General features: G+C 39.0%; 1 pseudogene; it reads left to right on the top strand.

The window, feature by feature from the left end:
* Positions 1–25,702: 25,702 nt before the first annotated feature.
* LOC136317923 (small nucleolar RNA U3) lies at positions 25,703–25,828 on the top strand (annotated as a pseudogene).
* Positions 25,829–62,217: the final 36,389 nt, after the last annotated feature.

Genomic DNA, 62,217 nt, shown 5'->3' with positions numbered 1-62,217 from the left:
TAATATTGGCATGCATCCATGGTGCTTTATAATAGTTCATTTATAACGGTAGCTTAATCCTCTTTAGGGTTTCTGGGATATATTTTATTCAATCATTTTTATTGTTAGAAATTTATTGTTGAATTCATTTTTAGCTATTGTCAATAGTACAGAGATAAATATCTTAATGTGTAATTTTTTTCTTTTCCTCTTGATTGTTTCCTTAGAATAAATATTGAAGAGTGAATTCACTTGATGAAAGGGGCATGTATGTGATTTTGTGGCTTTTGAAATATGCTAACAAACTGCTTTCTAACAAGGTTGGGTGTATGAGGACACATATATTGTTTTACAACACAACTAGATCAGAAAAAAGTCTTGTCTATATGAAAGTTACAGTATTTGGGGGGAAATATATGTGTAAACAAACAACTATAATGAAGAACACTTTAAGAAGGTACCACATTTAGCAAAACCTGATCATCTCTTGGTGTTATTAATTTTCCTTTTACTAATATTTTGTACCTATTGAATATGTAACTGTGATTGGTTGTTAATTTTACTAATTAACCTCTTGGTTTTAACTTTACATCCTATAAGTCAGTGGTCCCCAACCTTTTTTGGGCCATGGACCGGTTTAATGTCAGAAAAATATTTTCATGGACCGGCTTTTAGGGTGGGACAGATAAATGTATCACGTGACTGAGACAAGCGTCAAGAGTGTTAGATGGATGTAACAGAGGGAATCTGATCATTTTTAAAAAATAAAACATCGTTCAGACTTAAATATAAATAAAACGGAAATAATGTAAGGTATTTATTCTTTCTCTGTGGACCTGTACCAAATGGCCCACGGACCAGTACCAGTCTGCGGCCCAGGGGTTGGGGACCACTGCTACAAGTTACCCAGATAGCAATTCTCCTTACCTATTAAGCTATTAAGATACTGATTTTTTTTTATTTTTGATTATAGAAGACTTTTATTGCTTATTGTTTGTAGTCATTTATTTAAGTGGTTTTTCTGCTCTGATCCTCATCTTTGTACTTCTGAAATTAGTGTTGTTCTTTTGAAAGGCATTGGAGACAGGCAGGATGCTCTACTTCATCCAATTTGTCTTGCTGGAGTAAGTGTCGTACAAAAGAGTATAAAAAATTAACACAAATATAGGAAAAAAGTTCAATGTTAAATGCATATCAGGAAACAGAACAAGTATTTATTGAATCACTTGCTCACGATATAATCTAGGGCTGAGAAGACAATGCTGAGTAAAAGTTGTACCTCCCAATTATTTGACAATTTAAAAATTATTACTCAGCCTAATGTCCTCCAGGTTTATCCATTCTGTCACAGAGGTAAGATTTTTTCCTCCTACTTTTTTTTTAATGCTGAATGAAATAAGCCAGTCAGAGAAAGACAAGTACCATATGATTTCACTCATATGTGAAATCTAATGAACAGAATGAACTAACAAGTAAAATAGAGACAGACTCATACATAGAGAGCAGGCTGACAGCTCTCAGGGGTGGGGGCTAGGTGAGGAGGGTGGAGGGATTGAGCAAAAAGGGACAAAAATAGAGAAAAAAAACCCTCATGGACATGGACAACAGTGTAGGCGGGGAGGTAGAGGAGGGTCTAGCGGGCTGAATGGTGATGGATAGAGAGACTTTACTTGGGGGAGTCAACACACCATATGGTGTACAGAGATGTGTGGTAGAATTGGGCACCTGAAATCTGTATGTTAACCAGTGTCACCCCAATAAAATCAATTAAAAATAAAAAAATATTTAATAATTCATAAGGAAAAGTAGCTATGTAAATAATTTCAGCAGTATAATATATCATAGAATAGAGGTGAATACATGGTTCTTTGGTAATGGGGCTGGATAAAAATGTTTATAAAGGTAAGCATTGGGAAAGTTACAATTTCCTCAGCTGTGAAATCAAAGTAATAATAAAAAATGAATAAGGAAGACAACTCAATATGAAATTGGGCAGATGACTTGAACTTGTTTGCGACCAAGGATATCCAAATTTACAACAAATTTATGAAAAGATACTTAACATCAGTAGTCATTAAGTAAATGCAAATTAAAACCACAATGTGATTTATTTATACATCCCTCTCTGTAGAATGGCTAAAATAAAAAGAGGATTTAGATAAAGCAGAATTCTCCTATCTGCTGGTGTGATTATAAACTGCTACAAACACTTTGGAAAACTCTTAGGTGGTATCTTTTAAAGCTAAAATGTGTAGGTCCTGACTGGTTAACTCAGTTGGTAGAGTGTCGTTCTGAAACACCATGGTTGCAGGTTTGATCCCTGGTCATGGCACATATGGGAAGCAACCAATGAATGGACAACTAATTGAAATAACAAATGGATGCCTCTCTCTCTCTCTCTCTCTCTCTCCCTCCCTCGCTCCCTCCCCTTCTCCTCTTCTCTCCTCTTTGTCTCCCTCTCTCCTCCCTTTGTCTCTCTCTCCCTCCTTCTCCCTCTCTCTCCCTCCCTGTCCTTTTCCATCTCCATCTGTCTCTCTCAAATCAATCAATGAAATAATGAAAATGAAATATACATATATCCTATGACACAGTAATTTCATTTCTAGGTATTAGGTTACTATATTAATAGGTCAAAATGGTTGAATATTGGCAATTTCATGTTCAATATAATATATTCCCAACAGAAATGCAAACATATTCAACAAAATACATGTAGAAGAATGTTCAAAGGAGCACTATTTGTAATAGTGAAAAACTGGAAACTGCAGATGCCCATGAGCAGTAGAGTAAATAATTGAGTAATAGTGTATAATAGCAAGAATGAACAAACTGCAGCTACATACATATGAGTGTTTCTCACAGACATAATACTGGGTGAAGGAAGCCAAACACAAAAAGAACATAGTCTATGATTCTATTTATAGGAAGCATAAAAATATGCAAAACTAATATATGCCATTAGAAGTCAGGGCAGTATTTTTGTTTTGAAGGTGACTGCAAGGTCCAACAGGCTGGCTTTTGAGATACTGGAAATATTAGATTTCTTAATCCAGATGTTATTTACATTAATGATTTGTATTTATGTGTGTGTGTATTAATATAAAGTTTTTTTTAAAAAAACCAGTAAAATAAATACAAGAAAATCCACATAAGTTTTGCTTTTCCCCCACAAGTAACTACTTTGATGCTGAGAGAGATCATGAATATCAAATTCTTCCAAAATTCTTTTTTTCCACCCACTTTTTGTGCTCTTGCTTTGCTGGTACTCTGGGGTAATCCTGCACTGGTTGTAGGGCTGTACTGAGAGACTGAACTGAGTATGGGGTCTGTCTGGGAAGCCTTCCTGGAAGAGGTGAAGCTGGGCCTGAGTTTGTAACATCCGTTGGAGACAAGCAGGGGTGCAGGGATAGAGTGGAGGTGGGGCAGAAAGGCCAGGCTGCCGCAAAGCATGGAGGTGTGGGGTGTGGGGCAGAAAGCACCCCAGTGGACAGGCGAGGCGTCCTGGAACAGGGAACCTGGAACCTGTAATTGTATTAACCAAGGTCACCCCAATAAATTCAATTAAAAAACATATGTATCACTAAGCATGCTACCCAGCAGAAAAAAAATGGTCAATAAATGGGGGACTTTCTGGAGTGATGGATACAATTGAAATGATGGTTACCTAGGTATATACATTTATCAACATTCTTTGAACTGCACATTTAGTTGCACTTAATTATATGTAAATTACCTTGTTAAATTTGATTTAAAAATACCTCTTACCAAAAAAGTTAAATAAAATAAGGAAAAATCCCATTGGAAGGGCTGGGAATGGCCTGCTGGCGCTGGAGCTTGGAGTGCAGCCCTTAGCATGAAGTTTGGCAGAGGTCAGCCCGAGTAGGGCTGGGGAGGATTATGCCGCTGAGTCTGGACCTGATCCTGTAGGCATCTGTGAGCCACGGAACAATTAAAATTGAACCAGTGACATAAGTAGATTTCTATTTCATGAGCAGTAAGGTGGTGATGGTGTGGATAACACTTGAAGAGGGCTCAGACGGAAGCCTGGGGGACTCGTTAAGAAGCTGTTGCAGTGGTCCATTGGAAATACCACACGCTGGTGCCATAGGATAAAGAATGGGGACAGCTATAAGAACTGCTGAGGAGGGAGAAGTGTTCTGATGGGACTTTGGTAGTTGATGGGTTTGGAATTGATATGTAAATACAGTCCTTTTTTTCTAGCAAGTGAAATGGTAAAATATTTTATTTGATAAATGATGGAAGTCATCTAGCCTTCTTTCTGTCTCTCATTTCCCCTTTAACACCTTTCTACAGTTACAGAAGTCAGAGGGTGTTGGGGCGACAAAAGGAGAAAGCTTACCAACTACTCCCATTGCTTCTTCGAATGAAAACTCAACGACACACGTCATAATTTTTCAGTAGGGCATTATGTTGGTCATCATAGGCACTAGCATGTGAACTTCTTAATTTTCTAAATGAGTCAGTTGAGAGGGAAAAGGGTAGTTCATCTGAGAAGCCCTGTGTTAATGCCACTCTGGAAATAGAAAAAAAGTGGTACCTATAAACCCTTTCATATACTGTTAGAAACAAAAACCAATTTGTGCATGTGCATATATGATTACATAGAGGTATAAAATACATGTATACACATCTGAATAAACACACACATGTATTTTTGCATATGCACACATATGTATACACACTAGAAACTTACACAACTATGTGATACCCTTGAGATTTTAGATACAGAGATTGTCTAGGTATATAAAGAATGACACTTTTATTGAATTTTCCATTTCCTTTTAAGGTTCTACTTGGGTGGGAGAGATCTAGAGGATATTTTCCTTACTTTAATTACCTCGTTGCATTTCCTTCCTTTCAATTTTGGTTTTTATAAATGGGAACACTGCATTAATCCATTCTAATTAAAAACCAGCCATGCAACCCTTCAGTTAAAGAAACAATTTTTGGTCTGCCTAGGATGTCATTTAGTCAGCAATTGCCTCTCTGGCTTTTGGAATTATCACCACTGCAGTGTACTGGTGACCACTGGGGCAACGACTTTACTAGCTGATTTTCTTCTAAAAATACCAGGAATTGGCCCGGAGCCTTTGCTCTGGAGCAGGATTCAGAGGTCTTTCGTGAGGCCTAGCGGAGTGCGGACATTTCTGTTCCTACTATAAAAGAAGAGGGGGAGTTACGGAAGGAGCAATAAGACCCAAGTTCACCTTCTGCTTTCAGAGGAGCACCTCTTCGCCTTCCGGCTGCCAGAGGAGCTGTGCTATTCTTAGCCATCTCCTGCAAAGTAATTGCTCAAAACCCCTCTGAAGCCCATTTCCGCATTTGTCTAAGAAGTTCTTTTATCTCCTGTAAATCCCCGTGCTCTAACTAAGCCCTCCGCAGACCCTCAGCCTGATGGGAGGACGACCACGCTTCCTCTCTCCCACAAATCCTTCTCCGTCCCTAGAGACAACTGTATCATCATCATGTCCCCCTCCTCCCCCTCCTACAGATTGAGAATGGTAATCTTTAGTTTTTTCCTTGTCCTTCCCCTTCTTGTCATTTCTCCGATCCCCTTACTTTGAACTATTGCCAAACACTTTTCAGAACTGGATCCAGTACTACGCCAAAAGCCCAGCTGATCTTGCTCTCCATCTGATGGGAGGAGGTAGAATGAAATGGTCTGGGAAGACAACAGAGTCGAAACAGGCCTCTTATGCACAGCTGGGGAGTATAGTTGAGTACACTTGAGCCATGGGTCAGAAAGCCCAGATGTCAGTCCAAATACAATGTCCCCAGTCCAAGGTAGCATCCTCAGAAAACAAAGCAAAGTCCCAAAGGCCTTGCTGGTTTAAAAGCCCAGGGAAAGTTCAGCAGACTTGCTCAGTGATGAGAGCCGCCTGGAGATGGGCCAGGGTAGTGAGTGGGCAGCTGCAACCTTAAAGTTCGAGTCTCACTGTCACAGGGTGGGGAAGAGCAGGCATCTTCCGGATAGTGGGAGATTTGATCAGTAGTGAAATCAGGATACTGTTTCCTTTTCAGATCAAGACGAAATTTCTCCATGTTACTAAACACAGGCCTCAGACCTTCAAGTAGACCGGGACCAGACTTATGTGGATGCTGAGTAAGTAGATGTGCCCCAGGCCAAATGGTTTCTTTCTAACTGGACCAAATTGAATCACATGCTAGTCATTTGGCCTTGAAAACTTGGGAGTCCTGTTTCTCTCCTCTCCACTGCCTGATACCACTGAGCAAGTCACTAGACTGTGACCTTTCAATGTTTCCCTCATCCTCATTCCTTTTGGTTTCCGTTTCCGCACTCAGACCTGAACAATCTCATCCATGAATTGCTTCCTCCTACGAGTTTTGGATTTCTGTCCCAGTTTCCAGTCTACATTACACTCTATTCCATTGCTTTTGTGTCTTTACTCATTGGTTTTTTGAAATGCCTGTAATGATAAATTATGTGCCTCATTAGTCCATCCAGACCCCCCCCCCCAACATTTGGCCCTAAACTACTCTTCCCAACTATACCTCCCAGCTGCTTCCTTGAATGAACCATCTGTTAAGCCAAGTATATATTGCCCCTGGAACACACCTGCTTTCCATGTCTGTTTTTGTCCATGTCATTCCCTTGGAAGGCCAGTCCCTCTCCTCTGCCCATTTAAGTTCTGTCTTTAAAGATGAACATCCAGCCGGACCAGGCAGTGGCACAGTGGATAGAGTGTTGGACTGGGACGTGGAGGACCCAGGTTCAAAACCCTGAGGTTGCCTGCTTGAGTGTGGGCCCACCAGCTTGAGTGGGGGTTGATGGCTTGAGTGTGGGATCATAGACTTGACTTTATGGTCACTGGCTTGAGCCCAAGGTCTCTGGTTTGAGCAAGGGGTCATTCGCTCTGCTGGAGCTCCCAGTCAAGGCACATATGAGAAAGTAATCAATGAGCAACTAAGGTGCCGCAATGAAGAATTGATGCTTCTCATCTCTCTCCCTTTCTGTCTGTTCCTATCTATCCCTCTCTCTGTCTCTGTCAAAAAAAAAAAAAAAAAAAAAAAAAAAAAAATTTAACATTTAGTCTTAATTCATCCAAGCTCTTGGCCAGAAGTTCTCTACATCCCCAGAACTCTCATCCCACCCTGTACTGAACCAGGCTGTTAGTTGACTTTCATGTGCGTTTATTGACTTCCCTGTCTAGAGTTTTAAGTGCTTTGATGGTAGGCACTGGTTTGAAACCCTAGGCTTGCCCGGTCAAGGCACATATGAGAAGTAGCTACTATAAGTTGATGCTCCCCCTCCACACTTTTCTCTCTCTATCCTCTCTCTAAAATCATTAACTAAAATCTTTAAAAAAAATTTTGTAAATGCTTTGATGGCAAAAGTGTGTTTCTAGCAGTGATGATGTCACTCTCTAAACAGCCTAGCAGTGCTTCGAAGGAACTGAATTCACGGTGGATTCTGTGTGGTTCTAACGCCACAGTACAGTGATTCTCAATATTTTTCAAGGATGAGGAAAATTCCCTTTTCACTGTCAAAAAAATGTTTATCTGCCACATGTGCTGTGATTTATTGATTGAATTTTTTTTTAAAAAAAGCTGTAATGACCAGAAGCTTTTGCCAATTTGATAGTGCTTGACAATGAAGGTTTATTTCAGTATAGCAATACCCATCGATGTTTGAAAATTAGTAGTGTGGTATTTGCAAGATGCTTTTATTTATTTGGTCTACAAATAATGCTTAGTAAGCATGTGGTTTTGCTGACCCTTACAGTAATGCTGGCTCCCTATGTGTCCTGATGCCCTACTATTTGAGCATACTATTAGTATTATTTCATAGGACTGTTGTGAGGATTAAATAAGATACCATATATTAGGTTCATGGAACAGTATTTGGTATTTAAGTGATCTTGATCTTTCTTTTTCTTTCCATGTCACCATCTGCTTATTTTGAAGACAAGGGCCTCTGGGAAATTTAATTTGGATGGAACAGAGTTTGGAGTAGTGAATGTGGGGAGTGACAGCGACATCTTTGAGAGGCAAGGTGAAAAGATATTAAATATCTCAAATGTTGTACTCTTAGGACTTGTACACCTTCTTAAATATTGATGATCACAAAGAATTTTTGTTTATGTGGGGTACATCTGTTGAGAAACTTTAAAAATATTTATTATTTCATTTAAAAATAACAATAATAGACCAACATGTTTTTATGCAAAAAATATATTTTCCCAAAGGAAAAAAATTACCAAGAAGAGTGGCATTGTTTTAAATTATTGAAATCTCTTTAATGTCTAGTTTAATAGGAGACAGTTGGATTTTTAGATCTGCTTCTTCATTCAGTCTTTTGTGATATTTGGTTTTGGTGAGATAAAGGAAGAAACTCTAGGGTCTTGCAGATTTGTTGGAGAAGGGAGGAGTATTTGTATAGTCTTTCAGATAATTGTGGATGGTCTTCTTCGAAACTAAACCAAAACTCCATAAGTTGTAATTTCTTTTTTTTAATTTATTTTTATATTTTTATAAATTTTTATTAATTTTAATGGGGTGACACCAATAAATCAGGGTACATATGTTCAAAGAAAACATCTCCAGGTTATCTTATCATTCAATTATGTTGCATACCCATCACCCAAAGTCAGATTGTCCTCTGTCACCTTCTATCTAGTTTTCTTTGTGCCCCTCCCCCTCCCCATCTCTTCTCCCTCCCTCTTCTCCCCCCCCATAACCACCACACTCTTTTCCATGTCTCTCTTAGTCTCATTTTTATGTCCCACCTATGTATGGAATCATGCAGTTCTTAGTTTTTTCTGATTTACTTATTTCACTCCGTATAATGAATCAAGATCCATCCATTTTGTTGTATATGATCCGATGTCATCATTTCTTATGGCTGAGTAGTATTCCATAGTATAGATGTACCATATCTTCTTTATCCAGTCATCTATTAGAGAGCTTTTTGGTTGTTTCCATGTGTTGGCCACTGTGAACAATGTTGCAATGAACATGGAGCTACATGTGTCTTTACATACCAATGTTTTTGAGCTTTGGGGGTACATACCCAGTAGAGGGATTGCTGGGTCATATGTTAGTTCTATTTTTAGTTTTTTGAGGAAAAACCATACTTTCTTCCATAATGGTTGTATTACTTTACATTCCCACCAACAGTGGTTGAGGGTTCCTTTTTCTCCACAGCCTTTCCAACACTTGTTATTACCTGTATTTTTGATAATACCTAATCTAACAGGTGTGAGGTGGTGTCTCACTGTAGTTTTGATTTGCATCTCTCTAATAACTAATGAAGATGAGTATCTTTTAATATATCTATTGGCCATTTGTATTTCTTCCTGGGAGAAGTATCTGTTCATGTCCTCTTCCCATTTTTTTATTGGATTGTTTGTTGTTGAGTTTTATGAGTTCTTTGCATATTTTGGATATTAGGCCCTTATCTGAACTGTTGTTTGAAAATATCATTTTCCATTTAGTTGGATGTCTGTTTATTTTGTTGTCAATTTCTCTTGCTGAGCAAAAACTTCTTAGTCTGATGTAGTCCTATTCATTTATCTTTGTCTTCACTTCTCTTGCCTTTGGAGTCAAATTCATAAAATGCTCTTTAAAACCAAGGTCCATGAGTATAGCACCTATGTTTTCTTCTATGTACTTTATTGTTTCAGGTCTTATATTTAGGTCTTTGATCCATTTTGAATTAATTTTAGTACAAGGGAACAAACTGTAGTCGAGTTTCATTCTTTTACATGTGGCTTTTCAGTTTTCCCAGCACCATTTGTTGAAGAGGCTTTCTTTTCTCCATTGCGTGTTTTTGGCCCCTTTATCGAAAATTATTTGACCATATATTTGTGGTTTTATTTCTGAACTTTCTATTATGTTCCATTCGTCTATTTTTCTGCCAATACCATGCTGTTTTGATTGTTGTGGCTCTATAATATAATTTGAAGTCAGGTATTGTAATGCCCCCAGCCTCATTCTTTTTCCTTAGGGTTGCTTTGACTATTCGTTTTTTTCTTTTTTTCTTTTTTTTTTTCTGAAGCTGGAAACGGGGAGGCAGTCAGACAGACTCCCGCATGCGCCCGACCGGGATCCACCCGGCACACCCACCAGGGGGCGATGCTCTGCCCATCTGGGGCGTCGCTCTGTCGTGACCAGAGCCACTCTAGTGCCTGAGGCAGAGGCCAAGGAGCCATCCCCAGCACCCGGGCCATCTTTTGCTCCAATGGAACCTCAGCTGCGGAAGGGGAAGAGAGAGACAGAGAGGAAGGAGATGGGGAGGGGTGAAGAAGCAGATGGGCGCCTCTCCTGTGTGCCCTGGCCGGAAATCAAACCCAGGACTTCCACACGCCAGGCCGACGCTCTACCACTGAGCCAACTGGCCAGGGCCCTATTTGGGGTTTTTTATAGTTCCATATAAATTTGACGATTTTTTGTTCCATTTCTTTAAAAAATGTCATTGGAATTTTGATGGGAATTGCATTAAATTTGTATATTGCTTTGGGTAATATGGTCATTTTGATTATATTTATTCTTCCTTTCCAAGAACAAGGAATATTTTTTCCATTTCATTGTATCTTTTTCGATTTCCCTTAACAATGCTTTGTAGTTTTCATTATATAGGTCATTTACATTCTTTGTTATGTTTATTCCTAGGTATTTTATTTTTTTTGTTGCAACTGTGAAGGGTATTGTTTTTTTGAGTTCATTTTCTAATGTTTCGTTGTTGGCATATAGAAAGGCTATGGACTTTTCTATGTTAATTTTGTATCCTCTGACCTTACTGTATTGGTTTATTTTTTCTAGTAATCTTTTTGTGGAGTCTTTGGGGTTTTCGATGTATAGGATTATATCATCTGCAAAAAGTGAGAACTTTACTTCCTCTTTTCCAATATGGATGCCTTTTATTTCTTTATCTTGTCTGATTGCTCTGGCTAGAACTTCTAGCACCACGTTAAATAAGAGTGGAGAGAGTGGATAACCCTGTCTTGTTCCTGATTTAAGGGGGAAAGTCCTCAGTTTTGTGCCATTTAATATGATGTTGGCTGATGGTTTATCATATATGGCCTTTATCATGTTGAGATATTTTCCTTCTATACCCATTTTGTTGAGTGTCTTAAACATAAAGTTGTGTTGTATTTTACCGAATGCCTTTTCTGCATCTATTGATAAGATCATGTGGTTTTTGTTCTTTGTTTTGTTGATATGGTGTATTACATTAACCGTTTTATGTATGTTGAACCATCCTTGAGATTCTGGGATGAATCCTACTTGATCATAATGTATCATTTTAAAAAATATGTTGTTGTATTTGATTTGCTAGTATTTTGTTTAGTATTTTAGCATCTGTATTTATTAGAGACATTGGTCTGTAGTTTCTTTTTGTGCTGTCTTTGCCAGGTTTCGGTATGAGGGTTATGTTTGCCTCATAAAATGTGTTTGGAAGTATTGCTTCTTCTTCAATTTTTTGGAAGACTTTGAGTAGAATTAGAACCATGTCTTCTTTGAATGTTTGATAGAATTCACTAATATGGCCATCTGGGCCTGGACTTTTATTTTGGGGGTGGTTTTTAATAGTTTTTTTCTATTTCCTCCCTGCTAATTGGTCTGTTTAGGCTTTCTGCTTCTTCATGACTCAGTCTAGGAAGGTTGTATTGTTCTAGGAATTTATCCATTTCTTCTAGATTGTTGTATTTGGTGGCATATAGTTTTTCATAGTATTCTACAATAATTCTTTGTATATTTATGATGTCTGTGGTGATTTTTCCTCTTTTATTTTGGATTTTGTTTAATGAGTCCTTTCTCTTTTTTCCTTGGTGAGTCTTGCCAAGGGTTTGTCAATTTTGTTGATCTTCTCAAAGAATCAGCTTCTTGTTTTATTAATTTTTTCTATAGTTTTTCTGTTCTTTATTTCATTTATTTCTGCTCTGATTTTTATTATTTCCTTTCTTCGGCTGGTTTTGGGTTGTCTTTGTTCTTCTTTTTCTAGTTCTTTAAGGTGTGAATTTAAGTGTTTTACTTGGGCTCTCTCTTGTTTGTCCATATAGGCCTGAAGTGATATGAACTTCTCTCTTATTACTGCTTTTGCTATATCCCAGAGATTCTGATATGTCATATTGTCATTTTCATTTGTCTGTATATATCTTTTGATCTCTGTGCTTATTTCTTCTTTGATCCACTCATTTTTGAAAAGTATGTTTAGTTTCCACATTTTTGTGAGTTTTTTTCCTTCTTTTTTGCAATTGAATTCTAGTTCCAAGGCTTTATGATCAGAAAATATGCTCGGTACAATTTTCATTTTTTTGAATTTACTGATGTTATTTTTTGTGACCCAACATATGGTCAATTTTTGAGAATGTTCCATGTACACTAGAGAAAAATGTATACTCTATCGCTTTGCGATGAAATGTCCTGTAGATGTCTATCATATCCAATTGCTCTAGTGTTTTGTTTAAGGCCAATATCTTTATTGATTTTCTGCTTGGATGAATGATCTAGAGCCATCAGCAGTATATTGAGATCTCCAAGTATGATTGTATTTTTGTCAGTTTTTGTTTTTAGGTTAATCAGTATCTGTCATATATTTTGGTGCTCCTTGGTTTGGTGCATATATATTAAGAATTGTTATGTCTTCTTGATTCAGTGTCCTCTTAATTATTATGAAATGACCATTTTTGTCTCTGATTACTTTTGCTGTCTTGTAGTCAGCATTATTAGATTGATTATTAGAATAAGTATTGCTACACCTGCTTTTTTTTTTGGATGTTATTTGCTTGGAGTATTGTTTACAGTGTTTCACTTTGAATTTGTTTTTATCCTTGCTGCTTAGATGTGTTTCTTGTAGGCAGCATACAGTTGGATTTTCTTTTTTAATCCATTCTGCTACTCTATGTCTTTTTATTGGTTAGTTTAATCCATTTACATTTAGTGTAATTATTGACACTTGAGGGTTCCCTATTGCCATTTCATAAATTGATTTCTGTTAGTTTTGTATCTTGTTTGATTCTTCTCTTTTATTTTTCTATCATTTGTTTTTGTTTGGTTGTAATCCATACTTCTTTCCTCTGTTACTACCTTTTTAAGTCATGTGTTTTCTGTGGTGGTTTTATTCAGGGGTCATTACCATTAAGTAATGAAAAGGGTACCTACCATGTTCATTGTAGTACACTATCTTATGAGTGCTTCTACACTCTATTATCTTTTGCTACTATTAATCTCCGTCCTCTCCCCTTTTTTTTTTGTTTTTGTTGTCACAGTTTAAATTTGGTTTTATTGTGTTCTTGGTGGAGCTTTTACTTGTGGTTTTATTTTGTTTTATTCTTTGTATCTGGTTGGAAAATCCCCTTTAGTATTTCCTGAAGTGGTGGTTTTCTGATGATAAATTCCCTCATCTTTTCTGTATCTGTGAATGTTTTTATTTTCCTTCATATTTGAAGGATAGCTTTGATGGGTATAGTATTCTTGAAAGTTCCTCTCTTTCAGATTTTTAAATATTGGGGTCCACTCTCTTCTAGCTTGTAGAGTTTCTGCTAAGAAATCCAATGATAATCTAATAAGCCTTCCTTTATATGTTGTATTATTCTTTTCCCTGGCTGCCTTGAGAATTTTTTCTTTGTCGTTGGTTTGTGCCAAATTCATTATGATGTGCCTTGGAGTAGGTTTGTTGGGGTTAAGAAAACTCAGTGTTCAGTTTGCTTCTTGAATTTGAGGCTTTAGTTCTTTCCACAGGCTTGGGAAGTTTTCATATATTATTTGTTTGAATATGTTCTCCATTCCATTTTCTCTCTCTTCTCCCTCTGATAAACCTATTATTCTTATTTAGTCTTTTTGATGGAATCAGACAATTCCTGTAGGGCTTTCTCATTTTTTAAAATTTTTGAATCTCTCTCTTTTTCTCTCTATTTTGCCTGAAGTTGCTTGTCTTCTTTGTCACTAATCCTACCTTCTATCTGGCCTGTTCTATTAGCTAAGCTTGTTACCTCGTTTTTCAGTTCATGAATTGAGTTTTTCATCTTTGTTTAATTTGTTTTGATAGTTTCAATTTCCTTGGTAATATATTCTTTGTGTTCATTGAGTTGTTTTTTTAGCTCCCTAAATTGCCTTTCTGTGTTTTCTTGTATATCTCTGAGTATTTTTGAATTTCTATTTTAAATTCTCTGTCATTTAACTCCACGGTTTCCAATCTATTAAATTTTTTCTACATAGATTTTTTTCTCATCTATCTGTGCTACATCTATCTTTTGTATCCAGGATATTAGATTTCTTTTTCCTTAATGACATCTGAGGGTGGTTTTGTTAATAAGATTAATGAGAATTAATAAAGAATAAAAAGTAAAAAAAAAATTATTTCTTTTTTTCCCTTTTTTCCTTTCCTCCTTGAGAAAATACCATGAAAAAGTGTGAGTTATATTGTGCTAAATGGAACACAAACTACCTATAATGGAGGGCCTGAGTTGGGGAGAAGTGATAAAGGGGCAAAAAGGGAGGAAGGGACCCACAAAATGCAAAAAAAGAAAAAAATTTGAATCAAGAATAAAATGATTTGCTTGTAAATGATGGTTGACTGAGAGATATAATGAAAGGGATAAGAGAGAAACAGGAAAAAGAAAAAAATACTATTGTATTAAGTGGAACAAAAACTAGATAGAATGGAGAGCTGGGATTGAGGGGAATTCTAATGAGTTAAAAAGTGAAGTAAAAAGCACCCAAAATGCCACAAAAAATATTTTATTCTCAAATAAAGTAATTTGTTTGTGAGTGAGGATCGAATGAGAGGAAAATAAAGGAGAAAAGAAGAAACTAAGAGAGGGGGAGATAAAATAAAAAGGGAAAAAAGAAAAGAAGAAAAAATAAAAAAGAAAAGAAAAAGAAGAGAGAGTTAAGGGTTTTGGAGTGTAACCCTCATAGAGAGAAAGGAAGAAGAAAAGAAAAAAAATGGGAAATGTAACACTTATGAGTAATATAGTTTAAGATGGCAAGAAAAAAATAAGACGAGCAGAGAATAATAGGACCAAGGTGGAAGAAAAATAATAATAAAGACGAAGATGAAAGAAAAAAAAAGTGGAAAAAGTTATAGTCTGTGGATTTTTCTTGATTTTGAGAGGTTATCTTCTTCCTTTTTCTTTCTTCTCCCTCTTCCTGGTCAGTGGCTCTGTACCCCAGGCTCTGACCCTGTGGCAAGCTTAGGTAGAGATTTGCAGTTGATAAGTCTCTATGGCGATGTCATATATTAGGCTTCAGTCTCGTTGGTAGTGGGGACTTGTTAGCATTTGCAGGCTCCAACAATGGGATAGTCCATTTTCCTGGAGCCTCTCTCCTAGTCTCTCCTTCCTGAATTAGCAGCCTGATGATCCAGCTATGAGGTTGCCACTGCCTCTGCCTTCGTGTTCAGTGTGTGGGACTTCCAGACACTCTGTCACTTCCAGATTTTTCTGTCACTGGTTGTAGAACTTGTTGAAATTTTGGGGAGAGGTATCAGGAGTGCTCCTCTCGGCGCCATTTCTCTGACGTCACTCTAAGTTCTAATTTCTTAAAGGTTACTTGCAATATGGACTCTGAAACACATTGATGAAATTTTTATACACTGTTACATTAAAATTCATTGTTGCCTTGATCTTTAAATATGTCCTTTAATCATGCATGATTTTGTAACATCAATTATTAGAATATACTGTTTCACTGAGTTATACTGAACTTCTAAATGTTGACACATTTCATCATATAATTTCAAAAATTACATTCGTTATTAATCACCAAATTCATCAGGTAAGTACTGGGGAGTTGTCAGGATCATGGTGGCAGATACAAGATTTTCAGAACTATAATTTCCATTCAAAAGCTTGAATTTTATAATTGGCAACAAACACTGTCAGTTGAATTCCTTGAAGATACAGGCTAACTTTATTCATTTTTGGGAAAATATCTGCCAAATATACAAGATTAAATAGCCATCGCTGTCACTTGCTCTTTCAAGTGAAAATAGTGTCCCATAAAACAAGCAGATAGTTCACCTTCCAAATCAAATGATAACATAGATGCTTTCCTTGAGACAGCTGACAGACTTTGATATGCAACAAAAATGCTTTATGAGTACTTCCTATGTTGTTGCACAAAATATGAAAAAAATGCTTACTCAAGGGTTTAGATTTAACAAAATTAATAACTTTTAGAGTTTCATCAAGGACATTCTTAGGCAGAACTAACATTTCTTTTTACTGTGTGTCAGCAAAAATACATGGTAACTAGTATAGCTTGGTACTATTGCCTTGCTTAGTTCTAAGATGTCAACACTATTACCAATTATTCTTGCAACATCATTGCAAATGTCAAATGTCAAATAACATCTTAGTATTATTATGGAAATCATTTTGACCTCAAGGACTCTCAGAAAGGACCTTGGGAATCCCTGGGGTTCTGTGGACCACATTTTGAGAACCACTGCTCTAAACTTTTACAAAGGGTCAGCCCTCCCTGGGCATAAAATATAGCTACTAGCATATTTGAGAGGGCAGCCAAGGTCTTTTTCACACAGGGCAATTTGCCTTACTTTTTGGACCTGAGATAGACTTTTTATTTCTTTGCAAAACTGAAGGCATCTGGTTTGGGAGCACGTTTATTCTCCATTCACCTTTAAACTGCCTCAGCTATTACTAAGTCTCTGGCAGTGATATGTTGATTATGTGAATTTAAAGCCCACAGGAGCCAGAGGAATGACAGATCAGATCCCTTTAAATGAGAAATGAAATCCAGGAGCCTGGCAGAGGGACATACGGCTTTCGCTCCCAGTGACCTTTGGTGTCACTCTGGTAGAATGACTGCTTCTGGGCCAGATGGCAACGTGACTTAAACGGAGATGTCTCAACCTGTTTCCCAGCATTAATTGTGCACATTGGTCTTTGTCGCCAACCTCATTTAGATTTTTTTGAGGCAAGTGATTTCAGACAGGCTTCCATGAATCCAAGCAATTTCAAAAAGTCCAATTTCTTTTAAGTCTCCAAACCCAAATCTTTTTATATCCCATCACTGTTACAGACTGACAGACACTGAATCTTTTGTCAATCGAATATAAGTCTAGAAACTTCTAAGAGAATGATATTGAAGGACAGAATCTTTTGCTCTAAAGGAGGTGGCCGAATGGAAACCATTTAACTTTTTGTTTAAAATCACTAAATAGGGATCAATTTGTAAAGGCACTTTTTCAAGTGTAGTAAGCCAGCTTCTTAAATCTGATGGGCGTAAATGGAAGGTCAATACCCTTTATTTTATCAACAATTTCACCAAATAATATTTATTAAGGGCTTTCAGCTCAGGCTTCTCAGCTAGAAACAAGCAAATGCGTTAAGTGGAGCCAATGGACACGCTGAACTGCAGCAGCTCTTGGGAGTGGGGTGTCTAGACTAGAAGTGAACATTGCTTGTCCATAGCAAAACATGCTTTCGTGACTCCAAAGCTGAACTTAGAATTTATTCTAAAATAATTTGAAGTTGACCCAAAGAGCAACAAAAACAAATTTAGTCAACTAGGAAAGAAAACTGGCCTTTTTTTCACTTAATAGTCATGTGTAAGGACACATGTTGTCATATGAGAAATGTCTCAGTTTTAGACTGAAAAACACTGGTTCCAGGGAAGAAAAGAAGTTATAGACATAGTTAACAGACCTTTTTTCCCTTTGTATTCATAGTCTTGGAATTATATTCACATCAATTTAAAAAATACTGAACCCTCCTAAACAGCCTGGCAAACGAGTAACTGTAATTGTAAAACAGGAACATTTGTATATGTCTGAGTGCTATATTTTAGTTTTTGCACAGAATTCTAATTTGCTGGTTATAATAGAGGCAGAACATCCATACCTTTGTAAGAACTATTTTGGCTTAATAAAAAAAAATACAGCTTTTTTTTTTTTTAAAGTCAACAAAATTTCACAGTATCTCAAAGTTAAATCAACATGTAATGGGAGGCTGGTTGGACAGAAGAAAGCATGCTGACCTTCCAGTGTAGGCAGATTGGCTGTGTGTGGTGACTTCCTGAGATGGGTCCCTAAGCAATTCATTTGCATGAGGGATGCAGTTGCCTTCTGGGAGTGAATGGATCCTAAGAGAAGGTTGCATTGCTGGAATACTGAAAAGGTGCAAGACCTAGAGGAAGGTGTCAGAGATGAATAGTACTGAATATTCAGACTTAAACTACCTACCATCAGCTTGCCTGAGTTCTTGTCAGGGGCCAAGAGTTAAGAGCAAGTAAAAATTAAAAGAGTGATTTCAGGAAAATCTCTTTAACACACTTGGGAAGTGGTGAGTCTGAAGTGCTTTGTAGTCCATGTAATAAATTGAAAGAAAAGAGAGAAAGGAAGTCCATTGTTCTTCTTAGATTTAGCAGCACCCACAGTGCATATTGTTTTTCTGCTGGAGAAGCAGTGACTTTGGGCATTGGTAAGAATTGGTGCCTTCGGTGACTACCTGGGTATTATTGTGTTTTCACCATTGGTGTAGCTGAGAATCAATAGCCCAACAAGGCAGACTGGAGACAAGGGAGACAAGGAAGCCAACATAATTTCCTGTCACCATGTAAAAAAGTAATAGACTTGGGGATAGTTTTCTGTCGTTATGTGAAATAATTCTGAGAATAAGCAAATTTAGCTGTTTGTTCCAGGAAATACTTTTTCCAGAATGATAAAATTGTGAACCAACTAAAAGAATTTACTTAACGAGAATAACATGTTCCTGCCTGACCAGGTGGTGGCGCAGTGGATAGAGCATTGGCCTGGGACACTGAGGACCCAGGTTCGAAACCCCGAGGTCACCAGCTTGAGCGTGGGCTCATCTGCCTTGAGCACAGGCTCACCAGCTTGAGCTCAGGGTCTCTGATTTGAGCGTGGGATCATAGACCATGACCCCATGATCGCTGGCTACAGCCCAAAGGTTGCTGACTTGAGCAAGGGGTCACTAGCTCAGCTGTAGCTCCCTGGTCAAGGCACATATAAGAAAGCAATCAATGAAAAACTAAGGTACCGCAACTATGAGTTGATGCTTCTCATCTCTCTCCCTTCCTCTGTCCCTTTCTCTCTTTCTTGCTTAAAAAAATAATAATAATAATAACATCTTTCCCATTAATACTCCCTTTAGTATCCTAACCTCCCTATGCCTCCCAGTGTATAGCTCTCATGTTATAAGATCTGCCCAATTAACCTTTCAACACCTGTCCTATGATCACCTAGTCCAGACCCTGGTATCCCACCCTTCTATCTTTCTTCTGAGACACTATTTTGACTCTCTTAATATGTTCTTCTCCTACACTGCAGTAAGTCTTAAAGACCTTCTTTGATTGATTAGTGTTTTTTTAATTTTTTTCTGTTGTCTTTGGGGAGACTTGACAGCTGACATAGCCAGAAAGGGTGAATGTCTGCACATACAGAAGAGACCCCCAAGGTATTGAGGAGCCACAGTTTTGGGTGAGGGTGGAGCCAAGTGATTATGGTTTGTTGCTATTTCTGTGGCCCAGTTTCTACTTGCAGGAAGGTTAAACCTGGGAAAATGTGGCCCAAATTCCCATAATCATCCTTTAAGCAAGGACACCAAAGGTCTAGCCCTGTGAAATCACCATGTTCACTACTTTTATATGACTCTTCCTTGATAAGATAAATACAGTGCTTCCTTCCTCCAGACAAAGATAATTTTAAATTCATTGTATCATCACAAAATCTTAAAGGGGTGTGTGTGTGTGTATACATATACATATATGCCTATATACATATGTGTACATACACGCATTCTCACATATACATACTAATGCAATATAGGGATTTAAGGCAATTTACAAGAATGCAATAGGATAAAAATCAGGAAATCCCAGAAGGCAACACTCTAGAGGGCCTGCTGGGAGCTTATTCTTTTGACTGTGTTCCACTTCCCTGCTCCCATCCTTCTCTCTTCCAGTTTAAGGCTACTTTCTCTTGTGGCATATGCAGAGAAGCCTTCGCAGCCTCAATACTGAAACTCTTTGTCCTCTTGTCCAAACTATGCCTGACTCCCTCCCAGCATAGCAGGATAGGGCCAGGGGAGGAGAAGGAAGCCCGTGGAGGTCGAAGCCACATGGGGTGGGGGTAGGATCTGATCTGAGCTGTGCCTCCTGGGCTCCATAAGCTTATGCCGACATAGATCCCACAGACGCTGAGAATGGGGTACCAGGCGCTGAGAGTTCTGGATCTTCCAGCGGCCCTGATGTTCGAAGATGAATTCCTTTCAAGCTCATTTTCAAGCAGGTGAGCAAAGGCAGATCTGTGTCGCAAACTCCAAGGACTATCAGTAGGATACCTGCTGGTGAAGAATTTGACTATAACAAAGAAGGGTCTGACTGTACTGTAGGTGGAATGTTGAGAAAACAGAAAAACTTCCCTGAATGCCTTTGGGAAGACTTGAAGGTAAACGTCACAAGTGAAAAGGATGATTTGCCAGTTCATTTCTGTGACAAATGTGATTTTCCTATTCAAATCTATGGAATGCGTCAATGCAAGCATGCCTTTTGCTATGACTATGCTAATTTATACAAAGAAAACCCTTAAAACAGAGATGTTTCCAGGCTGTAGTATTCCTGTGCTACGAATTGAGGAGCATACATAACATTCTAGCTTCATGTGTAGCGCTAAGGATACAAAGGAGCTCATTTGTCTCAAAGAGGCTTCCAACTCATATCAACCACTGCCATAAGGGAGCTGAAAAACTTGTTACCAGTGCTCCACTGGAAAAAGTTCATCCTTGCAATGTCTCACCAACAACCGATATCCCTGAGCTGCTGCTAGTCAAGGGCCCCAGGAGCCATCGTCTGCTAGGGTGGCACAGCATGCTGTCTGCACGTCCCGTGCAGCAGTCATGAGCCGAACAGTCATGAGCCACAGGACGGTCTTTGTGCTTTTCCAGCAGAATTGCGTCCACCCCCCACCTCCTTCCGTCCATCAGGAAAGTGTTAATATTTCAACAAGAGAATAAAGCAACTTCTTATTGTACTTATGCAGTATGACTCAAATCGTGGTGCTGAACCACCATCTGCTCCAGCACCTGCTCGCCATCATCTGGAATGTCAGAGGCAACTGGTGCCATCACACCCTTATCATGCTACGTCTCCAGAGCAGCATGCCCCAAACCCACCTCCTCCACTGGCAGTGAGCCATCCAGTGTCGTATTCTCTCAGGATTCAGGTGTTCCCTACTTCATTTGTAGTCAGATGCCTCCTCTACCCATGACTTTGGGTCCATTCACAGTAGCTTTGCACCTGGACATACTGTTGCCCAGGTGCCACCTTAGATTAACCCTCCTCCTCCCAGGTGGCCTCTATCTCAACATAGTCATCCACCTGTAAGTGTCCCTTTTAATGATCATACTCCTAACTCTTTACCCTAACTTGCTGAAGAGCAAGGACTGCGGAGTCTTCCATTTGCATAGCCAGATGGAACAAATCCTGGTGTATGACTTATGTCAAACGGCTTTTACCTTCTCTGCCTGTGCAGGTTCCACTTTCCCCAACCTCGTCTCCTGGATCACGTCACTCAGAACAGGTAAGATACAGACCACATTAACAAGGATGATATAGCACTTTGAACTGAAGAGCTGATGAGAAAAAAAAACCTTCAGTATACTCAACCTTTTAATTAAACTTTGACTGTTTTAGAAAGGTAAAGCACTTCTTCCAAAGATGGCTATAAAACACCAACACTTTAGGATTTATTTCAAATTCTATACTGTAGTGGGCATAAATGGCTCAGTTGAGTATAGCTGTATTTTAACAATTTTGTTCCCTTAGTGTCATAAATCGACCCAGAGGAGGACCTTTTGTAATACGAGTTCCTGAAATAAAATTTGCATTGCTTCACTTTCAAAAGTATTGCTTATGTTTAATATTGTCTGTGAGTGTGTGTGTGTGTATGATATATTCTTACCTTGTGTAGGTTTAAATTTCAATATGGTTGTAAAAATGCTATTTTATATAAATTTAAGCATTCACATACTATTTTCTTTTGAACCATGTTTTTGCCACTAATTTTCCAAAGTACAATAAAAAACCTAGAAGTAAAAATCTGGAATATACTGTAAAGCAGACAGCTAAATGGTAGAGAATTATTTCACATTTTAGGCACTGAAATTTTGAGGTATAATAAGTATAAAATGTACTTCGCTTGGATGCCTTTTCATTTTTAGGCAGCCCCAGAAGCACAAAAATACATTGGAATTCCAGCATCGTGATAGATTTATGGTTGTAACGTTAAAAGGCATTCCTAAATCATCTGGAAAGATATGGCCAAAGTAATTGACTCTGTAGGCTCCAAGCTGGTGGGGATGCTGTTATAGAACTTGTTAGTACCTTTCTTCACAATGGTTGGAGTCACAGAATGTACCATACTTATTAGTCTTAAGTAACATCTATTATAGCACTGTTTAAATGGTGTCATTTAGATGAAGTGTGTGCTATTCCACTCATTGTCTTAAACTAAATATTTAGGGCTGAATAGATTTTATTATAATTCCTTATTTCATGGTCGAGTTTGATCCTTTTCTTATGGTTTCTTGCTTATTGGGTTTTAAATTACAATTTAAGTGCCATGGAGGAATTTGAATAATGTGTTAATGATAGACGGTCCTATAGTCACAGCCCTGCATTTGCTTGGGTTTCATTATGGTGCGTTAAGCGTTTTTCTTCTTACTTTAAGTAAACTATTAATTCTTTCCTATTTCTTGTATTGGTAAAGGATCTAAACTTGGAACATATTAGCATGAAGTGAACAGTGAAGAATACCAGATAACTTTATATTAGAGAAAAGTAATGACTAAATTATATAAATTCCACTGCTTTATAAGATGCCTTTACAATCAACTTTTGTATTATAGGGACTTGTTATATAATCCTGCTAAAATGACCACTTACACTTTATATAGAATTCATATGTATGAATTGACATTCTTCAGATATTATTATGTATCATTTAAATAAACCCGTAGGAAGGTTTTTCTTCCCTAAATGGTATATAATGCAAACATAGAACATGTAATATGTGGATAAATTTATTAGTCTGTGTTATATGAATTTAGACCATATTTTTTTTTTTTGGTGGAGGATGAACTTATTGCTAAGGTATCATTTTATCCTGTTGGATACAGGCAAAACAAATTCTTATTTTGGCTAATCAAATGCCAACACATCTCTGAGCATAGAGCTGAAGTTAGAAATAATATAAATGAACCATTTTAACCTTGATCAGTCTGAAATAACTAATACAGTTTTTTGAAGTAAATGATTTCTTCATACCTAGCAATTTGAGAGTCCAGTGTTAATACACTATTTCTGGAAAGAAAGCCTTGTTGTTAGAAGCACAGAGTGCAATGATATGAAATGTTAGTGGTGAACATTTCTATTATAGTATTGTAGGTATGTGGACTGGTATAAACTTGATTTCTTTCTTTCTTTTTTTTTTTTTGCCCGAGTTTAGAAGCTGTTAAAATATTACTGTTAAGATATAATATCATTCTGTGTTTCCTGGAATAAGAAAATAGTCAAAATCACGTTAAGTCATCTCAATTATCTATGAAGAGCTCTCCTGCTTTGTTGAAGTTCACTAGGGTTGAATGTGGCATGAAACCACTTAGATATTATATTGGAAAAAATCAGAATCATAATAAGATTTCATATGTTGAAAAGGCAGACTTTAAAAAATGACTTAGCCCTGGCTAGTTTGCTCAGTGGTAGAGCGTCAGCCCAATGTGTGGATGTCCCAGGTTGAATTTCTGTTCAGGGCACACAGGAGAAGCGCCCATCTGCTTTTCCACTCCTCCCCCTCTTGCTTCTCTCTCTCTCTTTATTCTCCTCCCCTCCTGCAACCATGGCTCGATTAGAGTGAGTTGGCCTTAGGCGCTGAGGATGGCTCCATGGCCTTTGCCTCAGGCTCTAAAAAAATGGCTCTGGTTGCAACAGAACAAGGGCCCCAGATGGGCAGAGCATCTCCCCCCTAGTGAGCTTGCTGGGTGAATCCTGGTCAGGGCGCATGTGGAAGTCTGTCTCTGCCTTTCTTTCTCTCACTGAATTAAAATAAATAAATAAAGAAAGACAGACTTATTTTCAGTTCGGTCTAAGAAGTACATGTGATGCAGCAAAGCTGATCAGGTGACTATGTCGTAACAATCAAACATTTTTAAATAGTATTAGGAGTGAACTCATCCAGTTATTTTTTTAAATGGCTTTGATGGGTAGAAAAATGATCTGGGTGGAGTGCAGAGTGCATTCCTAGCAGCTGTGGCTGATGCAATGCTGTGAGAATACTCCAGCTCCCAGAAGCCTCCTGGGCATACCCAGGAAGGAAGCTAGCCCACTATAAGGAAGTGACTTAGCCCTGGCCGGTTGGCTCAGCGGTAGAGCGTCGGCCTAGCGTGCGGAGGACCCGGGTTCAATTCCCAGCCAGGGCACACAGGAGAAGCGCCCATTTGCTTCTCCACCCCTCTGCCGCGCTTTCCTCTCTGTCTCTCTCGTCTCCTCCCGCAGCCAAGGCTCCATTGGAGCAAAGATGGCCCGGGCGCTGGGGATGGCTCTGTGGCCTCTGCCCCAGGCGCTAGAGTGGCTCTGGTCGCAACATGGCGACACCCAGGATGGGCAGAGCATCGCCCCCTGGTGGGCAGAGCGTCACCCCTAGTGGGCGTGCCGGGTGGATCCCGGTCGGGCGCATGCGGGAATCTGTCTGACTGTCTCTCCCTGTTTCCAGCTTCAGAAAAATGAAAAAAAAAAAAAAAAAAGGAAGTGACTTAGCATCAACCACGCAGCTCCCTTATCTTTTCAGCCATTGGCTATGAAGGACACGCTGTAACACCCTATTGGCTGAATTCATGTATATAAGCTAGCTTACTTCCTGGATAAAGTGGATCTGCGTCACTGAACCTGGTCCCCGGAGTCGGGTCTTTGCATCTCCGTCATCCTCACCCCCAGCAGGACTTGTCCACAAGATAATAAAATCACTGTTAATATTCTTTAAAGGAAAAACCTGTGATCCCTGCCTTATGTCAGAAAAGTCTTTGAAACAATAATTAACGTAAGTCAAAATCAAATGTACGTATAGTGCCTCATATTACTCTGAAGACTGCTAAAGTGGTGTTTTAATTTTTTTTTTTTTTGTATTTTTCTGAAGGTTGGAAACGGGGAGGCAGTCAGACTCCCGCATGCGCCCGACTGGGATCCACCTGGCACGCCCACCAGGGGGCGATGCTCTGCCCATCTGGGGCGTCGCTCTGTTGCAACCAGAGCCATTCTAGTGCCTGAGGCAGAGGCCACAGAGCCATCCTCAGCACCCGGGCCAACTTTGCTCCAGTGGAGCCTTAGCTGCGGGAGGGGGAGAGAGAGAGAGGAAGGAGAGGGGAAGGGGTGGAGAAGCAGATGGGCGCTTCTCCTGTGTGCCCTGGCTGGGAATGGAACCTGGGACTCCTGCACGCCAGGCCTACGCTCTACCACTGAGCCAACCAGCCAGGGCGCATTTTAATTTTTAAAAGCAATAAGATGAATGCATAAATACTAATATATAGTATTTATAAGAAGGAAAAGAGCCAGGGGAAAGGAAAATGAAGGTAGGATAAGTAATAACATCAAGCCCCAATTAAAGTCAGAACCAAGAATATTTGAACTAGAAGTTCCTGCCCCATTGTTAATATTGGACGAAATATAGTTACAACAAAGAAGCAAGTTAAAATATATACATTTCAAGACTATACTTTCAGGGATCATTTCTATAGTTTGTAAAATATATACATTTCAGGAGAGCATAAGTGGGAGATTGAGCTCAAGTTCCTTTATGGGTGCTCATAAAATGATCACTGTGTAAATCTGACAGCCAGAGAGAATCTCCTGGAGAGTTAGCTAAAATGAGCATCCTTTGCCTCATTCCTGCAAGACCCTGATTCAGTACGTTTGGGGAATGGGTTGGGTTTAGTAATCTGCCCTTTTGGTAAGTATCTTAAGTGATTTGGAAGGAGCTGCCTGACAAAGTTAGTCACTAGTCACCCAGTCTCCATTCTCCTGGGTCTACCATCTTTTCTGGTTGCAGCAACCAAACTAATCATTTGAGAATGGAAATTGATCCTCGGATGGTTCTGTGGTTGCACGTCAAGTCCAGTTCATTTTTCATGATTGAATGCAATTAGCCTGCTGGTGAATTTTGCAAATTCATGACCCTCCATTCTTTCCTTACTCCCTCTATTCTAGCCATACAATATTTTCTTTGATCCTCAGAGCACCAGGCTCATTCCTGCCTCTGCATTTTGCACTTGCTGATTTTTCTGCTGGGACCATCTTCCCACAGACCTTCCTATGGCTGGCTCTCTCACTTCATGTCTCTGTTCAGATGCCTTCCTTGATACTCTGTGGAAAATAGCACTACCTCCACCTTCTCTCTGTGTCTCCTAACACTGCTTAGTTTTTCTTCATGGCACTATCACTCCCTGTTATATAACTTACTGCTTTCTTAGTTTTGTTTCCTCCACAAGAATGCCATTTTCAAGAGAGTTGGGTCTTTGTATTGTTCCATCAAAGAAAGACAGTGATATGTAATTATAAAATATTTTTATTTTATTTCTTGCCATTTGCTTTTTATATTTTCCTTTGCCCAAGGTGAAAATTGGGAACATCTCATGACTTTTCTCTATACTGTTAGATGATACAAAGCCCTATGGTTAGTAATAAAAAGGTCCAGTCCAGTGTGATGACCAAACTTTGGAATTGATATAAGGGTGAGTGTCCTTTCTCCACTTCCCCAGATGGGTCTGGTGGAAAACTAGCATTTGGTGGAGAATGTTATAGTCAACTTCTTGCCTTAGCAACACTTGCTTTTATTTCTTCTCCCCTGTTTCACTAAGTGGAAGTCTTGATCCTCTGGAAATGGAGTGCAAGGGATTGAGGTTGAAGAGGTGTGGGAAGTAGGAAAGGTCTTACTTGATTGGTGCCCTATGACACTGGATTGATGCTTTCTGGGCCTGAGTACAAATTTTAAGAATTGATTCTTTCATAAACACTTTGGAAGTCGATAAGAATTGCTCTCATTGCTACACATTTCTCCCTATAGTTCCCTCAAGGAAGATGAACGCCTCTCTCCCAGTTAATTCCTTATTTATCTTCAGCCCTGAGAATCTGGCAGTTCCCACAGCTTCTCTTAACTGAGTTGTGTTTGTCCCTCCAGGGGGTCATCTGGGATAGACCTAAGAAGAGCCCACACTGGCTCTAGTGAAGGACAATATCTGGCCCATGAGAAACATTTCCTTTTCCCTAATGAACTCTGGCTGTGCTGGTCAATCCCAATGTTAACCAGCTTCCTCCCTCCCTTAGCTGTCAGAGAAGTTAGTCTGCTAGTCTCCTTCAACTTGGATTTTCCAGACAATAATGTAAAATGTCACTAATGCCCCAGAGAGCACATATTCAGCCCTGTCAGTGGTCTCATTAAACTGCCCCTCTCCTGAGAGGTGAGGTGGGAGGCATCTTCCATCCCTTCTTCCTAATGGAGGTGGTGGCGGGATTCACAGCATAGCAAAAGCCAGTACCAGGCTGTGTTCTGACTGGTTAGTGCCCATGCCATTTTTTTCATTAAATATATAGTTTTTTATTATTCTGGATCCAACTATTCTTGATTTTCAAATGGCTCAGAAGCCACAGATGGAAAAAGGCATTCTGTAGATTGTGTCTTACAAAAACGAAGAAAGGGGAATAAGTAATTATAGGGACAATTGAGAAAAAATGCCTCAGGTATTGGAATTTTCTTGGCAAAGTTTTATCTGAATCATTCTGAAAGGTGTCAGCATTTGGCACATCTCATAACAGTTGCAACAAGATTATGCTGAATAATACATTTTTCTTTGACAAAATAGTCAACAGAGATATTTTATTTCTAATAGGAAGAACTCAGTTATATATAAAGTATCTTCCAAGGTCAGACGGAGGTAAAACTGTGATGTAGATAGGATTCATGTAGGACTGGGATGAAGAGGGGGTACAGAACCCTTTTTCTTCTGGAGAAAGAAACTATTTTTAATCACATCCTCACACAATAGGAAGGGGATGGACTGCTTACTTCATTGACCATCGCTGGTTATATTTTAACTTTTTTCTGATATTTGACTTAGATTTTCTGTCTGGTTTATGCATGTGGGAGATTGACTGCAAAGTTGGTCTCAGTTATTCACCCCTTCCTATATTTCAGTGTGTCTTCACAATTCCTCCTTTCAAAAGAAGTCTATCATATTTCCCCATGTATAAGACGCACCTTAATTTGGGTGCCCGAAATTTGAAAAATTATGTATTACATCAAGTTATTGAACTCAAGTTTTATTCATCATAAAATTCATACAACTCCTCATCACTGTCTCCCATCCATTAGCTTGTCCTCTGTCTGATGATGAATCACTGTCTTCAAATATTGCCTCATCCTCGTTCCATCTATGGCATTTGAAATGCCACAACCACTGTATAAGACACACCCAGTTTTTAGACCCCAAATTTTTTGAAAAAGGGTGTATCTTATACATGGGGAAGTACAGTAATTTTTTTTTTTTTGCTCCCTTGAATAAGGGTGGCCTTCTGATTTGCTTTGGCTCACGAAATGTGGTAGAAGTGTCAGTGTGCCAGTTCTGAGCCTAGAGGCCTTGTGTCCTTCCACTTCTCCTGTAGTTCTGCCACCAGCTTGGCCTACAATGCTGAAAGGTGGAGAACTCATGGAGAAACATTCATTTTTCCTATTCAAAGCCATATTGGACCAACCTAAAGTCAGCCAACCTCAATATGTGAGAGTGCCCAGCCAAGATTAGCAGAGCTACCAACCTAAGCCACACATGACTGAAGACCCATGCAGGAGCTCATTTGAGACCAGAACCACCACCCAGGTCACCTGTAGCTTTGTGAGCAATTATATAAGTAAATGCATATTGTCTTAAGTCTCTGAATTTGGATACTTTGTTACACAGTGATAGCTAACTCATACAAGCTATTTTTTGCCCTCACTTTTCCCTGTGGTTAGAGAATCACATACTCTTCAGTTTTAAAATTAAAATTTGCTCTATGATATTTTTTTTTTCCTTTTTTTTTTTTTTTCATTTTTTCTGAAGCTGGAAACAGGGAGAGACAGTCAGACAGACTCCCGCATGCGCCCGACCGGGATCCACCCGGCCCGCCCACCAGGGGCGGTGCTCTGCCCCCCAGGGGGCGATGCTCTGCCCATCCTGGGCGTTGCCATATTGCGACCAGAGCCACTCCAGCGCCTGAGGCAGAGGCCACAGAGCCATGCCCAGCGCCCGGGCCATCTCTGCTCCAATGGAGCCCTGGCTGCGGGAGGGGAAGAGAGAGACAGAGAGGAAAGCGCGGCGGAGGGGTGGAGAAGCAAATGGGCGCTTCTCCTGTGTGCCCTGGCCGGGAATCGAACCCGGGTCCTCCGCACGCTAGGCCGACGCTCTACCGCTGAGCCAACCGGCCAGGGCCGCTCTATGATATTTTTAAAACATGAACCAAATACCTGATGTTCAGATATGGAGAGAGTATACCTTTAAAAGCGTTTAATACACTAAATATTTTCCTCAGGTTTTGTCATCTGCACGTATTCATTTCCCAGGTTCCTCATCAGTATCCAAGTAATAAGGGTGATTAACCTTCAATAAACTGCATAATAACCTTGAACAAATTGTGGAGAATTTAGCTTAAGTAGACATTGTATATGCAGCTGGTGTTTCGTAGAGTCTTGGTGATCAGATTACTGAAGACTATATGCAAAGTCTTATGCTTATCAGCAGAAAACATTATTCCAGATTTTCTCTTCTGAATTGCTATCTTTGGATCGCCTAAATTTTGGCTGCCATTTGTGCAATAGCTGGGCTCTGGTGGCTTGTTCTTGCCTTGAAGATTAAGCTCCATTCTTTATGCCTGACAGGTGTGCATTCAGGGAGCTTATCGAACCCTAGTCACTATGATGGGTATTCTTTATCTTTGCTTTTAAGGAGGTTCAAGTTGGCATGGGCTCCTTTGGAGGACAATCATCCTTCTAACCCCATCCTTTCATGGCTCCCAACAATAGGAACTGACTTTCTAAGTCGATGTCCTAAAACTTTCTTTTCTGTATGGAGTCCAACTTTCTCGTCTCACTCTTTTTTGTATTCCAACCACATATGAGCAAGCTATTAGCCCCTCAGCTCTACATAAGCCCAGATGTCTTGTCACCAAGACTGACATCACTTTGGATACCACTTGGCTGCATTTTAGACAGTAAGGAGGCAGTTGGGCAGACATCTGTTTTAGGGACAGATGTGTGCATAATGTTAGGTTTTCAGTTTAGAATATGCTTAAGAATGTAATTCAAGCTACTTTTATTTTGTGTTTGGAAAAATAGCTTTAAAATAATTGTGTTTTAGTTTTAAAAAGAAATACATACTCATTATTACATATATAATATAGGAAGGATAAAAGTTAAAATTATTTGTAATTCTATAGGTGACTTTTTGTTGTATACTTTTATTTGCATTTTTATGGTACTTTGTAAAAGAAACTTTTCAAATTTCCACTTTTCCCCCAATCTTTCTCTCTTATTAGTAATCATTTAAATTAAATTTGTTAGAGTGTCAAGTTTTCATTTTTATCTTTTAAAAACCACATGACTAATTTGCATTAGAATATATGATGGCATTTGATATGTTTTCATTGGGGCCTAATATAAATTAATTGTTTAGATTCTTATTGCAGTATCTATATGGTTGCTTAAAATTGAAAACATTAGATCTAATTTACTCCACACTTTGCGTATGTTTCACTGCAGTCAGCATACCTTGTTCCTCCTTTAGGGCACAGATCGAACATATCCACAAGCCCTTGTATATTTATAGGGAGAAGGAGTAGTAGCCAACTCCAGAACAGGTGCTTTGACAAAGAGCACCTACCTCAGTATAATTACCACTAGGTTTATTTTGTCCCAAAAAGAGAACGAAGCCTGTTCTCTTTTTCTTTCCCAATGTTGTTGACTGGGAAAGGGGCCTGCCACATATCAGGCGAGAGAGGAGTGGAAGGATGATGCACTCTACAAAAAGTAGCTGATGAAAATAGAATCATCTTTATTATTTTTTAAAGTCTATAGATAGACATTGTGATTTGATTTGAATATTACATATCAGTTTGCTCTTTGATATCCTAGTGACTCATAGCTGTTTGTAACTGTCATGTGGCCAACTGCTCTTGAATTAATCTGGGCCTCTCAGTCCCGGTCCCAAGGAGCTGTCACTGCGTCATCATCTCCCAGTCAGCAGCCTCCTCCTCTATGCTTCCTCTCTCAGAACCGCTTCCATCAGCAACCGAATGCACGAGTCAGAGCGCGATGGTTATACTTCAGTCCTCCGCAGCACTTCTGCCTCATTTCCATATTTAGTTGGTAACCAATGTTTGTAGGTTGTGCCTTTATCACAGTGCAGGTACTCATGGCTTCTCTGGAGACTGCTGGAACGGCCACTTTGCCTGCTTCTGTCTGGTCTCACCCCAGCCCCGCTCATCTAACCTGGCTGCCCTGTAAGCCCTGTGACATGTGAGTCTGTAGACACTAGTGTACAGCTCTAAAACTGGGGATATGGTCAAATAATTTCTTTGCTTAGCACAGAAAGGCCCTCATATCTGGCCTTTCTCCTTCTCTGGCCTCATTTTCACATGTTTTCAGTGTTCTTTTTGTTTTGTTTTATTTTTAAAAATTTATTGGGCTGACATATTTTGCCCAACCATACAGATTTCATGTATACAACTCATTGTAACATTTTCAGTGTTTTTTTAAAACTATTTGTTTCCCCCTTTGTGTCTTTTTTTTTTTTTACAGAGACAGAGAGATAGAGAGAGTCAGAGTGAGGGATAGACAGGGACAGACAGACAGGAACGGAGAGATGAGAAGCATCAATCATTAGTTTTTTGTTGTGCATTGTGACACCTTAGTTGTTCCTTAGTTGTTCATTGATTGCTCTCTCATATGTGCGTTGACCACGGGCCTTCAGTAGACTGAGCAACCCCTTGCTTGAGCCAGCGACCTTGGGTCCAAGCTGGTGAATTTTTGCTCAAACCAGATGAGCCCACACTCAAGCTGGCAACCTTGGGGTTCTTGAACCTGGGTCTTCCGCATCCCAGTCCAATGCTCTATCCACTGCACCACCGCCTGGTCAGGCCCTTTGTGTCTTCTTATTTGGCAGGTTCCCTTCTGCCAAATATTCCTTTCCTTGTCCCCTTCCCCACTTTTCCTTGTTTTTCCTGTTTTTTTTTGGTTTTTTTTTTTTTTTAGTTTTTTGGTTTTTTTTTTTTTTTTTTTGTATTTTTCTGAATACAAAAAACGGGGAGGCAGTCAAATAGACTCCCGCATGTGCCCGACTGGGATCCACCTGGCACGCCCACCAGGGGGCGATGCTCTGCCCATCTGGGGCGTTGTTCTGCTGCAATGAGAGCCACTCTAACGCCTGAGGCAGAGGCCATAGAGCCATCCTCAGCGCCTGGGTCAAGTTTGCTCCAGTGGAGCCCTGGCTGCGGGAGGGGAGGAGAGAGACAGAGAGGAAGGAGAAGTGAAGGGGTGGAGAAGTAGATGGGTGCCTCTCCTGTGTGCCCTGGCCAGGAATCAAACCCAGGACTCCTGCACACCATGCCGACACTCCACCACTGAGCCAACCAGCCAGGGCCTGTCTTTCCTGTTTTTTAATATACATTTTTTAGTCTTATCAGAAACATCACTTCTTACTAGAGCTTTTCTCCAAACAGTTGCACAATCTGGATGACTGCACTGGGATCATGGTGCCATTTGTGTGTTTCCATTGTACCAGTCATCATACTGCATTTTAATTATTTCTTTGCCTTCCTTTCTATTCCACTAGAACAGAGGTTCTCAGAGTGCGGTACCTAACCAGTAGCTTTTCAGCTTCACGAGGTGGTGGGATTTGTTAGAAATGCAAATGCTCAGGTCTCAGCCCAGATCAGAAACTGTGGGCGTAGAACTCAGCAGTTTGTGTTGGGGGCAAATCATTTACTAATTTAGGACTGAGGAATACTGGCTGGCCACAGTGGCATGCAAAGAAACATGGAAATTATTTGAAAGGTGATTCCTGAATACTACACAAATACTGTAGTCTTCCATGTCGGCTTTCCTAGAGAGACTGGCAACATCAAGGAAGTCCAAAATGCTTCACAGCATTTCAGCACTTATATTAATTTGCTACTGGAGCAAATTACCATAAATTTAGTGGATTAAAACAACAATGCATTTCTTATCCTACAGTTTTGGAGGTTAGAAGTCTGAAATGGGTCTCACTTGGCTAAAACCAAGGTGTTGGCAGGGCTGACTTCCTTCTGTTGGCTCGAGGGGAGAATCTACTTTCTCAGTTTTTCTAGATTCTAGGGGCTGCCTGCATTCCTTGGCTGGGACCTCTCTCTACTATCTTCCAAGTCAGCAATGGCCGGTTGAATCCTTCTCAGGATGTAGCCTTCTGGTTCTGACTCTTTGGCCCCACTCTTTCCATGGAAGGACCTGTGTACCCACCTGGGCAATCCAAGTGAATTCCTCTCTGTAAGGCCCCCCAACTGGCAGACTTAATTCCATATTGTGATATAACATAACATATTCAGAGATTCCAGGGGTTAGGATGTGGGCACTTTGGGGTAGAGGTATTATTTTACATACCACAACTTTTATTCTTGACTTTTGGAGATTTAAATAAAGTTGATAATGCCTTTTGCCTTAACTCATGAGCTCTTTGGAGAGATCAAGGCTTCCCTTTTTCCATTGTAATTTCTTGTAAAGAAAGTGGTTTGAAAATTTGTGGTGATTTAGAACATTTTATTCAAAAGAGTACCCCAAGCCCAGGATTTTATAGTTCTGAATGTAAAATCTGAACTTCACTCAAGATCACCCAAGAAAACATGTCTTAGGTGGTAACTGGAGACCATGAGATCTATGAAAATAATTTTGTCTATATGTTAAAAATAGACCAGCTTAAATATTTTAAAAGATTAATAATGTGTTACCAAATAACACATCTTCAGAGAAGGGGCAGGTGAATACTTTAGAACATTATTTTCTGGAGCCTGGTTTTTTAATTTATTTTTTTTCAGGTTTTCATGTGGATCTTGCCAACATTTTATTGAAGTCTATCAATCAAATACAGAAAAGTGTACAAGTCATAGATCACATAGTGACCACATTCATTTAACCTGTATACAGATCAAGAAACAGAACATGACCAGCAACTTCCAAAGGTCTCTTGTGCCCCTTTCTTAAGAGTAACCTCTATGCTTTTTTATTTTTTATTTTATTTTATTTTTTTTAGAGAGAAAAAGACAGGAAGGGAATGATAAGAAGCATCAACTTGTACTTGCAGCACTTCAGTTGTTCATTGATTGCTTTTCATATGTGCCTTGACTGGACGTTCCCGCTGAGCCAGTGACCCCTTGTTCAAGCCAGCGACATTTGGGCTCAAACCAGTGACTGTGGGATCATGTCAATGATCCTATGCTCAAGCTGGCGACCTGGTGCTCAAGCTGACAAGCTTGAGATTTCAAACCTGTGATCTCAGTTTCCCAGGTTGACACTCCATCCATTATGCCACCACCGGTCAGGCTACACTGACTTAACAGCATAACTATGTATGGTGTCAAATGGGTACAGATTTATTGGGATGATCATTTCCTAAGTTATATAAATATCTAATCTCTAGGTTGTACATCTGAAACTAATATGTATACTAGTGTATGTCAACTGTAATTGAAAAAATAAAAAGTCATTTAAAGTAAGAAACAAACAAAAAAACCACCAAGAGCTGTTTTTAGATCAAACTTGCCAAGTTTTTCATTACTGGTATCCTTTTTCATTCATAGTTAATTCCTTCTAAAATTCCCTTATAGTGAAGGATCTCAGATTGCCTCATTTGTCCTCTGAACCCAGTCATCCAGAGTGTGGTGCTCTGTAGCTTCCTTGTTATTCTGTTGATTTTTCTTTCTCCATCTGCTTTGGGATTAGTGGCCCTGTTGAATTGTCTGTCTGTTTTTCAATCTATCTTCACTCAAGAATATGTCTGGGCAGCTCCAGTTCCGTGCTTCCCAGTTGAGAGTGACCCCTATTTCATTTTTTGTGCCTAGCCCTGGCTTCCCAAATCTTGTCCATATTAAAAGCTTTGGGACCCCAGTTTCCAAAGAGGGGTGTTCACCTCTTCAGTTACTTAAAGTAAGTGTAAGAGACAAAAACATTGAAATGGCTGTATCTTAACCACTCTAAACTTCAGTTGCTGCCTTCAGGGAAGTGAAAGCAGGGAATGGTAAACAATCTACAGATAAGAGTGGTCTGAATAATGGGAGACTCTTGAAAGGGACTTTCAAACCTATTTTTTTTTTCTATTCTTGCCTGAAGATAGAAAAGGGAAGAACCCCTGCAGACATGTGGTGACTTTGCCTTGCAGCGGTTTGGCAGAAAGTATAAAACTCATTTGTACTACAGAATAGCTGCAACCATCTTGTCTTTCATTTGTACTAGCAAATAGCGATGGAGATGGAGCTGGAGAAATGTATTTGATGAGGGCCGTGAATGTTAAACATTGAACTTTGATAAATTACCATGTGGTAACTGAAACTGCTTCTCAAATGCAATCTATCTCATCTCTGGCATGAGGGTGGAATGAGTCCAATATGAACCAGTGTGGACCTGCACTGGGCAGTAGAGAAATGTATTTGTGTACAATGCACCAGTAATGTGATGAGAAAGAAAGTGAATTACAGTTACACAAGGCTTGTTATCTTTAATTATCCTTAATCACTGTCTTTATTCATTTTCTAGTGAAAAAAGTAGTGGCAGTTAAACTGGAATCTCTCTGAAACACTCTGTGACTATGCAGGACCACCATCTGTAGTTGCCTGTTTCCAGAATATTCTTTTTTTCTTTCTTTCTGAGAATTAGTTTATTATTTCAGGCAGTTAATACTTAAATAAGAACAATAAAAGAGGTATACAAAACTAGATTATGTTATAAGAATTTGAAAATGTTAATGAAAAAATATTAAATAATATCTGACAAAAAACAATAAAAGTGTTATTTAAGATGCTTCCTTATTGCTTCTTTTTTTTATAAATAATTTTTTATTAATGTTAATGGGGTGACATCAATAAATCAGGGTACATATATTCAAAGAAAAAATGTCCAAGTTATCTTATCATTCAATTATGTTGCATACCCATCACCCAAAGTCAGATTGTCCTCTGTCACCCTCTATCTAGTTTTCTTTGCGCCCCTCCCTCACCCCTTCCCCTCTCCCTCCTTCCCTCCCGCGCCCCCCCTGCTCCCCACCCCCGATAACCACCACACTCTTGTCCATGTCTCTTAGTCTCGTTTTTATGTCCTACTAATGTGTGGAATCATGTAGTTCTTGTTTTTTTCTGATTTACTTATTTCACTCCATATAATGTTATCAAGATCCCACCATTTTGCTGTAAATGATCCTATGTCATCATTTCTTATGGCTGAGTAGTATTCCATAGTGTATATGTGCCACATCTTCTTTATCCAGTCTTCTATTGAAGGGGTTTTTGGTTGTTTCCATGTCTTGGCCACTGTGAACAATGCTGCAATGAACATGGGGCTGCACGTGTCTTTACGTATCAATGTTTCTGAGTTTTTGGGGTATATACCCAGTAGAGGGACTGCTGGGTCATAAGGTAGTTCTATTTTCAGTTTTTTGAGGTACCACCATACTTTCTTCCATAATGGTTGTACTACTTTACATTCCCACCAACAGTGAATGTGGGTTCATTTTCTCTGCAGCCTCTCCAACATTTGCTATTACCTGTCTTGTTGATAATAGCTAATCTAACAGGTGTGAGGTGGTATCTCATTGTAGTTTTGATTTGCATTTCTCTAATAACTAATGAAGATGAACATCTTTTCATATATCTGTTGGCCATTTGTATTTTTTCCTGGGAGAAGTGTCTGTTCATCCTCTTCCCATTTTTTTACTGGATTGTTTGTTTGTTTGTTGTTGAGTTTTATGAGTTCTTTGTATATTTTGGATATTAGGCCCTTATCTGAACTGTTGTTTGAAAATATCATTTTCCATTTAGTTGGCTGTCTGTTTATTTTGTTGTCAGTTTCTCTAGCTGAGCAAAAACTTTTTAGTCTGTTGTAGTCCCATTGATTTATCTTTGCCTTCACTTCTCTTGCTTTTGGAGTCAAATTCATAAAATGCTCTTTAAAACCCAGGTCCATGAGTTTAGTACCTATGTCTTCTTCTATGTACTTTATTGTTTCAGGTCTTATATTTAGGTCTTTGATCCATTTTGAATTAATTTTATAACAAGGGGACAAGCTGTAGTCGAGTTTCATTCTTTTGCATGTGGCTTTCCAGTTTTCCCAGCACTATTTGTTGAAGAGGCATTCTTTTCTCCATTGTGTGTTGTTGGCCACTTAATCGAAAATTATTTGACTATATATTTGTAGTTTTATTTCTGAACTTTCTATTATGTTCCATTGGTCTGAGTGTCTATTTTTCTGCCAATACCATGCTGTTTTTTTATTTTTTTTATTTTTATTTTTATTTTTAACAGAGACAGAGAGAGAGTCAGAGAGAGGGATAGACAGACAGGAACGGAGAGATGAGAAGCATCAATCATTAGTTTTTTGTTGCGCATTGCGACACCTTAGTTGTTCATTGACTGCTTTCTCATATGTGCCTTAACCGTGGGCCTTCAGCAGACTAAGTAACTAACCCCTTGCTCGAGCCAGCGACCTTGGGTCCAAGCTGGTGAGCTTTTGCTCAAACCAGATGAGCCCACGCTCAAGCTGGCGACCTCGGGGTCTCGAACCTGGGTACTTCCGCATCCCAATCCAACGCTCTATCCACTGCGTCACCGCCTGGTCAGGCAATATACCATACTGTTTTGATTGTCGTGGCCCTATAATATAGTTTGAAGTCAGGTATTGTAATGCCCCCAGCTTCATTCTTTTTCCTTAGGATTGCTTTGGCTATTCGGGTTTTTTTATAGTTCCATATAAATCTGATGATTTTTTGTTCCATTTCTTTAAAAAATGTCATTGGAATTTTGATGGGAATTGCATTAAACTTGTATATTGCTTTGGGTAATATGGCCATTTTGATAATATTTATTCTTCCTATCTAAAACAAGGAATATTTTTCCATCTCATTGTATCTTTTTCAATTTCCTTTAACAATGCTTTGTAGTTTTCATTATATAAGTCCTTTACATTCTTTGTTATGTTTATTCCTAGGTATTTTTTTTGTTGTTGCAATCATGAAAGGGATTATTTTTTTGAGTTCATTTTTAAATATTTTATTGTTGGCATATAGAAAGACTATGGACTTTTCTATGTTAATTTTGTATCCTGCAACCTTATTGTATTGGTTATTGTTTCTAGTAATCTTTTTGTGGAGTCTTTGGGGTTTTCGATGTATAGGATCATATCATCCACAAAAAGTGAAACCTTTACTTCTTCTTTTCTGATATGGATGCCTTTTATTTCTTTCTCTTGTCTGATTGCTCTGGCCAGAACTTCTAGCACCATGTTAAATAAGAGTGCAGAGAGTGGACAACCCTGTCTTGTTCCTGATTTAAGGTGGAAAGTCCTCAGTTTTATGCCATTTAATATGATGTTGGCTGAAGGTTTATCATATATGGCCTTTATCATGTTGAGATAGTTTCCTTCTATACCCATTTTGTTGAGTGTCTTAAACATAAAGTTGTATTGTATTTTTCTGAAGCTGGAAATGGGGAAAGATAGTCAGACAGACTCCCGCATGCGCCCAACCAGGATCCACCCGGCACGCCCACCAGGGGCGACGCTCTGCTCACCAGGGGACGATGCTCTGCCCCTCCGGGGTGTCACTCTGTAGTGACCAGAGCCACTCTAGCGCCTGGGGCAGAGGCCAAGGAGCCATCCACAGCGCCTGGGCCATCTTTGCTCCAATGGAGCCTTGCCTGCGGGAGGGGAAGAGAGAGACAGAGAGGTAGGAGGGGTGGAGAAGCAAATGGGCGCTTCTCCTATGTGCCCTGGCCGGGAATCAAGCCTGGGTCCCCCGCACGCCTGGCCAACATTCTACCACTGAGCCAACCGGCCAGGGCCTAAAGTTGTGTTGTATTTTATCGAATGCCTTTTCTGCATCTATTGATAAGATCATGTGGTTTTTGTTCTTTGTTTTGTTGATATGGTGTATTACATTAACCGTTTTATGTATGTTGAACCATCCTTGAGATTCTGGGATGAATCCCACTTGATCATGATGTATTATTTTTTTAATATGTTGTTGCATTCGATTTGCCATTATTTTGTTTAGTATTTTAGCATCTGTATTTATTAGAGATATTGGTTTGTAGTTTTCTTTTTTTGTGCCGTCCTTGCCAGGTTTCGATATGAGGGTTATGTTGGTCTCATAAAATGTGTTTGGAAGTATTGCTTCTTCTTCAATTTTTTGGAAGACTTTGAGTAGAATTAGAATCAAGTCTTCTTTGAATGTTTGATAGAATTCATTAGTATAACCATCTGGGCCTGGACTTTCATTTTGGGGGTGGTTTTTAATAGTTTTTTTTTCTATTTCCTTCCAGCTAATTGGTCTGTTTAGCCTTTCTGCTTCTTCATGACTCAGTCTAGGAAGGTTGTATTATTCTAGGAATTTATCCATTTCTTCTAGATTGTTGAATTTGGTGGCATATAGTTTTTCATAGTATTCTACAATAATTCTTTGTATATTTATGATGTCTGTGGTGATTTTTCCTCTTTCATTTTGGATTTTGTTTATATGAGTCCTTTCTCTTTTTTCCTTGGTGAGTCTTGCCAAGGGTTTGTCAATTTTGTTGATCTTTTCAAAGAATCAGCTTCTTGTTTTATTAATTTTTTCTATAGTTTTCTGTTCTCTATTTCATTTATTTCTGCTCTGATTTTTATTATTTTCTTTCTTCAGCTGGTTTTGGGTTGTCTTTGTTCTTCTTTTTCTAGTTCTTTAAGGTGTGAAGTTAAGTGGTTTACTTGGGCTCTCTCTTGTTTGTCCATATAGGCCTGAAGTGATATGAACTTCCCTCTTATTACTGCTTTTGCTGCATCCCAGAGATTCTGATATGTCGTATTGTCATTTTCATTTGTCTGTATATATCTTTTGATCTCTGCGCTTATTTCTTCTTTGACCCATTCATTTTTTAAAAGTATGTTGTTTAGTTTCCACATTTTTTGGGGGTTTTTTTCCCCTCTTTTTTGCAGTTGAATTCTAGTTCTAAGGCTTTATGATCAGAAAATATGCTTGGTACAATTTCAATTTTTATGAATTTGCTGATGTTATTTTTGTGGCCCAACATATGATCAATTCTTCAGAATGTTCCATGTACACTAGAGAAAAATGTATACTCTGTCACTTTGGGATGAAGTGTCCTGTAGATGTCTATCATATCCAGGTGCTCTAGTGTTTCATTTAAGGGCAATATATTTTTATTGATTCTCTGTTTGGATGAACAATCTAGAGCCGTCAGCGGTGTATTGAGGTCTCCAAGTATGATTGTATTTTTGTCAGTTTTTGTTTTTAGGTCAATAAGTAGCTGTCTTATATATTTTGGTCTCCTTGGATTGGTGCATATATATTAAAGATTGTTATGTGTTCTTGATTCAGTGTCCCCTTAATCATTATGAAATGACCATTTTTGTCTCTGATTACTTTTGCTGTCTTGTAATCAGCATTATTAGATATGAGTATTGCTACATCTGCTTTTTTTTGGATGTTATTTGCTTGAAGTATTGTTTTCAGCCTTTCACTTTGAATTTATTTTTATCCTTGTTGCTTAGATATGTTTCTTTTAGGCAGCATACAGTTGGATTTTCTTTTTTAATCCATTCTGCTACTCTGTCTTTTTATTGTTGAGTTTAATCCATTTATATTTAGTGTAATTACTGACACTTGTGGGTTCCCTATTGCCATTTTATAAATTGCTTTTTGTTAGTTTTTTATCTTGTTTGATTCTTCTCTTTTGTTTTTCTATCATTTGTTTTTGTTTGTATTCCATACTTCTTTCCTCTGTTGCTACCTTTTTTAAGTCATGTACTTCTGTGGTGGTTTTTTTCAATGTGGTTACCATTAAATAATGAAAAGGGTACTTACCATATTCATTGTAGTAACCTATCTTATGAGTATTTCTGCACTTCATCGTCCTTTGCTATTGTTAATCTCCATCCTCTCCCCTTTTTTTGGCTTTTGTGGTCATAGTTTAAATTTGGTTTTATTGTGTTCTTGGTTGAGCTTTTACTTGCGGTTTTGTTTTGTTTTGTTCTTGGAATCTGGTTGGAAACCCCCCTTTAGTATTTTCTGGAGTGGAGGTTTTCTGATGATAAATTCCCTCATCTTTTCTGTATTTGTGAGTTTTTATTTCTCATTCATATTTGAAGGATAGCTTTGATGTGTATAGTATTCTTGGCTGAAAGTTCCTCTCTTTCAGGGCTTTAAATATTGGGGTCCACTCTCTTCTAGCTTGTAGAGTTTCTGCTGAGAAATCCAATGATAATCTAATAGGTCTTCCTTTATATGTTGTATTATTCTTTTTCCTGGCTGCCTTGAGAATTTTTTCTTTGTCGTTGGTTTGTGCCAATTTCATTATGATGTGCCTTGGAGTAGGTTTGTTGTGGTTAAGAAAACTCGGTGTTCTGTTTGCTTCTTGAATTTGAGGCTTTAGTTCTTTCCACAGGCTTGGGAAGTTCTCATCTATTATTTGTTTGAATATATTCTCCATTCCATTTTCTCTCTCTTCTCCCTCTGATATACCTATTATTGTTATGTTATTCTTTTTGATGGAGTGAGACAATTCCTGTAGGGCTTTCTCATTTTTAAAAATTTTTGAATCTCTCTCTTTTTCTCTCTATTTTGCCTGAAGTTGCTTGTCTTCTTTGTCACTAATCCTACCTTCTATCTGGCCTGTTCTATTAGCTAAGCTTGTTACCTCTTTTTTCAGTTCATGAATTGAGTTTTTCATCTCTGTTTGATTTGTTTTCATAGTTTTAATTTCCTTGGTAATATATTCTTTGTGTTCATTGAGTTGTTTTCTGAGCTCCCCAAATTGCGTTTCTGTGCTTTCTTGTCTATCTCTGAGTATTTTTAGGATTTCAAATTTAAATTCTCTGTCATTTAGCTCCAAGGTTTCCAATATATTAAATTTTTTCTCCACAGATTTTTCCACATCTATCTGTGCTACTTCTCTATCTTTTGTATCCATGATATTGGTTTTCCTTTTTCTTAATGGCATCTGAGGGTAGTCTTGTTGATAGTACTAATGGGAATTAATAAAGAATAAAAAGTAAAAAAAAATTTAAAAAAATTTGGGAAAAAAACCCAATAATAATTTATTTTTCCCCCCCTTTTCTTTCTTCTCTTCCCCTCCTCTCCCCTCCTCCTTAGGAAAATATTGTGATGAACTGTGAATTATATTATGCTAAATGGAACAAAAACTGCCTATAATAAAGGGCCTGAGTTTGCAGGAAGTGTTCAAGGGGCAAAAAAGGAAGTAGGGACTCAGAAAATGCAAAAATGGAAAAAAATTTGGGTTAAGTATAAAATGATTTGCTTGTAAGTGATGGTCGACTAAGAGATATAATGAGAGGGATAAGAGGGAAACAAGAAAAAGAAAAAAAATATAACTATTGTATCAATATTAAGTGGAGCAAAAACTAAATAGAATGGAGATCCTGGGTTGGGAGGAATGCTACTGAATTAAAAAGCGAAGTGAAAAGCACCCAAAATGCCACACACACAAAAAAACCCTTGAGTCCCAAATTAAATGATTTGTTTGTGATGGGGATTGAATGAGAGGAAAAGTAAAAAGAGAAAAGAAACTAATAGAGAGGGAGAAATAAGAAAAAGGAGAAAAGGAAAACAAGAAAAAACAAAAAACAAAAAGAGAGAGAGAGTTAAGGGTTTTGGAGTATATCCCTCATGGAGAGTAAGGAAGAAAAAAAGTAATAAAATGTAACACTTATGGGTAGTGTAGTTCAAGAAGAGGAAAGAATAAGAGGGGCAGAGAATAAAAGGACCAAGGTGGAGGAAACAGAAATAATAATAATAAAGGCAAGAAGATGAAAGAAACAAAAAGATAGTGGAACAAGTTATAAAGTCTGTGGATTTTTCTTGATTTTGAGAGGTTAACTTCTTCTTCCTTTTTCTTTCCTCTCCCTCTTCCTGGTCGGTGACTCTGTACCCCAGGCTCTGCCCCTGTGGCATGCTTAGGTAGCGATTTGCAGTTGATGAGACTCTACGGTGATGTCATATATTAGGCTTCAGTTTCATTGGTAGTCAAAGCTTGTTAGCATTTGCAGTCTCCGGCAATGACAGAGTCCGTTTTCCCAGAGCCTCTCTCCTAGTCTCTTCTTCCTGAATTAGCAGCCTGATGATCCAGCTATGAGGCTGCCGCTGCCTCTGCCTGGGTAGTAAGAGGCTCAAAGAGCTGGCACATCCCCACTCTATTCCTACTCAATGCAAGGCTCTGGGTAAGGCTCTGGCAGTCAGAGAAGCCAGCATAATCAGGTGGGGCTGGGAGCCAATTGCTCTCAAGGTGACTTTCTATGAGCCTCCAGGCCTGTTCAGCACGCCTAGCACTCTGTGGGACCACTCTCTGCAGGCTTTACGTACTTTGTAACCTGTTTTGGCTGGGAAGAAGATGCCCTAGTTGCTGCCTGCAGTACAGGAGGTCTTAACATCTGCCAAGTCCCTCTTTTTAGCATATATCCCTGAGTATGACAGCTCTGCCAATCAGAAGTTGCCCCCACCCCTTTAGCAAGAGGCACTAAAAAATATCACTCCTTTTGTCTTTGATCCCTGAACTGAGAGAGATCTTGTCAATTAGAGTTGCATAGTTCAGTTGGGAGGTGAGTAGCCTGTGGCTTAAGCTAATTTCAGTGATTGGATCTGCCAAATTGCTCCAGAAAGGACTGTAAGCTGCCCATATGCCCTGCCCTCGATGCTTGATTGTTAGCTTGAATGGCTAGGTGAGGCGCCCCACCCGTCCAGAGAAGCTCGGGTGTAGGGAAGTTCGCTTTGGTACACTCCCCGCGCACCCCTGGCAGCTGCTGCTTGTGGTGCGGGTGTTTGCTCACACCGCTTGGGTGTTTTCTTGCATGAGCTGATTCACCGCAGGCACACTCTTTCCTTAGCTTGAATGAACATCCGTACCGCAGCCTAGCTTCCTCCACACCGTTAGCCCCCTGACTCTCAGTTCCAAGTGAAAGCAGCCTTTGCTCAGGTTAGTGCAAAAGGCAGAGTGTTCCTTTGTCTGACTTATTTCCTTCAGGGTTGATTATATATTTATTCAATTTTTCGCTCGATCCGAACTTCGCCTTCAGTGTGTGGAAGTCCCGGACGCTGCAAGGATAGATTTTTCTGTCTCTGGTTGATGAACTTGTTGAAATTTTGGGGAGATTTGTTGGTCGCGCTCCTCACGGCACCATTTCTCTGATGTCACTCCCCCAGAATATTTTTAAGTTAGCCATTACCAAGCATGGTAATAACCTATGCAACATTTACTGAACCATATAAGAAATGCTATGTTGAATTTGACCACTGGACCACACATTATACAGGAACATAGATTAGTATAGTGATATAAGAGGACACTTTTTTCACATCCCTGTAGTCCTTTATTAAAGGGGATTTGTAGGACATGTTTTCTTTTTTATTGAATTTATTAGGGTGACACTGGTTAACATAATTATACAGGTTTCAGGTGCCCAATTTGGCAACACATCTTCTGAACACTGTATTGTTTGTTCAATCCCCAAGCTGAGTCTTTATCCATCACCATTTAGCCCCCCCCATAACCTCCTCCCTCCACAATCATGACACTGTTGTTCACGTCCATGAGTTTTTCTCTCTTTTTCATAGGATATGTTTTATTTTCACTTACTAGCTTTCATCGCCTTCTTTCATGCATCTATCTACCTTACGGAAGTCATGCTTCTAAGAAATAACTCTGTTCCCTTGCTGGCTCCAAATGAAAACTTTTCAAGGCCATATTTGCTATAAAGGATATTTGTCATGGAAGTTAACTAACTTACACTTTAATTCAAGTGTCCTCTCAGCGTTGAGAATAGGTTATTTTTTTTCCAGAAGGCCCCAACAGTTCCTGTTTAAAGAAATTGAAAAGAAATATATTGCTTTCACCAGCCCTGAAATCAATACAATTTCGAATATAGATGGGACCGAGTTTCTTGTGCTTTCTATGTGGGCTGAAGAATGCTGTTGACCTGAAGTCCAGCAGGGTCATAATACTTAGGTGGAATCCATTGTGCTGTGGGGCCTGAATGCTTGTGGCTCTTCTCTTGCCATTCTAGATTAAGGTGACCGAGCCTTGTACATACCACACAGTAACGATGGCCTCCCATCCATCCATATTTAGCAACTTCCCTACAATACAGATTTAGTACCAGATAATTTAAACATCAAAACATATTCCTCTTCCTTCACCTTAAAAAAATAGAGAAAGCCTTGGGGCATTGCCAGTCAGTGCTGTTTTGAGTAGAATAACATGCTAATATGGCTGTAAACTAAAGTCCTTGATAGCAGGGTACCAATGTTTTATTTCTCTTCCTGTCTCCTTTACTATCTAACTGTGGCTTATACAGAAAACTAGTTTGATATATGCCTTTAAATAAATGAAGCAATAATTTCATATGCTGATCCTACAAAGAAGATCCACTTGGTTTTGGACTCTACATGGAGAATTTGTATGCTGGGAGAAGGACCTTGATTTCCTTATATAGCTTTCATTTCTCTGCTGCAATTCTCAAAATTGCTCTTAAAATTTTTTAATTGAGTGAGCATATTTATATTAAGTTATTTGTCTGGTAACTCCAACATCCTCCATTGTTATTCCATTTCTGTATTTTGCCCTTGCTGGTCTCTTAAAATTTTATTTAAAAATTAAATCTAATGGGTGACATTGGTCAATAAGAATACGTAGGTTTCAGGTGAACATCTCTATAGCATTTGAACTGTTGATTGCATTGTGTGCCCATCACATAAAGTCAAATCATTTTATTTGCTGGTCTTAATTCATGTTGTCTTGTCTCCAGCTTGTCTGATTTTATGTGCACATTAGACATTGTATTTGAAAATAAAAATGTTTGTACAGATAATTTGAGGCCCAAGATAATGGTATTTTCTTCCAGAGAGGATTCCTGTTTGCTTCTGCCAGATGCCCAGAGGTACTAGGAATGTTGCTGACCTCCGTCCAATTTCAGGGATTGAGAGAATTAGAAGGTGACCAGCAGTTCTGACAGTACTGATTTCGGAGATCTACCCCAAAGTGAGGAAGGTTGACCAATACCCCCAGTACCCTCACTTTCTTGGTGTCTCCCAGATAACAGTGTTTGTTCCTTTAACTCTACTAGGTTGACTGAATTATTGCTTAGCCTCATTCTCTCAACTGTCCCCTCCAGGACATCAAACACTGCCATGGGCAGGGGCTCTAATACAGTGTTCATTTCTCAGGGCATTCATTCTCCCCTGGATCTTGTCCAGGTTAATACTTCTCCATCTTGTTAACATTGTGAGGCTTTTAGGTACCTTAAATTTTTTTGTCATACTTTTCTAGGGGATCTTAATGGGAGTGTGTGTCCAAATTACCTAATTTGTCATTAGCGGAAGACAAAGTCAAATCATCCTATTTTTGGTTATAGTTACTTGCTTTTATATTTTTAAAACATCCTTTATTGTTTGGTCAGTTTTATTTCTTGCCTTTGTGAGTTGATTCTGATCTTGAGAAATATTCATGTATTTGTTTTGGTGGCTAGCTTTATCATTATAACTTCATAGAATGCTTTCAATCCTCTATTTTTCAGAAAATTTTTAATTTTTTTTATTTTTAGAAGTTATAAAATTAGCCAACTTTTTTTCTTTCCCCACTCTATCACTTGATTAGAGTTGATTGCATTATATTTCTTAGTATTTATCATGACACTGTTAAATTTATTTCAATGTTGCTATTTTTTTTTTCTATTTTGTTATCCACTTTCTCCTTTCTTATCTTCCTTTGGATAATCAGTATTTTTTTAATTAATCAGTTTCCCCTTTCGATTAACTTGTTAGTTATACATCCTTTTCCTATTCACTTAATGGTATCTGAGAGACTATGGTATTCTTCCTTACTTTATTAGTTTAATAAAAGTTTTTATTTTTTCCACATCCTAGACAATACTGCATTTTAGAAGAGTTGAACTTTATCTCCTCCTCTCCTCCCTTTTATACTGTTGTTGTCATGCAATTTAATTATACATATATTTTAAACTTCATAACCATCCATTTTTATCAGTTTATATATTCAGTACTCAATTAGATTTACTTTCATATTTATCTTTTTTTGTTTGTTCTCCATTCCTTCCTGTATTTCCATGTTTCTCTCTGAGACAATTATCCTCCTTCCAGAAAAATTCCTTCAAGTATTTCTTGTATGGAAGACCTGCTGGTGATAAATTCTCTGTTTTGCTAGGAGACATCTTGATTTCACCCAAAATTTTTTTTAACTTTATTTATTTATTCATTTTAGAGAGGAGAGAGAGAGAAAGAGAGAGAGAGAGAGAGAATAGCAAAAAGTATCAACTCCCATATGTGCCTTAACCAGGCAAGCCCAGGGTTTTGAACCAGCGGCCTCAGCGTTCCAGATCAAAGCTTTATCCACTGTGCCACCACAGGTCAGGTGATTTCACCAAAATTTTTGAGGACTATTTTGCTGCATATAGAATTCTAGGCTGGCAGTTACTTTCTTTTAGCACTTGAAAGGTCTCACTTCCATTGCCTTCTGGGTTTTGTACTTTAGAGAAGTTTGCTATAGCTCTTAATGTTTTATCTTCATGTATCTTTTTACCTCTGATTTTACAGTTTTTCTCTTAGTCTTTTATTTTTACAAGTTTTACTTTTATATACCCTCTTTTGGTTTTCCTTGTGTTAGTATTGCCTGGAATCTACTAAGCATTTTGAACCTGTGGTTTGATGCTATTTATCTACTGAGAAAATTCTCAGACTTAATATTTTAAAACATTGTTTCTGCTCCCATTCTATCTTTCCTTTTCTCTGTGACTGTGTCAGATATTTTACTTGTTTTCCATATGTGTTTTATATTCCTTTGAGTATTTTCCAGTATTTTCTTCTCTCTCTACTTGTTTTCCATGTGTGTCTTATATTCCTTTGGGCATTTTCCATTATTTTGTTCTTTCTGGGCTTCAGTCTGTATATTTTCTATCAAGCTGGGCTCCAATTTGTGAATTCTGTGTTTTGCTGTCATCTCTCTTACTGAGTACATCTGTTTAGTTCTTAATTTTAAACAATGTAGTTTTCAGTTCTACAGTTTCCATTTGATTCCTTCTTAGCAGATGCTGTTTATCTGATATTTTCCATCTTTTCATCTCTTCTCTCTCTTTTCTGCTTTTCTTTATGAAACTTAGGTATTTCAAACTTCTTGCTTGCTAACTATAATACCTGGATCATCTGTGGGCATGTGAGTCATATTCATTTTTCTATTGGTTTGAGGCTTCTTTGCTCCTGGTAATATTCAATTAAATGTCAGATATTGTGTAGGAAAAATTTGAGAGGGGCTGAATGATGTCATTTTTATCTAGAGGTTTCATCCTTTCTTTTTTCAGGCAGGCAGGAGAGGAGGGATTTGATTACCTTAGTTTAATCAGGGAAACAAACTCAAGATTAGGTTGCATTTTCCTAAGTGTCTCTCTACCAGTGGTTTCCTTCTGCTCTTAAAGATCTTGTTCTCCAAGGACTCCAGGTGAGAACTTCAGGGGTATTCTGAAGGCACCTCTACCATGGTTGACCCCAAACTATTTGTCTCCTCAGCCTAGAGCAATGGCTAAGTACAACCCTTTGCTCTTTACATGCTTTCTACCTCCTATCTTGTTCAGACTCAGCATTCAGCAAACATTTTAAAGGGGAAATTGGCCAAGTGCATGACTCAGTTCTCTGTCTCCCCTTCTCTTTTGAATCTCACACCTTCAGAGCTCTGAAAGTCTGCCACTTAGTAGCATCCTCTTCCTGAGAACAGCCTGTATTCTCAGCTGATTGCCCTATGGTGAGGATTGCCAGTTACCCACAGGAAAAAACAGATGTGTAATGCTAACTCACTTCTCCACAGCATCTCCTCTTCAGCATTCTCTTTACCTTAGTGGTTCTCCAATTCCTTCAGACAGACTTTGCTTCCCCTCTCCCTTCTTCCATTCCTTTCTCCCTTCTTTTTTTTATTTCTTTCTCTCTTTAAAAATAAAGTATCTATATTTTTTCTAGTGTTTCTTGACAAAAAATTTGATTTGCTGCCAGTTATTCCTTTCCACTCTAAGCCTATTCAAATTAGGGGAATAATAAGATCATAGAAGATAAATGTTAAGGATGTAAACATTCCTTCCATTTCCTTATTTATTTATTCAACAAATATTTGATGAAGCAACTGTAAGACACAACAGATACAAATATGAAAAAGATAAAGATAAAATCCCTGCTGTTCAGTAGCTCATGTGTGGTTATAGTTATTAAAATATGAATGTCCTATAATTTATCTCCTGCATTATTTTTAATTTTGTTTGCTTTAATCTTTAAAAGATGAACTAAGTCTTTCCCCCCAACTTTACTGAGATATAATTGACATGTAATGTTGTATAAGGGTAAGGTATACAGTGCGATGATTTAATACATGTAAACATTTTGAAATGATTACTATAAACAAATTACTTAATAACTCCACTAACTTCCATAATGACTTTTTTTGTGGTTAGAACATTAAAGATATATTCTTAGCAACTTTTCAAGTATATATTATCTATAATCACCATCTTATACATTAGAGCAGTGGTCCCCAACCTTTTTGGGCCACAGACTGGTTTAATGTCAGAAAATATTTTCACAGACCGGCATTTAGGGTGGGATGGATAAATGCACAAAATAAAATTAAGTGACCAGCATAAAAACTGTGGTATTTTTAAATATAATTGTTGAACTTACAAGACAAGCATCAAGAGTGAGTCTTAGATGGATATAACAAAGGGAATCTGGTCATTTTTAAAAAATAAAACATCATTCAGACTTAAATATAAATAAAATGGAAATAATGTAAGTTATTTATTCTTTCTCTGCGGATAGGTACCAAATGGCCCACGTGCTGGTACTGGTCCATGGCCCGGGGGTTGAGGACCACTGCATTAGAGTCCCAGAACCTACTCATCTTAATACTGGAAGTTCGTACCCTTTGAGCAACATCTCCCCATTTCCCTCACCTCTGTTCCCTGGCAACAACCATTTTACTCTGTTTCTATGAGTTTGACTTTTTCTAGATTCCACAAATAAGTGAGATCATACAGTATTTGTCTTTCTCTGTGTGTTTTATTTCACTGAGCATAATGTCCTCAGGGTCCATCTATGTTGCTACAAAAAGCAGATTTCCTTCTTTGCATCTATATACAGTAGTTCCACCTTCTCTTTGGTTTTGCTTTTGCTTTGTACGGTTACAGTTTTATGAGCCTATCTAGATGAGGTCTGAAAAATTAAATGGAAAATTTCAGAAATAAACAATTCATAAGTTTTAAATTGTACGTCATTCTGAGTAGAGTGATGAAATCTCGCACAGTCCCTCCCTATCTCGCTCGGGACATGACTCAACCCTTTGTCCAGGGTCTTCAGACTTTAGATACTCCATACCCATTAATCACTTAGCCTTGACTTAGTAGCCTTAGCCTCAATTATCAGACTGACTATTGATGTGTCTGAGTGCTTGTGTTCAAGTACCCCTTATTTTACTTTATAATGGCCCTGTGGTGCAAGAGTACAGATGCCGGCAATTCAAGCATGCCAAAGGAAAGCCATAAAGTGCTTTCTTTAACTGAAAAAGGTGAATATAGCACAGTAAGATATTCTGAGAGAAAGACCACATTCACATAACTTTTATTAAAGAATATTGTTATAACTGGTCTATTTTATTATTAGTTATTGTTAATCTCTCACTATGCCTTATTTATAAATTAAAATTTATCATAGGTGTATAAGTATAGGAAAAAATGTATATATGGGTCTCAGTACTATCCACAGTTTCAAGCACCACTGGGAGTCTTGGAGCATATCCCTTGCAATACCGGGGGACTGCTGTATATACCACATTTTCTTTATCCACCTATGGACACATAAGGTCTTTCCATGTTTTGGCTATTGTGAGTAATGCAATGAACATAAGAATGCAAGATATGTCTTCAAGATAGTGATTTCTTTCCTTTTGGATATACATCCAGAAGTGGGATTACTGGGTTATATAGCAAATATATTTTAAATTTTTTGAGTAACTTTCATACTGTTTTCCAAAGTGGCTGCACCTATTTGCAATCCCACCAACAGTACATGAGGGTTACCTTTGGACCACATCCTTTCCAACACTTGTTATCCAAAGAACTAAGTCTTGAATCAATCAGTTCTGTTAGGATGTTTTCAAGTTTGTTTCTGTATGTTTGTTTTGTTTCTACCTTTTATTTTCTTTAGTTTTCATTGGAGTTTTGTTTGCCTTTTTTCTCATATTTGATTTATTTGTCTCACTTTGGATCTCCTGTATATAATCTCTTTTATTTCAACTAAATGGCAACAACCCACACCCGCAGGTATAATATGTAGCTAATACTTACAAACTACTGACTACGAACTATTCTAACTACTTTACATACATTAACTCAGTTAATCACCACAACAAAATTTATAAGGCAAGTATGATTATTATCCCTATTTTACATATGAGGGAACTGAGGTACAGAAATATTAAATAACTTGCCCAAAGTTACACAGCTAGAAAGTGACAGGGTTGGGGTCTGAACTACAACAATTTGGCTTCAAAGGCTAAGCTATTAGTCTCTCTAATATTACTACCTCTTCCAGTGACTCATACTGTAAAGTTCTCCTCTCTGGCTACAACATCCTAAATAAACATCTCCCCTACACCAAGATTTGTTTTTCAGCCCCTTCCTAAGGAACAAGTCTAGTAGCTCCCCCTAAGATCCTCTCATGTTCTAACCCAGCCTAAATCTTAGGTTGTCGTGTGTTATGAATCAACTTTCTGGGCTCCTTGTTCACTTGGCCCTCAAGTCTCAGCCCTTTGCCCAAACTGCTCCATGTGTATTTTCTCCTAATCCTCATTCTCTGAGTCCCCTTGGAGATAATCATGAGCCTACCTAGATGAGCTTCATTACAAATGGTGCTCATCAACCTCATGGAGCCCTCCGTATCCTAATGATTCGTTATGCTTTCCACTCTTTTCTCACTTTCCCATTTCTCCACTGTGACTTTCTATACATTTTTCTCTCTCATTGAATATTCTGCCCAACTGTGCCTCTCACAGTTTTAGCAGATATCCTCAACTCCTATGTCCAGAGGAAAAAGTCAGACATGAGCCTTCGAAACTCCTTTTCCTCCCCCAGAAAACTTAATCTGTAGTATCATCCATTCTTGTCCTCTACATGTATTCATTGTCTCCCTCCCTTCCTTTCTCCCTTTCTCTCTCTCTTCCATCTTTACTGCTCTCTCATAGCATACCCTGGTGGGGGAACAATTGAGAAACAAATCAGTGTATATCATGTCGAATAATCATCAGAGCTTTGAAAATAAATGAAATGGGATAAAAAAAAAGCTAGAGGATTCTTGGGGGACACTGCTTCCTTTTTATATTTGATAGTCTGGGAAAGTTTTCTCTGAGTAAGACCGGAAGATAGAGGTGCCAGATTTAGCAAAGAAAAATACTGGGCCCCCAGTTAATTTCACTATCAGATAAACAATGACTATTTCTTTTTCTAGTATATGTGTGCCTCATGCAGTACAGAAAATTATTCATTGTTTATCAGCAATTCAAATTTAACTGGATGTCCTAAATTTTTTCTGGCATCCCTGTGAAGGAGCTACGGTGACAAACCATGCACATGTCTGGAGGATGAGGTTTCAGGCCCAGGGAATGGCTTTGGGATATTAATTTTACGGCTGCAATTGTCTTAGGTGCTGGGCACACATAAAATCAATAAGATAACGTTTGCCTCCTAACTGCTGTAGCTGTGTCACTCCTCTCTCCCCTCTTGCGTATTCTACTTATAAGAAACAGCGCAAACCTTTTATGATAGAAATTGTGTCCCTTCTCTGCTGAAAACCTTGCAATGGCTTCCCTTCTCAGAGTGAAAGCCAGGGCTCTAAAAAGAGCCTTCAAAAACTTAGTTCAGTGGTTCTTATATTTTGCTACACCTCAATGTCCTGCCTGACTCCCATGCCTAGATTCTGATTAAACCTGTTTGGGCTATAGCCTGAAATCCTGGATTTTCCAAAGCGTGCCACGTGATTGTACAGTGCGTGGGAGTTAGAAACCCTCACCTCTTGCTAATTCTGGAACCTTCACTCAGACAGCTCCCCCTGGTCTCTGCAACCCAGTCCCCCTGGCCACCCCACTGCCTCACTGCTCTTCGCACCCTCTTCAGTGATGGCCCTGCTGCCTCAGGCTTTTCTGTTTGCTATCCTTTCTGCCTGGGATGCTCTTTTCGGCATATCCACATGACCTTCTTTCACTGTCCTCGGTCTCTGCTCAGATATCAGTTTATCTGTGAAACCTTCCCTGATGAGCTTCACTCTCCAGCCTGGTACCCTCATTCTCTTTGTTCTACCCTCCTGACCACTCTTGCTGTTATTCATTTGTTTATATCTTTGCGCATGCTTGTCCTGCCCCACACCACCGTGAACCTTCTGAGGGCAGCACTTTGCTTGTATCATTGCTTTAGTGCCCAAAACAGTGCCTGACACATAGGCTGATCTCAACTATATTAGTATAGGCTTACGGAGGAGCTGAGTCTAGTGGGGAATTTAGACCTGTAAACAATGAATTATTATACAACAAGATGAATCATTATTAAGAGTTTTCAACAAGATTCCCTAGGGAATATAATGTTTCTGATTCTTGATTTCATCTCCCTCCAGGATGTTGTTTTCCAGCTTTATCATTAAACATTTCACATTCTACCCCCCATACCCTCAGTCTACAAACCCACCACAGCCCTCTCCTTCCCCTGACCCACCATTTAGTGAGTGCTTAGGGCGTGCTAGGCATTATGTGAGGCACATTGTAAAAATCATGTCTTTTAACTCGCACAATCCTGGGTGAAGTATTAGTATTATCTACATTTCACAGATGAGGAAACTGAGGCACAGGGAGTTAGGAACATTGCTGAAAGTACCTGGGAGTTCATGCGTAGGAGCAGCCCTCAACCAAAAATGGGTGGGAATAGGTAGGTAAATGCCTCAGCTTCTTTGCTGCCAGCCAGGCAGTTCTGAATTATGTGCCATACTCTTTCTAGGGGTCTCCAGTGTGCATGTGCCCCAGCTGCCCACAGCACTAGCCAGCTCATTCATGCATCGTTGGCTTCTTTCATTTTTCTGCCTGTCTGGTATCCTCTCCCAAATGAACCACTTGTGCCCAAATCCTGGGCTCATGACCTGCTTCCAGGAGATCCCGAGCTGCTACAGCACCATCCATTTTCCTCTAAGGAACAACAACAAGTCCTCAAAATAACCACCAGCACTTTTTCAGTTGCTACTTGAATTGGGGAGACTAAATATGTATTTGACTCTACTGACCTGCAGATACCTTCTCTCTATACCGTGAAAACCACCTTAACACCGCCCTATACACAGTAACCTTGCTTTTGACCACTGAGACTCTAGATTCTTTTACAGTTCCCTTTTACAACTGTTTGAAAGTCAATTTTGGTATATTTGATCATATTAGCCACCCATTTGATTCACAGAGATGGATGGAAATCTTGATTTGACCAGTCTGTGATCTGGGATGTTGTTGCCTAGGTAACAGCCTGGGTGGGTGTGGGATTAAGGATAATAGGCCTAATGGTATATGAAAAGAGAACAGATTGCCTGGTAGAAGGTGGTGCATTAGATTTCTCAAGCAACTTGAGATGCCATTTAGTTCACTGGAAGAGGCCATTTTCTAGGCAGTTAGAGGAGTAAATGACTCGGTGAGAGATGCTGTTTGACAGTAGGGATTTCTGTGGGGGGATTTTCCATCATCTGATTCTAACTTCTTTCACTTCAGTAGTCATGGGGAAGCTCTGCTGTATACACACACATATGGAGGGAAAACACAAATATCCGAGAAAGATAAACATACCAGTCCCTGCTTGTATAGGACATCCCCCCCCACACACACCTGATTAGATGAAGCGGATTTTCTGTTAATGGCAAATAGAGGAAATCTTAATTCTGTCTCTCTGCCCAGGGGTAGCAGTCTGATCCATATGCTGAACCTAGGAAGAAATAAAGAGCATTTGTACTGTGGACTCAGCTAAATGTATATATATATGGATTTGTTGCGCTTCCTGGCTGTGATGGCACAGCACAGAACAAGTACCATATTGCTTAGTGCTTCATATGGGCAGCTCAGAGTATGAAGTAAGAAGATTAATTCAGCCCAGTTCCACACCCCAAAACTCTTCTGGCTATTTCGTTCATTCATCTACATTTAGAGGTGCTGGCATGACAGCAAGCTCCGCATGTGGGATTCCTTTGTACAGCAATGGCATGGAACTAGATTTTCTGGAAGATTGCTGTCTTCCACATAATTTTAAGCATCCCTTGAAAACCTGAATATTGGTGCTGCAATATCAAGAAATTATAAGTTGGCATCAAAAAAGTTATATGGATCAATAGAACAGAATAGAGAGCCTAGAAATCGACCGACACCTTTATGGTCAATTAATATTTGACAAAGGAGGCAAGATAGTAAAATGGGATAAAGACAGTTTATTCAACAGTGCTGGGAAAATTGGGCCATATGTGCAAAAAAAAGTAATTAGACCACCTTCTTACACCATACACAAGAATAAACTCAAAATGGATTAAAGACTTAAATGTTAGACTCAAAGCCATAAAAATCCCAGAAGAAAACAGAGGCAATAAAACCTTGGACATTTCTCATAGCAATATTTTTTCTGATATCACCTCAAGCAAAGGAAATGAAAGAAAAAATAAACAAGCAAAGGAAACCATCAACAAAATGAAGTCAACCCACTGAGTGGGAGAATATATTTGCTGATACATGAGAAGAAGTTAATATTCAGAATGTATAAAGAACTTATACAACTCTGGCCCTGGCCGGTCGGCTCAGCGGTAGAATGTCGGCCTGGTGTATGGAAGTCCCAGGTTCGACTCCTGGTCAGGGCACACAGGAGAAGCGCCCATCTGCTTCTCCACCTTTTCCCCTCTCCTTCCTCTTTCTCTCTTCCCCTCCTGCAGCCAAAGCTCCATTGGAGCAAGGCTGGCCCAGGTGCTGAGGGTGGCTCCATAGCCTCCGCCTCAGGTGCTAGAATGGCTCCGGCTGCAATGGAGCAATGCCCCAGATGGGCAGAGCATCGCCCCCTGGTGGGCATGCCAGGTGGATCCCAGTTGGGCACAAGCAGGAGTCTTTCTGACTGCCTCCCTGCTTCTAACTTCAGAAATATACAAAAAAAAAAAAAAAAAAGAACTTCTACAAATCAACACCATAAAAACCCCACAAACAATCCAATTAAAAATGGGCAAAGGACCTGAATAGACACTTTTCTAAAGAGGACATCCAGATGGCCAATAGACAGATGAAAAGATACTCCATGTCACTAATTATCAGAGAAATGCAAATTAAAACCACTATGAGATATCATCTCATGCCTGTCAGAATGACTACCATTAATAAAGCCACAAATAGCAAGTGCTGGTGAAGATGAAAAGGGAACCCTCGTGCGCTGTTGGTGGGAATGCAGATTGGTGCAGGCACTGTGAAAAGCAGTATAGGGCATCCCCCAAAATATTAAAAATGGAACTGTGTTATGACCCAGCGATCCCAATTCTGGAGAGAAACACTAGAAAGAATATGTTCAGCCTTGTGTTCACTGCAACATTATTTACAATAGTCAAGATTTGGAAGCAGTCTAAGTGCCCATCATATTAAAAAAAAAAAAAGCTGTGGTACATTTACACAATGGAATTCTATGTGGCTATAAAAAAAGAAGAAAATCTTACCTTTTGTGACAGCATGGATGGACCTGGAGAGCATTATGCTAATTGAAGTAAGCATGTCAGAGAAAGGCAAGTACCGCATGATTTCATTTATATGTGGAATCTAATAAACACAATGAAATAACAAGTAAAATAGAGCCAGACTCACAGGTAGAGAACAGGCTGACAACTGTTGGCTAGGGGCTGGGGGTTGGAAGGTTTGATAAAAAAAGAAGAGAATAGAACTTATGGACATTGACAACAACAGGGTGGTGATTCCCAGGGCCAAGGGAGAATTGTGAGGGGGGAGGTGAGGAGGGTATAGGGTAAATAGTGATGGACAGAAACTTGACTTGAGGTGGTGAACACGCAATACTGTATACAGACATGTGTTGTGGAATTGGGCACCTGAAACCTGCATAATTTTAACCATTGGAACCCTAATAAACTAAAAAAAAGAAAAAAGAAAAAAAAAAGAAAAGAAATCATAAGCAAACAAGTCCAGGGATTTAAATTTCAGAGATAACATCTCTTCACATATGATAAGGATTTTGAATAGGATTTCAGAACTTTGATAACTTTATCACCACTCCAGGGCTTTTGTATCTAAAATGATAATGTCTTTCCACTGCAAATGCTCTTCACTCTCCTATCTCATCATTTATGACCTCCTTCTTCACACTCAGCCTCTCCATTAACCTTGTCTAGAGAGCAAACCCTAAACCCCATTTCTGTATTTTCTCCAACTAATTTGCATGCCATTGCTTCAAGTAGTTTTATGGTGCGGTGCGTTGCAAAGATGCTTCAGGGTAATCACCAGTAAATGTGCTGACATTATAAGGGAATGATGTGGTCCATTTAAAGAAATTTCAATTTAGAGAAAAATTGTCTGCGTGTCAACATTTTAATTATTTGATGGAAATGTTTAATAATGTATGTTTACCTCTTTGACTCTTTCACTTGAGAATTCTGAGTGTGGGCTAAATATATTGTATGATTTCCGATCATTGCCAATAGCAATGGCTATGCGGAGCCTCCCGCCCTACTGATGCATTCAAGAGGCTTTGATTCCTTAAGTGGTCTGCTGTTATTGTACCTTTTGAAAACTACCTTGGGTTTCACTTTTAAGTGTCTTTTCTCTCCTTATTATCCCAGTCAGTGCATCTGTTTCTACAAATCTTCCCTTTGAACTTATAGCTAGCTATTCATCTTCTTGAAAATACAGCAACCAGGTAACTCAGTTTATTGGAACAGCACATAAAGTTAGAACACATAAATTATCAATGAGGGCCTGAGGTGGTGGTTCTTCTTCTTTTTTCTTCTTCCTCCTCCTTCTCCTCCTCCTCCTCCTCCTCCTTCTCCTCCTTCTCCTCCTTCTCCTCCTCTTCTTCTTTCTCCTTCTTCTTCGTCTTCCTCTCCTTCTTCTTCTCCTCTTCCTCCTCCTCCTTCTTTCTTCTTTCTTTTTTCTGTGAGTAAAGTGTATGAGTTTTGCACATGAACTTGGCATCATGTATTTTGATTGCTCCGTTTTTTCCCCCTTGTAATTTCCTATTTTTCTGTGTAGTTGAATTAGCTAGATAGGTAGTTACAGACAAGAGAATTGTGACACTCTCTTTCTCTCTCTCTGTGTGTGTGTGTGTGTGTGTGTGTGCGTGTGCACGTGTGCTCATACACACTTCTACTCGCTCATAAATTTTTAGCTCTGAATTTAGGGATCATTGCACCATTTCTTTCTGGCATTTCAGTAGTTTTCCTTCCATTGCATTACTTTCTCTGTCAAGCATTAATGCTCACTAAGCCCTCTGAGTCTGGCTCGCTCAGTGATTGGCTTCTGTGATACTGATTGGAATCTGAGAGGGTGTAGTGGACAAAGTATTGTATGCTCAGGAGGGCTAACCATTTGAATATGTTCTTTGTTGAGTTGGCAGGTTTACCTGAAAATAGGAGGTGATCCAAACAGACTTTCTGGGTGGGTTTTGGGACCCTATTCTCCAGGTTACAAGCACTTTTGAGGGTTTCATTTGGGCAAGAAACTCCCAGAAAGGCTTGGGACCTAGAGGCAAACAGGTCCATAAAACCCAACCAGAAAGTCCTTTATGGTCACCCGTACTTGTTCGTAAGTGTATATTTTTACTCTTAATTTTCTTTGCTTGACTCAGATCAGTGTATTTAGAGCACTGGAATGTTATGTAAAGGCTCCAGAGTTCTTCTCTGGTGAGCACAGTTAACAGACAGTCACACCGGCATTCCTGGGTCTGGAATCAAAGTCAGGGCCTGCAGTGTGTCCTCACTGTGGGGAGAAAGATTCCCAGGTGCAGGCAGTGTGCACAGTGGTTAGCTTAAGACCCAGACTCCAGGGCTGGACTCAGAATTTGGGTCTCTTCACTGCCGGTCAGATGCTGAGAACTGAGGCAAATTTGTTTTAACCTCTCAGCAGCTCAGTCTTCCCATCCATAAAATGAAGACAGTAAGGGTACCCACTCAGGGAGGTGAGGAGAATTAAATGCACTGATATTTGCAAAGCACTGAGCACAGTGCAGAGCGGGCACTTGTTATAACCTGTGGGCACTGTGCCAGCTGTCACGATCCTGTTGCTTTCTTTCCAGGCTTCTCATTTCCCTATAGGCTCTACTTAGGGAAGGTGATGCTCCTTATTTGAATAAATAATTAGGTTTGGGAATGGATGTGTAAATAAAAGTGCAAGTTATGAATTTGATAAATGTTTTCTTTCATTGTGGACATATTTTGTTACTGTACAAATGCAAAAGTTAAGTACAATAAATTTATATTTCTCTAGAAAGGTTATTGAGAGAGTTATGCTGATACATTTTGTTCTATCTAGCCATTAGAGCATACAAAACAAAACCGCACAATTTTATAGTTGACAATTTCCACTGTACTTTTGCCTATATTTCATTTGATGCTTATAGCACCTTACTACAAAATTATTATTAACCCCATTTTACAGGTGAGGATTTTTGAGGCTCAGAAATTTTACAAGAATTATTCCAAAGTGACTTGCTAGCAGGCTGGACTTGAACTCAAATTTTCCGTCCTGAAGCTCGTGGAAAATTTCTCTTATCTATTTACATTTAAACAATTTCCCTCAAACCAGCAAGCTGTCTTTCTCTCATAATTCAATAGAGAGTTCAGATTATTGTAAGACTTTAACCACCATAGCGAGTGTTTGTTCTATGGAACATTACTGTAAACAGTTCTGGACGTTAGAATTTTCTGCTGGTGTGCATGCTAGATAAATGGAAGCTAAACGATAATGTGTGACTAGAGACTTGAAACAAAGATGATTATTTTATTACTTAACTATTCTAGTATATTATACCGGAGGTGTGCGTTTGTAGTGTGCGTGTGTGTACACGTAGTTCTGTTTGTAAACTTGCTGTTAGAACAGATACAGGACATCAACAGTGGGGAGGGGCAGAGAAGGAAAGCATGTGTCTGTTTTATGGAAAACTTCAAAGTCACTAAATCTTGTTTTTGCTCCAGAAATTGTCACCATGAACCCAGTGGCTGACCCGCACATATAAACAGTCTGTAAGCAGCATCTTCAAGTTGATGCTTTTAGAATTCCTCCTTGTAAGATTACCAGATAAATATAATACAATTTCTGCTTCCATTACATGAGAATCTGAGTCGCCCTCTCCCTCCCTGATTGCAATAATGGAGCTTACTTTATCTTATTTGGGGCTCTTAAAAATGCTTCCCATACTTGTTTGCTTTCATATATTATTCCAGAGAGAGAGAAATTTAATTTTGATTAGCTGGGCTCTGAGTCATTCTGCTAACTGGCACCACCAGCCACCTCCCCACCAGACTGGCCTTTGCTGAGGGCTCTAAATTTAGAAACTGAATGAGATTGCCTGGGGGTTATATAAGGAGCTGAAGCAGTTATTTTTAGAACATCATTATACCTAGAGAGCCCTGTGCTGCTATCTGATTTGTTAACCACAGGCTGAAGGAAGCCGTGATTACTGATTCTCTGCGCACGCCCGTTCTGGTGCTGCACCCCTCAGGACCAAAGGACATTTGCAGTTTTGTTTACTTGCAGTTCCTCTTGTTTTTGTCTCTGTGCTATAAGCACACTGGAAATCAACTGTGTTCAAACACAATGACAATATATTTTTTTATTTCCTCCTTTATTGGAGGAAATCTCCCCAATATGTGTTATAATTTTATCTCCCCCTTTTTACTCCTCCCCTTTTTTTTTTGAAGAACATAAATCATTTTGGCGGCTTCTTTTCTAAGACTGCTGTCAGAGCTCATGATGGCACATGGCTATCGAGAGCAGTGAAGCTTTGTTCGTGTTTTCCTTACCAGGCGCTTGTTTTTACTTCGTTTTGCAAGGGGATTGCTGGAGCTGATTGGGAAAAATAGAAGAGACAAGGCAAACATGAGGAGGCATGCTGTCACCCAGGCAGAAAATTAATGGATGCAGTAGTGGCTAGAGAGAGAATGGGAGCAGAGGCAATGTTTTGTTTCTCAATGTGTCCCCACTGTTTCCCAACCCAGTACTGAAAGCCAGCATTAGCCTCTTTCGATTCTTCTACATTGCATTTTTAGCAATCAAGTACATCCACTTCTTTGGGATTTTAATGCAATAATGGTGAATCTCTCATTTTAGTTGTTTGTTGATTGATTTTGTTATTTTTGAAGGAATTGGGTGGTCATATAGCTCTAGTTGCGTAGGAAATCTGTCTAGTTAGGGTCACACTCCTGGAATCGATGTAGGGAGCTGCGGTTTTGAGCTGGTGAATATGTGCAGAGCAGGGGAGATGTTCTAAGAAGAAGTGAATGGTGCACCCAAGTGTGAGGCTGTTCCTTGCACTAAAATTAGAACAGCTAGCTGAAGGCGTTCAATGAGATATTATTAAGACATTAGTGTTTTACAGTGGTTCTGGGCTGCAGGGAGCTGGATTGTACACTAGAAACCCAGGTGGCTTGCTCTGGGTGGCCTGGTCAGTGAGCTGGTGGGACTGGGGCCCTTCTTTCTCTTAATGTAAGTGCCTAGGTACTCAGGGTTTACTTGCTAGTCTTTTCTCTGTCTTTGCTTATAAGATTATTATTGGAAAGATCAGTCTGATTGTCATCTCTTTGTTAAAAAACAAATGAGCTCTAACACAGTCCCTACATGATAAAGATAACTAAGTGACAACCAAATAAAAAGCAA

This window comes from Saccopteryx bilineata, chromosome X, assembly GCF_036850765.1.
Source record: "Saccopteryx bilineata isolate mSacBil1 chromosome X, mSacBil1_pri_phased_curated, whole genome shotgun sequence".
NCBI lineage: Eukaryota > Metazoa > Chordata > Mammalia > Chiroptera > Emballonuridae > Saccopteryx > Saccopteryx bilineata.
This window is presented reverse-complemented; position numbering and strand designations above follow the sequence as displayed.